The following is a 65,365-nucleotide window of genomic DNA, read 5'->3' on the forward strand; positions in this document are numbered from 1 at the left end:
TTGGTGCAAATCTGGTATGAACTGAGTGAAGTTTTGTAGCCATTTTAATCAAGTATTAAGGGTAAAAATACAAAATTTTAATCAAGATACTTAAATTTTCTGATCTGATGAAAGAGAATAGGAGAGGCTGATCTCTTCTTGTAGCATAAAAATTGTTATATATTGCTATATACCAAGTATCAGAAACCTGTTTTCCTCCTAAACAACTTTTTGTGATGTTTGCTTGCAGGAGACCCAGTTGCTCATCTGTGTCCTGCTGGTCATTACTGTGATGGTCTGCCTGGTGGCGACTTTGTTGGAGGGACTGGTGCCAGGCCATGCCCTCTCTACACTTATCGAGCTTCTCCTGGAGCACACAGCAAGGGTGACTGCCTGCCATGCCCACCTGGTTCACACTGTAACAGCACAGGTCTGATACGCCATATCCTCATGTTTTAAAAGATGAACTCAAATTTAATCTATAAATGTAACAGATTCCTTTTCCTTCCCTGTAAAAGCTACACATTATTCCATTCTGTTATTCAGTTCTGATTATACCCCGTGCCTACAGTATGGTGCACTGTAATACATTTTAAAATACATCTGTAATCTTTTTTTCTCTGTTGGGTTTTAATGCACATCTGCAAGGGCAATTCAAAGCCAGCTCCTTTCAAGACTGCATTAATGTCCGTATACAGTATATGGTGCACATTATCATAGTTGTGCCTAAACTATGAATGAAAGAAATATGATGTGAGGGAAGGCATTGAATTTTAACTCTTCACATGAGGCCACGTGCACTGAATTTTCAAATAAAAAAACAACAACCTTGTTTCTGGTCCTCTCACAAAAGTTTATGGTTGACACTAAATCATATTGTTGCCTTAGCTAGTGGATAATGTGCAGCAGGTTGTTACGGTCCTTTCTTTTGCTGCCTTTGCTGCCTTTGTGGGAAGGCTTATTAAAAAAACTTTAATAATTTTAGCAAGCTTTGTGGTTCATATATCTGTCACACTATATAGTGATTTGTTGTTTTTAGAAAATGGTTGTTGTTGTAGGGCTGACAGACTACTCCAAACATCCCTGCCCACCTGGCTTCTGGTGTAGTGGGACTGGGCCTCCCATCCTCTGCCCCGCAGGCACCATGAGGCAGCTTCCGGGAGCTGCTGCACCCAGCCAGTGTGAACTCTGTGCAGGGGGAACCTTCTGCCCACACCCCCAGGATACAGGAAAACCCAACGTTGAAGGGATACCCTGTCGGGCTTCCTATCAGTGTCCTGTTGGTGGGTTTCTCAGAATAGTTTTATGTGAAAGCTCATTTTAGCCTCTGGATGCGATGTCTGAACCATTTTAAATTCCTTCCTTTCCAAACATAGCAGTGAGTGTTGTAACAAGTGTTTGATCATAATCTAGGTGCGGTTTCAGAGAGGCCATGCAGAGCTGGATCGTACTGTGGACCCCAAACTGCTGAGCCTGAAGCCTGTCCAGAAGGTTATTTTTGCCCTGAAGGATCTCATTCCTACAACAGCCCCAAACAACTGTGAGTACACGACAGCTCTAACAAGCTAAATCTGGCACAAAGGCAAGTGTCCACTCTGTGTGATATAAAAAATGAGAGGCTTTAAATGATGAAAGCTTGATAGGTTTTGACTGATTCTACTTCATGTGGTTTAAAGCTTTATAAATAACCCTGTTACCATGCTCCACAGCTGTCCATTTCCATACTATTGCCCAGCCAACAGCTCTTCCATGAAGTCCTGCGAAGGCGGCTCTATGCCTGCCAACACTAGTGGGCTCAGAGGGTCCAAAAACAGCTGCTGTATTGTGTGTGAGGGGGGCACCTATCGTCCATCTCTAGCCTCCATTCTGCAATGCCTTCCTTGTCCACCAGGATACTTCTGCCCCCCAGGTACTTTATATACGTTTTGGCAGGAATTTTTCATCATCCTAAATGATCTCAATTGTACAGTATTTCTCATTTCATACACATTTAATGCAACAGGTGCAGACAACTACAAGAAAAACCCTTGCCCTCTTGGCTATGTTTGCCCTTTGGGATCCACTCAGCCGATATCCTGCCCACCTGGCTCATTCGGCAACCTCACTCGTGCTGAGAAAATGGATGACTGTCGCCTGTGTCTGGAAAACACCTTCAACCACCTGCCTGCCCAGAAGGCCTGCTTCCCCTGTGGTAGCTCCTCCACCTCACAAGCTGGTTAGAGCAGTAAATAACAGACTGATTTAAAAAGTTTTTATAGTAAACTTTGTTGCGAGGAGTTGGAAATCAGGACCACAAACTGCCATGCCGTGTGTCGCTTGCTTTCTCAGGTTCTTTTTCCTGTACCTGCATTGGCAAGAACCGTGCTTTCCAGTATTCAGATGGTTCATGTTTGTGCAGAACTGGCTTTATCTTCTATAACGAGCTGGATTTTAAAATATCTACTGCCGATAGTGAATTGGACTGTCAGCCTGAGGTCAGTTAAAACCATTAAGGTATTTGGTTTAATCTATGCATTTTTTTCCTCAATAATGCATTTGTTGACTCAAAAAACTTACACTTCAACTTGACAGTGTGAAGTCTAAGGAGCTTGGAAAGAAAAGCGTCTGGACTTCTTTGAGTTGCTTGAAGACGTTTCACCTCTCATCCGAGAAGCTTCTTCTTCAGTTCTGAATGTTCTCAGATGAGAGGTGAAACGTCTTCAAGCAACTCAAAGAAGTCCAGACGCTTTTCTTTCCAAGCTCCTTAGACTACGATGACCTGGATGACTGAGAACCTTCAAAGACATATTGACAGTGTGAAATTTTCTAATTTTCTTTTTGTTCCTGCGCAACTCTGTAGACTCACCTGCAAAACACCATTCATGTGTCTAACGTTAAAAAGAGCTTTCCATGAATCACATGAAAAGCTTTCCACTTTTTAAACCAAAAAAAAAAAAAAAAAATCCAGTCAAGATTTGAAGTTTGACTCACTCCCTTTGCAATACGTTTTGCCTAGAAGACTATAGAAGACTATACTATGGTGTAAATGAAGGTTCAGTCACACATGATGCAACATATTGCAAAAACCTTGTATGCCCTTTCGGAAGTCTGAGTTTTTGTTTGTTTCAGGTGAACAGACGATGTGCCACAGGAGAGGTGCGCTTGGCAGCATCCAGAGAGTGTGTGTCACCGTCCCTCCACTCCTGCAGTATCACCTGTGGACCACATGGAGGAACTCTGGATGCGGAGATGGGCATGTGAGTCACCTTATCACCTTTTTCCTTTACCAAATCATGTAAGCCGAGTCCGATTTACTGTTGCTCTGTAAAAACTACTAAAGCTACATCTAATAAAGAAGTGAATTAGGATTCTAGCTGGTATACAGCCTGATATGTTGCCTTTCTGTCTCTTGCCTTATCTGCACCCCAGCTGCCAGTGTGAGCGATACGTGTCTGCTGAGGAGCTTTGCAATACATCCTGCCTTTCCAGACTGCCTCAGCTCTCTGCTCAGCTTTCACCAGATGGACACCTGCTGCTCAGCATCAAAGAAAGCCATAGCATGGTCTGGGCAAAGGTGATGGAAGGTTAACATGGGCCACTGACAACTGTTGATCAGCTACACCTTGCAAGGATATCCAGCTATCCAATTCAATTATTTCTCTTATAATTAGTGATCAGTTACTCTAAATGTGTGCGGGAATTAGAGGAGGGATACTTGAAAAACAAGTACAAATACAACATTAGAACTGTACTGACGCAGCCAAGCGACTCCTCACACTGTAGGGTTTAGCTACATCAATTAGTAGGCAGAAAGCTTGGCACAGCATTTGACAAGGTTTCAGCATGATGTGAAAAAATGTTGCAACTGCAGATTTTGTGATATCATTGCATATGATGAAGTGACAGTGATAAATAGTGAAGTCTGCTCACCATCAAAGAAAAAGTATTTCGTTATTCCAAGTTATTCCAGCAAGAGGTTTTTTCATTTTCTGTGAGTTTCATCATATATACAGTGTTGTGCAAAAGTCTTGAGCCACCCCTCGTTTCTTTATATTTTGCCAGATTTGTGATTTTTAAAAGTTGGCTTGAGTTCTCCAGGTTTTCTGTTTTTCCAGGGTTTTATTTTAACATTGCCTTTTTATTTGTATCTTTAGGCACTTTGTTATTCGCAGGCTGTCACAAAATCACATATATTGTTTTCCTATTTCTTTGGTTGAAACTATGAAAGATCCCAACGATAACAGTTTAACAGGCATAAAACAGTAATTTTTGCACCCACATGCCAATTCCCAAGGAGTTATTGGCTGAAAACATGACATATGACAGCAGGGTATGCACTGTGTCCTTAAAAATGAGGAAACTGAACCAAGTGGATGACCAACAAAGAAGGGCTAAGCCTAACAACTTTCTGTAGCATATATGAAGTATCTTCAAGTCATTTCCTTTAGAAATAGGAAAAAATCCAACAAAGTTCTGACACAGGACCCGAGAAATGCATGTGGCACTTCAGTTGATCCATGTGCTGTTCACCGAAGTCTCATGAGACATGGTCTCAGCAGAAGGGTGTCTGTCAAGAAACCATAGTCAAAGAAGGGAACGGCAAGAAAAAGCACATGCCAAACTGTACAAGAACTGGAGCTGTCGTCAAATATTTGTCAAACTGTATAAAGCAGGTCCCATATGTTGGAGGCTGTGTCATGGTTTGGGACTGCATTACAGCCTGTGCTCTTGGAATCTTGTCAAAATTGATGGAACCATGCAGAAAAGTACTGTCACATTTTGATCCACCATGCAGTACCACCTGGAAAGTGTGTGTTTGGCAGCGGCTTCACTTTTCAGCATGACAATGATCCCAAACACACTGCCAATGCAGTAAAAGCATAACAGGTAAAGCGGATGGAAAACCACACAATGGCACAGTGTCGTTCCTTCCCAGAGCTTGGACCTCAACATTACTGAGGCAGTGTGGGACAATTTTGACAGAGAAAAGAACAAAAGACATTCAAAGACACGCTTTGAATGTCCTTCAAGAAGCCTGGAGAACAACTCTTAATAAGAGGAAATCTTGCCGAAGAGAGTTCAGGTTCTAAAATAATAAAGGTGGCCATGCCAAACATTAACTTAAGTTCATTAGAATTCTACAAACTGCGTTTTTGCCTTAAATAATGTATATATAAGTTCCATCTACTGTAATGTAGTGTAGTGTAGTGGCAAGTGAAAGGTAGCTGGCTTTGTGGTTGGGTCAGGAAAAGCATAAAACTGTGCCAAATCAAGCAATTTGCAGAGCTACCCCACTTGCAACAAGGGTGCAGCCAAAAGCAGCTTTATACTGTATTTCCATTAATGTTTGTACATGTTTCACCCCCAACCAATCGCAGCAGATGGATGCTCCTGCCTGAACTGGAGGTTTCCTCCTGTTAAAAGGGAGTTTTTCCTTCCTGAATGATTGCTCATAGGGTGTTGTTTGATTGTTAAGGTTTTTCACACTGTTATTGTAGGGTCTTTAACTTTCTTACCACTGAGGTGACTGATGTTATGATTTGGTGCCATGCATATAAAATTGAGTTGAATTGAAAATTTAATTGAATCTCTGCACCTATTTTCCTAATAAAACATAAAGAAATAAGGTGTCTCAAGACTTTTGCACAGTACTGTAAGTGTGCATGTTATTTGTCTAACAACAAAAATATCTTTTTCTCAAGTTAAGGATATTTTTTTTATTATTGTGACCAAGGTGTAGCATGGCATTACTGTGAATGTGTATTGGAACACATACTTAACACTACATATAAATAAAAACTGACAAATATCAGCAACTGGAAAAACTATAGTTAAAATAGAAACACAGTATGGCACAATTGTTCCTTACATTATGTTTTCTCTCCAACATAATAGATACAAAATAACATGCGCTTTTCTAGTGTTGTAGTTTGTGTTATTTCCTTTTATTTTCAGAGAATAACAAATATTTTAGGACCAGATATCCATTTAAAGAATATTGGGAAAACACACTTGGTCCAGTTTGACTCTGAAGGAGTGTTTGGTTGGATTCCCACACAAAAAGATGTCATCAATCAGTTTCTGTCAGGTGATTAGAGCTGACATGTTGATTGATATATTTTCTTTTGCCATGCAATCCGTTTGTTTTCTGTATCTACCACCAATTAACTGTAAACATTTTGGCTTTAATTGGTTGACAAAACTGTGCAATCTGTGACACAATGCTATCTCTTCACTGAGCCAATAGAAGTCCTAAAAACAAGACCCAGAAATAGAAGAGACACAGCAGATCTGGCTGTCTTACCTCGAATCCCTAACCCCATTGCCTGTCTTTCCTCTGGTGACATGCTCATTTTTCATCTCACCATCAACCACACAGGTACAGCTGTTTTTACTTTTACCATGGTTTTATCACAGTGTGTGATTTTTTTTCTTTTTTTTTTAAACCACTGTCCTCTTACTTCTAACTTTGAATTCTCTTAGACCGCCATCTCAGCCACTTTCCAGTTTATCAAAAAGACCACCTGTTTAACAGCAACCCCAGCTGGGACTTTGGTGCCTTTAGGCATCTACAGATACTCATGAAGCAAACAAACTTTAACTCCTCAAGGTAACATATAGGTAACAATCCTCACATAACTGTGGTCACACAGTATCGTCATCTCATGTTCTAATTTGTATTCCTCTTCGTCATCTTTCCATTGCCAGGTTTGCCCATGTTTTTTCTGAAACGGGGAAGTACGTGTTTGTTGACAGTGTTGTCCCACAGTGGAGTCTGGTAGTGGTAGTCAGTGAGGAGGGGACAGAGTGTGGCCCCAGGGCTGCTGTGTTTCAACCCATGACCCCAGCACAATTGGTCAAGCACGGGATTGTCAAGAAACACAAACTAAACCTTCTGCCCGACTGGGGAGTGATTGCTGGTGGGTATTTGTATTGCTGACTAACTGTTTACAGGGGTATTATTGTAATGAATTAGCTTTCACCATGACACAATGCTGACTGTGTGCAGGGATCCTTAGTCTGCTCTTGGTTGTGGTCGTAATTCTGACCACTACAGTACTAGTTTTGCGACCTAGCAAAGCAAAGCTTGTCTCCCAGTGGAGGATAAAGCCAAAGTGGCGCAGCCTCGGGGAGCCTTTCTGTCCGGTGGAGTGTGCATGCAGCAGAGAAAGGTATACTGGTGTGACAGCAGTGCTGACGTTGTGTTCTAAAAAATACATAAAACACTTTTAAACAAGTGAAAATAAACAAAATTCGAGTCTTTGTTTTTCAGCTTAGTGGTCCCAAACCAAGGTGATTTCCTTGGTAGTAGAGGTGTTGGAGAAGGAGCAGAAGCTGAGGAGCCTGCTATTTCAAAAGGAGGTAAGCCCCTTGTTTAATACTGTGCCAGTGCTTTTTGTTTTTTTATCTATCTATGGGTTTTCAAGCAATTGCAATAAATGTGTAACTGTGATGGAGAGTAATTTTTTGGCCTAAACATGCTCTAATTTGTATTCAATTAAATATGGTATCACAGTATATGAAACTTAAGTCTGAAATGCATTTAAAGTTTACTTTTATGACTTACTGCAACTATGTTTTATCAAATTCACTAAAGAAATTTTCTGTACCTCTTGGACGACTTGGCCAATAACCAAAGACTAAAAGTTTTCCAGAAAACTTTCACTAAAACAAACTTTGGCAGCTCCCTTTCGTCGACTTTTCGCTACATTTGCCTTGTTTCTTTCTAATCTCTGATAGTGGAGGTGACGGTAATGTTTCTCAGTTGACGCTTATTACATTATTCATGCAGCTTGATTGGGCGTTTAAATGCCAATTGGCCTAGCCATTATGAAACCATCACGCATGACCAGCTAGCAGTTAACAGCCTATTCCACATCTGATTGACGATAAAGAAAATAATGGCTTATATCATACTGTAATGGCTTGTGCTGTTACCACTAAAGAAAGCTAGACCGACTCCACTAAATTACTATGGAGCCAAACTGAGCTTATAATTTCAATGTGCGTTCATGCTTCACAAGATCATCTCCTCAGATCTTAAAGATGTCATGATGAGGCCCTTCTGTTATTTTTTCAAGCCATTTCAATCTTTCCCATTGTTGACATTTACTGGCCTTGTTTAGGAGGAGTGCCAGGGTGCTGTGATTTGGAGGAGTTTAATGTGAAGACTCTTTACGACAAGCTGGAGGATCAGAACCTCCATATAGCCTCACAGCTGGCCCGGCACCGCAAAGACATACAGGAGTTTTATAGAAACATCTGTCAACACACTGAATCATTCAAGGTGAGTTTTAATATTGTAATAAATAATGCATGGAATAATCCAGTAAAGCTGTTGGATAAATTATCTTGCCACCACAGTTCATGTTTAGTACAAAACCTAAAAGACATCCATCAGGTGGGGATGCCTGTCGCCCTGAGGGTAGGGCAGGTCATATATTGATCGGTTGATTGATGTATTGCTTTACTGGTGGATTGGTCTCTGGTTGCTTCAGTCTGCATGCCAAAGCATCCTTGGACAAATAACTGACCCCAAGTCATTGCCAATTCATTCATCGAACAGTGAATGTTCGATAGGAAGCGCTTAGAAACAGGACAAAGGGGCGATGTAGTGGTTAGCACTGTTGGCTCACAGGGAGAAAGTACTGGGTTTAAATCCACCATCCGGTGTTAGGATGCCTGGGTCGTTGAGCCAGGGTTTTGAGTTTATATATTATTTATCATTTCTATGCTTTGGTTTCTTTGTTAGAGTCATGTCTTATGGTTTGACTCTGTGTAATCCTTAGTTGCTGTCTCCCCTGTCCGCTATATCCCCGTGTCCAGTCAGCGTCTGTGTCTGCCCTGGTCCCACGTCTCTGTTCCCTCTGTTGTAGTGCCTGCATGTGAGTCTGTGTCTTTTGTTCAGTCTGTGTTATGTGTTTCCTGTTTTACTTTGAAAGTCTCTGTCTTATCTCAGTGTGTTCAGTTTACGCTTCCTTGTCTCGTCAGTTCTGATTTCTCCCAGCTGTGCTCTCCTTCTGTGTCTCATTCCCCTCGTTACTTCCCAGTGTATTTAAACCCTGTGTTTCTCTTGGTCACTGTCGTGTCGTCCCTCATGCTGTGTGGATCTCCCTTTGTCTCACTGTGAGTTTTGTTTATGAGTTTCCAGTTTAGTTTGCTTTTTTAATGACTTTCCCCTGCCAGCAAATAAAGCTGAGTTTTTTGTGTTTAAACCTCATGCCTGAGTGCCTGCATTTTGGGTCCAACTCCTGCCTGCCACACAGCGACTCATGACATCTGGAGTTTCCATATTTTCCATGTTCTCTCCATATCTGTGTGGTTGTCTCCTCACACAGTTCAGAGAGTAGTTAAATAGTCTTTTCGTTCTACCATTAATAAAATAAAATAAAAAAAAACAACTTTGCAGCTGGGACACTACAGCCTGCAGATGGCAAATACGTTTTTTTTATTAATAAAATGATTAATAGCAAACTCCTTTTAAGAGGTGAAATCAAATTAACATCTGCAGTACATTTGAGCAATGTTTACAATGACTACTCTTATAGGATCCTTTACACCTGGAATGTCAAACTAATTTTATATTCTGGCCCTTACACTTCATACCCATGCTCTAGGCAACCATGTTTGCTGGGAGTCTGGCTGTGTCCCATTTTATCCTCTAGCATGTGAGACCCCCTTACACTGATTAATGGTGCCTCATTGCATTGCTGCTCTCACTGATACCCCAACTACTTTTTATTATTTGTTTACCATCAAACCAGCACCTCAAAGAGAAGCGGTTTGAATCCAAGAAGTGCTCCTTCTCATAAACAGTTGAAGTCATTTATTTAAAGTTTCAGTTAATGTTTTTTGTTGTTGTTTTGTTTTGTTTATTAATGATGAGTAAATCACTTACCACACTTTATAGGTCAGTTATGAACCATTAATAAGAACAACTTATGGACTTGCTTGTCCATACATAACACATACATAATAATGCAATCTTGTTCCCCTCAAGGAAACAGAATAAAAATTCTTTATCCTTCTTTCAGAATGCCTTGGAGAATATGGATCATAAAAAAATGAGCCTCCTTAAAGAGATATTAGTTCATAAAACAATGAAGGATGAACCATCAGGCAGCAGTGTGGGGGAGAGACATACACAAGGTAAAAATAAATGATGATGATCATGAGGATGAGAGTAATGTCTTCTACTGAAGATGAATGACCGTCTCTAATAATAAGATAGATCATTAAAGGGATATTTAGTCAGTCTGGGAAATGTGAATTCTTCATTTCTTGTTGAGAACCACATGCACGCATCATAGCTGTAAAGTTACAGACAATTACTTTAGCTTAGCATAAAACACCAAAGTGTAAAGATGATAATATGTGGTTTGTGTTGTGTTTTGTGGACCATCACACAGAAGCATGCTGGCTGTTTCTTGTTGTACATTAAGAGAAATGGAAATTTATGTCACAATTTAAATTTTTTTTGTATGTAACTGAACATCTCCATCATTCAAGTTGAGGCCTGCATGTCATTGCTGGGAGCTCTGGTCAGGTCAGTGGAAACTCTCTTATGCAGGCTGACAGGAGACGCTTGGCAGAACCAGGATTTGTCTGGTCCCCTGTACTGTCACACAGGTCATCACGATACCAGAGAGTGTGAGGCGCAAGCTGGATACATGCAACCCAATGACACTAACATGTGTTTGATGCAGGTACTGCAGTGGCATTCTCTCTGTATTGTGTATTTATGATATAAAGTAGAGAGTAAATTCCTCACTCAATGATCCACAGTTTTCCTCAGTGAATGTGACCAAAGCAGGAGCTCTTCCACACGAGCCCGGTAAGGAATAAATCACTACTTTGTATGCATGTACAATAATATCAGAATATTACACTGATCAGGCATAATATTATGAACACCAAGAGGTGAAGCGATTATTTCTCTTTATCATGTCACCTGTTAGTGGGTGGGATATGGGAGCAAATGAACATTTTGTTGATGTGTTTGAAGCAGGAAAATGGGCAGGCAAAAGGATTTGAGCAAGTCTGTCAAGTGTCAGATTGTGATGGCTAGACGAATGCGTTCTCTGGAGCATCTCCAAAACTGCAGATCTTGTGGGGGAAGGAAGGAACTGTGGTGAACCAGTGACAAGGTCATGGGCAGCCAAGGCTCGCTGATGCACAAGGGGAGGGAAGGCTGGCCCATGTTATCACAAAAGAGATTAGCTACTGTAGCTCAGATTGTCAAGATAGTTTATGCTGACAGAAGGGTGTCAGACTACACAGGCGTCGCAGTTTGTTTTGTGTGGGGCTGCACAGTTGCAGACCAGTCAGGGTACCCATGCCTCTGTCACTACTGAAAGCTCCAACGATGGGCACGCGAGTATCAGAACTGGACCACGATCAATGGAAGAAGGTGGCCTGGTCTGATTAATCATATTTTCTTTAACATGATGGCCGCGTATATGTGCATCACTTACCAGGGGAACACCTGGCAGCAGGATGCACTATGGGAGGCAAGTCAACAGCGGCATCAAGCATCTTTGGGTTGTGTTGGACAAACAACTTACAGGACATAACAGATGTGTTACTAACATCTGATCCAGATACCAGGTGTCCATAATCCTATGCCTGGTCAGTTTATAGTGTGTTCTGCTAATGTTATTTCTCTGTGTCCTAGACCATATACAGAGCACAGCTCCTTCTTTAAGTGATCATGACCTGTCCAAGCTTATCATGATATCACCTCTATTCAAGACCCTGCAGGAGATCCAACAATCTTTACAAAATCTCACCATGGATGAGTCAAAACAATATTTTAGCAATGGTACAGAAACATTATAACGAGATCTCTAAAACACACATAATATTTGATCAATGTAACATATACCAAGTTCTAAAATTATCTCTTTTTTCCCCCTTTTTAGGAGTTGCAGATAATTCTGCAAAGGGGAATTATGATGGGCAGCTCATCCCGACTGCACTGGACAACCTCTCCCCACAGGACTCTGCCATTTTTTTGTTTGGTTGTCAGGTGATGCAATTGCTTGAAAACTGCCCCATGTTCCCCAGTGCTCTTCTCCTGCTGGCCAAGTCGATTCCATTCGCTCCATCTTCCTCTAATGGGGGTCTACTGTCACACTGCTCCAGGGACTTTTATTTTGATGCGACCAATCAAATCCTGTATCTGTCAGAGGCAAAGCTTCAGCACGTGGGACATTTCATCTCTGTCATCCTGCAGTCAATGGCCCACATAGCATCTGGTAATCAGAGAAAAACCAATAGAAGACAGTTCTGAAGGACAGTCTCGTGTCCTCGTTTGGCAACTGTCATATAGTACAGAGTAATATCCCTGGCAATTAACTTTGAAAGCACAAAGTATGTAATCTTCTTTAAAAACACTGATATATAGATTTGTATATGTATTTTTTAATCCAGGATCCAAAGCCCAAAGCTTTATGCAAGCACTCCATGAGGCCATTTCAGTTCTAAGCCTTCAGTTGTTCAATGTTTCTTTCAAATGGAGCACAGCAGAGGTGTGTAAGTGCTCTTTAAACCTCACTCATCATTCTCATAGTATAAAAATGGAGGCAGATAACATTTTATGCCTTCTTTTAACAGTCCAATTTCGATGCTTTGAAGGGGCGGAATAACACATTAGTTGAGGAATTTCTCAACATTAGAGTTCCCACTGAAGCCCGCTTCACTGAGCACCTATTAGCTAGCAGGTTGGTGAGACAGATAACGATTACAGCAGAATAAATGAGGTTTGTCATTTCAGCAAAATATTTATATTACAATATGTAATATTTCTCCCTTTTTGCCAATTCAGACTCAAGAAATACAAATATTTCCAGCTGGAGCAGCTCATTTCTGAACTCAAACATACTCCAGCTCAGACCACAGACAAAGGTAAGACAACTGTTGATTGTAATAGTAATTCAAAAAGAATTACTATTACATAAAATACTCACAGGATTTTCACGGTGCATTTATTGCTGTAAAACAATAAATATCACATTAAGGGGTCTTTGCAAAGCTACTATCTAAAAGTAAAGGGAAAATAGACCTTCACCAGCTTCATAAATAAAATAGTTCATATGCTAAAGGTTGCAAAATTAATTTATTTAAAAAAACAGTTGTGGCATTTGTTGTCAGTATAGGAAAATGTATAAGGAGCTGCGAACAAAACATCATCATGTGTTGATCAGCTGAAATTCTGTGGACATTTGTTGCAGTCTTGTACTATTTTCTTATGCATGGACTGATTTGATGATTTAAACTTCTGCTTTTGACCATGAAGCCTCAGTGACATCAGCAAGCGGTCTTGCGAAACAATGCCCATAATAATATTCCAGCCCTAAAAGTTGATGAACAAGCCCATCTGTGATTTCATGCAGATGTTGTTCATTTCATTTTTGCCACTTAAAACATAAAACATCATTAAGCATCATATGAAGTCTTGGAGAGATTTTCTGTTTTGTTTTTGCTGTTAAGCACCTAAAAGACTTTTGTTTCAGTGTCCTGGTGCATAGAGTTCAAGGTTTCCATAAAACCATGATATTGAGGGCTGAAGTGCATTGGGTGGTTTTTGTGCTTCATATATTCACATATTGTTTGGTGTTTTTTTGTTGTATTTTCCATTCTACAGATTCCAGACACACATTTTTATTCTTTTTTTTGTTTGTTTTAGGTTTACCACCAAAGGGGACACCAGTGCAGGTAAAAATATGAAAAATGAAACAGAATTTTAATTTAAGTGAACCGTCAACCATTATTTCTCTTCCAGATGTCATGTATAGAGGAAGAAATTGATCGCATGAATGAGTCGTTCTTGCTGCTGAGCACGCAACTACAGAAGAGAGCTGATGTGAGCACATGGCTAAAGGAAAGAGAGAACAGCGCTGGAAACCATTCTGCAGTAATTAGCTGGAACATTATACATTGCACATATAATTACATAATCCAAAACATGAATCTCTGTGTTAATTTAATTGTGTTGTGAAGGGCTTTTAAATGATGTCTTTGTGTTTTGATTTCATCCAAGTTTCACTTCAGCGTTGTTAAATGATCTCGTTTGATTTTGCCAGTATCTGCTATTACTGCATTTCATACATATAAATGGCACATTGCAGTGATTGAATGGTGATAACTCGTTTTAATCTACGATATTCATGATGATGTTCAGCCTTGACTTAAAAGAGAAATGCGTAAATCAGTATGCATGAACGTGATCTGTGTCTGAATTTGCATTATTGCTCGAGACTATGTGCACGAACTCAGTCATATCTTTACGGCACATCATTTACAATACATGCTCTGTGATCTATTCTTCTGCAGAGGGCAACTCCAACAGACATGCCAAGCCTGAGTCGTAATGGAACAATCCTGCTGGAACTGAAGAGACGCTATGTATTACAGCGCCTCAATGAGCTCCAAATCACATTAGGCCAGATCACACGATGCCAGCAGCATGACAGCAAGTCGAAAGATGGGACAAGAGGCTGCACACAAACAGACAGCAGCACTACACAGCAGGGAGAAAGTGAGAATTATGGTAGTACAGATGGTTTGAGCCCCAACGATGGCCAGCGGCGGGACAGTATTTCAGCTAGCCACAGTCACAGCCAGCAAGCCGAAGAGAGCAGAGGTCTTGATAGCTATAAACTGGAGAGTCATATTTCTGACCAGAAGAGTAACACTGTCCAAAGCAACAACGCTGACACATTATTGGGCTGCCAGACGCCAGGCACTCAAGATCTTAATGTTCCAGGAGAGCAAGAGCTAAAAAGGCAGCCTGCAATAGAAAATACAACAAGCTAAACAGATACTGATGACATTTGAGTGCACAACAATCTGAATGTGGACAAATGATCAAGGTTTTTTCCTTTTTTGTGCTCCTTCATGTTAGACCTCGAGTGGCTATTTCTGTACAATATTGTTGTTTTATTCGAGTAACGATACAAGTGACCTCTGTCTTCATTTTGGTGCACTTCGTAAAAACAATTCATCGTAGCTCCTTTCAATTATGTGTGGATCCAGACAAAAGTAATTTGCAGCTGCAAGGAGTGGCATGACACAGTCTGTCAGCTTGTCCAAAGAATTTCTTAGTCAGGAGTTAATACTGGTCTCTAAGACAGATTGTGCTCATTATCATATTCTAGTTAAGACAATAAAGCTCAGCTGATTGAACACAAGGTGACACCGGTGCTTCTGTTCTACTTCCTGATCACAGCAGCTTCTCCGCCGTGTCGAGGTGACAACCCGCGTGTTTTTCATGAATATGTAATATTAAACTACAATAACTCTTCTCTCTCTTGCACACTTACAGGTTCTGAACTTTATGCCCCGAGCTGTCGTTCTAGTGAGATTTCTCTGTAACCAGCAGATTAACCGAGTGGAACTAAACGTAGCTGCACAATTCGAAAGGCACCGATTTGATTTTGCTCCAAAAAGAGAAGTCTATGTTGCACAACTGCTGTCTTCTTCTGGTTCAATGATTTATTTGACGCATAGCGTTCTGGGTCTTATAATAGAAAGTCAGTATTCCTACAGGGGGCTGTGAGCCAAATCAGAAGGTCAGATGGAACAAGTCTTCACTTACTATCAGTGTTAGCTTAGAGGTCTGTGCCAAGTCCCCCTGGTTGAATCTGGCATTGCCCCGTGGCTCTGTGTATGTGTGTGTACACATGTGAGGTGTAGTTCAGTGACTCAATGACATTTCATGCCTTATCAATTAGATTGGCTCTGGTGCCACTGATTTTGCATTTGTGTCCAGAGTACCTCGCAGTGGGACATGGCAACATAAAACAACTTACTGGGCAGCTCTGAGTGTGTAAATCTTTGTGGTTATTTACTACATTAGGCTTGCTCTAGTTGGTTAGATGAAAACATGGGTTATTTTTAGGATGAATGGCTTTGTGTGATGATTGTGTAAGTATCTGTGTGCCCATATGCATAGAGTAATGTGTCTGATCTCAAAATTGTTATTTTATCCCATCTTCCCACAACGATTTGGTAAAAAACTACCAAAATGCACACAAATTTATGCAACTTGGATTTTTTTCCTTTTAGTTTTGTATTTTTCTAGAAAATCCAATACATTCTGCAAAAAAGAACAACAAGGATCATACATGCGCCCACTTCAAAAGAACCATAAAATTCAAATTGAAATAGGTTGACTTCAAACGTCCACAAATAATGTTTAAAGCAACAAACAAACAACATTCAAAACTTGTTCCAAATAAGACCAAATCATCATGACCTGAGAGGAAGCCTAATGTTTAGCAAGCCAGCAGTGAGGAATGATGTAAAATATCACAGGCTTACAGTGTCAGGAGTAAATGTGTGGAATACATTGTGTAGATGAAGAGAAGTACATAACTTTGCATGTCTGTTTAAAAACCAAATGCTAAGTGTTTAGATTACTTCATACTGAGTGTACTGTGAGGATTGTTACACCTTTCTTCGTTTCACTGGCCAGAATAATTGTCAGAATAAACTAAAGGTAATTTTCAACACAGTGATAGCATGTGAAATATACAGATATAGTCACACACTGAGAATGAATAGAAATGACACATGAGTGATTTCAAACTGCAGTATTAAGAGGCTTTTCTAGCAAGGAGCACATTAGATATACATCAGAATTTCTGGCATGTGTGATCCATGGCTGTCTGCTGTAATCACGGTATAATCTTGAAATCCTTCCAAATCCCTAGAAATCTGCTCTGTACAGTGAATCGTCGAGGATGCCTGCACGCACACACATGCACAAAGAGGCATAATTATTGTACAAACATGAGCATGCACATGTACTCTCAAACCCACTCATTTGCACGTTCATTCCCTTGTGCAGGCTGTTGGTTAATGATGTCAGTGCACGTACATGACTGTCTTTTTGAGTTATTGATTTGGAGCTGGTACTGCCTCGTCTTTGGTCTGAACATAGAGAAAAAAAGACTCATTATGTATTCTTTCATTATGAAAACATGTTTCCTCTCTATGGCTGACATTTTTCTGCAAAACCCTTCTGATTGCAAAATCCATTGTTATAATCAAGATTTCTCCCCTCTGTCAGTCTGTCATACCTCATGTGGCTGCACACGGTTACCTGGGCTACTGCTGGACATTTTTCTTCTGCTTTTGCTCAGTCTCTGGACAGACCTCCTCCGCACTTGACTCCCGACCACTTACTCACTCTGCACAACTCCACCTGCTTTTTTCAATTCTGTAACTACTCTTATAAGCTTAGCACCTCACACCTGAAGCTCAGCCTTTTAATGATGAAAGCTCTCAGAAGGCCCCAGCAAAAAGAGGAAAAAACAATCAGGCATGCTTTGAATTGTTAAACAAGTCGTGGGCAAATTATCAGAAGGTTTTCAGAGCAGCGAAACAAAGTGACTTTTACAGACCTGGCGTTTCAATTAGGGCTATTAACGCTGCAATTATTTCCTCCTAACTCTGTGCCATTGTAGGGAACAATGTGGGAGAATTTCCTTAAATCTTTTTGTTGATTCCACATCAAGCCCCTGCCTAAACATACTCACTTGCCTTATTTGCCCCCATCTTTCAAATGCTTTTTGTAAGAAAATAATTAAATAAAAGAGAGTTCCCTTTTAGGCTTTCTATTGTCATCCTGACTCTGAGGCTGTCTAAGCGAACCTCCTGTAGTCGCCATGGCAGTGCATTACTGTTGCTATGGTTTCCCTGTCTGCAGGATATGGTTCAACCGGGCCTGCCATATTAAGTCTGCTCCTCAATGAGCCAGCCTACTGTTAATGCTGACAGCAACACAGGAGTACACTCAGCTGCCTCTCTGCTTTCTACATTAAAATCTTTACCAGTGAGAATCACAGCCCCACAGCGGCTGATTCACTCCCTGACTGTTTCAGAGTTCGACTAAAGGTGTAGTTATTTAATAGCGTGGCAGTTAACATAAATCTAAAAAAGAATAAAGTACAACATTATAATGGCGTTAACATTTTCAAGCCCTTGATTTCTATTTTCCTTTGGCGGTAATCTTCTTATTGTTCCAGATGCAGTGGCTGCAAAATTAAATACTGTGATGTCACAGTGAGATTATTATGGCTCTTTCAGACTGTGCTGTATCATAGATTTATCTCAGTGCTTTTCTTTTAACGTCATAGCAACCCCGTTGTCTCGGTCAGTGCTTCAGAGGATTTGGTTTCCTTCGTGTGTACCAAAGCACAGAGGAAGCATGTCTGGTGATTTCAGTGACTGCCAATTTTGATACTTGTTTACCATTTGTTATGGTGTGTGTGTGTGTGTGTGTGTCCATATATGTGAGTAACTGAGTGTGTTTGTGTGCATCTTTGCTGATTGATTTTTAATTGTATCTTACAGGTTTTTTTTTTACTGCCCAGGGACTGCAGATGGAAATTAGCTACTAATCTAAATCTGGTACAAAAATGTTTTCCCTTTATGCAAATATGTTAATGTATTTTTTTACATAGTCCCTGAAAGAAATAAAGAATAAACAAATAAACAAGATGTATAAATCTTTTTCTAATTCTAATTACAATGGCTGGATTAGTAATGCGATTTGTAAGAGGTTTTTTTTGGTAAGTATTAACCAGCTGTTGGCACTTTTATGCTTAAGATAATACATGTGCAGTATATTAAAGTTTGCAATAGGTTGCCCAACAGAAAGCACTTTATACATCCATCAGGCAAGTCTGTTGGTATTAATATTAGATGTTATTCAGGTCTGCAGAGCGGGAAAACATATTTATCCTTGTCTCCTTGTCACCTCTTTTAGTTTTTACAGTTGAGTCAAATCCCTGCTGGTTTTTATTGATAGAAAAAAGTGCAATTTTTAAGCAGGTACTTGCGTACTCTCTCTGGTGCAGGTGGTGTGATGGACTGTTTTTTCCCTGCCTGAATCGAGTGAATCACTGCATCCTACTGACTCGGTTTTAAACTTCATTTTTTAGCATTGTCAGTCTTGAAAATCACTACATTTTCTTTAGAATAAAAAGCCATGAAAATAAAGTTTGATGTGGTGACAGACCTACATAGACTTATATTTATATAATAGGTACACATTTATCACCTTGACGTTGGTTAAGCTGTTTGTTAGGTGCTTCTGTACACTTTGGAACAAAATCTTTCACTCTGGAACACTGACCAAGAAATCAGCATTGTTTTGATCCAAGATCTTTCACTTTAAAAGACAAAAAACAAAAAAACAATGACACAGTATCAGGACATATAAAAATCTTTGTGAGACTTCTTCACTGGTTGGGCGGGGGCAGGAAATGCAGGTACTGATGTGTAACTAATGAAATGTCTTAAGAAGAAACTCTACTTCCAGCTTCTAAACAAGCTCATGTAACACATGACAAAGACAGCCTTGTGTCATCTTATTCCTTCATATAATGTTCATTCTTAGGACTGATTTGCATTTTTTGGTTTCTACGTGTGCACGCGGTGTTTCTGCACGCTGAGCTTTGTTTAGTCAATATTTAAGCAAATGCAAACAAGCTTACCGGCTGAGTTGGTTAGGCCTACCCAAGTGACAATAATGTGGTCCTGCACACTGTAGCGTAGGAGGGAGTGACTCACGCATGCGTATCAAACCCTCTGCCCCTGCCAGCGCTAAGTGACTGCTGAAAAACAAAGACATTGAGCCGCGGCTGGGAAATGTCATCAGTCATCTCTAATGGAGGAAACAGATTTCTGACAGTCAGTAGGCTTATTCTTTGAGGGGTGAAATGAGAGAACTGGCCTCGATGCTTTTTTCTGCATGTGTGTAATCAGGACTTCAGATCTCGCAACAATAAGTGAGTACGTCGGCTTTTGAGAATCCACAGGTTCCAGATGCTATCCGCCCGTTTCTAGAAAGATTTCCGCGGTGTTTCTGGATGGGTCCGTACTCAGTGACAGCAGTTATGCGCGAAGAAACTGTGGGATCACTCATGTAGTCGTCTCACATCACGGACTTGTTTATTTCCCCGAGTCGAGGAAATGATGAACTTAGTTCTTACTGTGTAAATGAGAATTGCGCATTAAGGGCTATATGAACGCTTCGGTTATTAGATGAGCGCCTCAAAATAACGATTAAAATCCAAGAAGAACCCTTTTTGAATGTGTAAATCAGAAACGCGTCTTTTCTAAGAGTTCTTGGCGTGGATTTTCAGACACGAAGAGGAAAGTTACCTGCGCTCTTATCGGCCGAGAAGAGGCGCTGTCCGTGGTCCTGAAGTCTTTTCAACAACTCCTCTGTCTCACACCAGACCTCGTGTGAAGACTACTTGAGAAAAAGACCAAGTTAAAGCGATACTGTCCTCCAGCAGCTCCACAAAGAGCTGAATATGGTAACGCAATATAAGCTTCATCGGCAAACTTTGGTACTTTTGATTTATCTTGGTAAGTATAATTCTGCAAGATGTCAAAATATCCTGTTTGACTGTGGACTTATCATTTTCTATCGTACGTTTTTATACAACAATGAGTAATCAGGGGCCTTGGCAGTGGCTTGCGAACCACACAGGAAGCTGTGAACTCAAAACCCAGTTTCAGAGCAGTCCCATTGGTCTGCAGAGCCCTTCACTGCTTAATGTTGTCAGCATTTAAGGGAAATGAATAGAATCATTGAAGAGAGGCCACTGGGGTTAAGTTTCTTCACTTTCCCCATTTCCTCTGTCCCCTTCATGCCTTCCTCTCTATTTCTCTGCTCTGTTTCCATGTGTTTGTGTGAGCCCTCAACTTAAAAAAAAAGAGAGAGAGGATAGAATCAATGTTTGTCACTGTCAGCCCAGCGGGCTTTGGGTTATATAAGAGCACTGGGCCCAGTCACATAAACACAAGTAATGTGTCTTTGTGATTATAATCCACTGAATTTTTTTTCTTGCATATGTTTACTCACTTCCTACGCCTCTCCCAATATTCTTCTACCACTAATGCATTTATATTTCAATTAGCTCCTCCCTTTTGTATTATTTCCCTCTTCCTACACTACCCACAGTTTCTGCACTCCCTCTATCCATTTATTCCTCCCACTGCTAGTAAATACTAATGGGCAGAGGCCATCATTAGGGCTTGAATTTGCTATCAATATTGTGACTTAAGTGTCTCCAATGGCCCACAGAGCTTTATAAACCAGTTTATCTTTTTAATGCTCACTGACTTTGCATCTGGTTCAACATTGGGTTCAGTGTGAGACCCGATGACCACCACACATCAGTGGGTCATTAAGTTATTACAAAGCATTAAAACTGTTCTAGCATGTGTTTATGAATAACTAAAAAATGATGCATCGCGGCAGATTCTACAGAATGCTTGGAATTTGATCAGTAATAAGTGCATCTTTAAAGGGACATTTGACACCTAAAAACAAATACACTATATATTTTGTTTCCTCTTTCCATTGTGTTGGTCAGTTTTAAGAAAGTACATTTTTACAAAATCGAATACATAAGTATTTGTTTTATTTTAAACCTTTGGAAAGCACATTCTTAATGTTTAGTGGGTTCAGCTTGTCACATCATTCATGTATAAAAAAATATGGTCATGGTAAAAAGAAGGTGAACCCTCTGAAAATGAACCCAATTCTAAGGTTTTAGATAACAGAATATAGCAAAAGTGTATCTAGTCTTTACCAGGTCTTAAAATTAGGTAAATAGAACCTAACATGTACAGCAGTACATGTTAGACTGTTATTGATTTGCCAAAAACTAAGCTAAAAGAAGCAGTCGGTAGCTTATAGAACCAATTAATTCACTTTCCTTTCAGTTCACTTTTATTTATATAGCAGCAAATCATAACTTCAGCTGCCTCGGGGTGCTTTATATTGTAAGGTAAAGACCTTACAATAATACAGAGAAATCCCCAACAATCAGACAACCCCCCTTTGAGCATGCACCTGACAGTGGGAAAGAAACTCTGTGCCATTGTAGTCTTAAAATAATCTTAACATTTAATGATTGACTTCAGACTGTTAAGAAAAGACCCTGCCCAGATTGATGGACAGTAACAGTTGCTTCTCCATTGCCGATGTCTTTCTTCCTTGGCTTTGTGTTAACTCACGCCTGAATGCTCCAGATGATCAATTAATCGAGTATGTTTGATTTGCAGCACCTGGCCTTTTAACTCATATGGAGGCAGTAAGAGTGTATGTTGTTTTTCACACGTAGCTTCTGCATTTTGGATTAGTTTTTGTAAGGAAATAATGACACAGTGTAGGATGTCATGTTTTCTAGTTTATCTTGGTTGTATTTGTTGAATTTAAAGACCTGCTAAGGATGAGATTATTTTTAATTATATTCTTATGTGTGAAACCAAAGAGGGTGTGCTTTCTTTTTTTCTACTCTTTTTCTCTCTCTTTTTTTTTTTTTTTTTACAATTACATTGCGGTAAACTAAATATATGTAACCTTTCCATGCTTCTCAAGTCCACCTGTGCATGCCGGTATGTGTCGATGTCCAGTCAGACACAGAAGCAATTGTGGGAAAAGCCATGAAGTTGACCTGCATCTCCTGTTTGAAGAGGGAGGAGGTCACCGTAAAGACATTTGTAAAATGGCTTTACACCCCAAGTCCAACAAAAGGCAAAAATATTTCATATCTTGTAAGTTGTTTCTACGTTATTGTAAATGATCTAGCACATTGTGATTTTGCTCACACTGTATGTGTATTTAATTAATGCCTGCACACTTTTCCTTTCTCCTAGATATACGAATATAACACTAACAATTCCAATGTGGACGATAATCCATTTAAGGACCGTCTAAACTGGAACGGAAGCAAGGACTTACAAGAGGTCTCCATTGAAATCCGTAATGTCACCCATAATGACAGTGGTTTGTATACCTGTGAAATTCGTCGTTTGTTTGACTTTGAACTATACACTCCAGTCTTCGAAGTAAACAAGACCATCAACCTGACTGTGAAGGAGAAAGGTATGCCTAAATGTAAAATTCTTGCACGCTATCCACCTGTGTCCTGTGCTCAACTTTAGCTCTTTTTTCCACATCAGTAACACGAAATAAGTCAAATATAAATGGAAACTAAAAAGCTAGTAATGACTGATATGATGAAAAATCTCTCTCTCAAATATCTTCCCAGCATTAGTTTGTGTATGTTCCATTTTCCCCACATGCTCTAATATTAACAGGGCAGATTTGTTTTTGTTAACGAGTATTCTCCAAACTCACTTAATGAAAAGAGTTTGCAAATGCAGTACACCTTAAGTGACGATTCCACTGTAGACCTGCACATTTAACACTGAGATGAGAGAAAGACTAGTCTGTGTTTTATGTTTATTTATGTTGCACAAATCACCAACAGTAGATAAAAAAATAGTACATCTAATATTGTGTGTGTGAACGCAGTCTGCCACTAACTGCACCGCTTTCCTTCTTTCCCCCTTTCTTGTGACTGCACTGGTTTAAAAGGAATAACTGTGTGTTGTTTTGTCTGCCTTTATTGTCCATCAAAGCTTTCTTCTGTTGTCAGTGAAGGTGTTAATTCAAACCAGCTACTTTGCTATCTATAATAAGGGGTAATGTATTCTGCTTCCTGAATGCTTGGCTTGCTGAATGTGTCATGTTCCACCTTAATCGAATATACCCTACGTATATTTGAAATTACTCAACTCTCCCCATTTCTCTAACCTTACATTTTCTATATATGCTTGCACATAACATATTGTGAGCTATCAGGCGATAGGCTAGTTTGATTTAAAGAGTTTGCACCCACAAAAAGAAGACTGAAGAATAGAGTACAGTTAGATTGTTTTTATTATATTCACAGCCTGTCCTCCATATTTCACAGAACAGTTGTTTCAGATTTCAAAAAGCCTGCAGCTAGTGCACTGTACACTAGACCATGGTTACATTAATGTTGCAGTAATGGCATCCATAGTGGTAGAATGGATTACTTCGTGGCTGACATATCCATGCTTTCCCATCAAAGGGATTATATTTCACTAATATTCTCCTTTTGCTGGGGCTGCTGAATCAAATCAGAAAAAGCTGTCAGCTGTCTGGTCAGCAGGCTTTCTGGAATTTGTTATACACTAAGTGACACAGTGGTTCACAGTCACTCGTTATGAAAACAAATGAAGGACAATAAAAGGAAAACTTTCTTTAACAGCCGAAGGTGCCCATGTGCACTTTGAAACAGCTTCCGCTTGCTTGTAATCCCTCTTCTTGCTCTTAATGGGTTGTTAATGGGATGCTGTTCTAATGGTCTTCCATTGTAAACAATGGACAGAAAGCAATAAATGAGAAAGCATTTTCAACAGGATGTTGACAAGATATCAAACAAGATATTTGTTTGATTTCACTGACTGGATATTGAATTATCAGTAAAATAAACTATCTGTTGAACCGCAGTGACATTAAAACCACCTGTCGAGTACTTTGTATGCCTGCTCTGGGGGTGCCTTTGTCTCACGATAATAAATAAGCAGCAGATTCCTTAGTACCTGCAGGATGGTGCCTCCATAGGTGGGGCTTGTTCTCGTTCTTCACCTGCATGGTTAATTTGGAGGGAGTTTGGAGGCAGTGCCTTGGGCTCGTTCTTAATTAGTTTTATTGTGTAGTTCTATAATGTCTATGCTGGTGAAGAGCGTCATAGTTGTATACAAGACTCGCAGAATTTAATCCCAGCAGGCATTGTGAATGGTTTTAATGTTGCAGCTAATCTCAGTGTATATTAAGTATGTAATATTTAGAATAGGACTGGATGATTTATGTGCTATTACTTATTCCAGAAGCATCTCAGAATGGCTAATGAGCAGAAGAGGATTGTTTACAAGGAACAAAAGCCGTTCTGGTGTCAAAAACAGCATGCAATTATTTTTATGACAGATTCTAAAGTTAGAGTATGTTTCACGCTCTGAGAACCTCTGTGACATTGCATATTCATCCTATTTTCATACTTAAAGATACCCTGTGGAGATTTAGTGTTTTTATATGCAGATTTAGGTCGAATGTTCGATAGAGATGTTTGCATACACATATGTAACAACAAGATAAGCTCTGCAACAAAACAGTGAACACTGTTAGGAAATGTGTGGTATAAAAGCAGCCTTGCAAAATCTCCACTGGGTACCTTTAACTCTGTAGGGTCTTTTTCATTATATTACAGGTATGGCCATAATATTATGAATGCAACATGAAGTAGTTTCTGCATCACTTTTTAAGAGTATCTACAGTCAGGATGCTCCTGAATAAAACACCTTTGTTTGCTTTATTGTTGTAGCTGCATAACCATATTTATTATTTGTTTAATTGGATTTGTTCTTCAGTGAAAGACATAAGACAATGCATTAAAAAATTATGTATGACAAATGATTGTGGATCAGCAGTGTTGTACAAGATCAGGTCTCTTCTGCTTTTTTCTGCTCGCGGTATTCCAAGGAAGCATGCATAATGAATAATACATGTGCTTTGCCACTGTTTTAACTCTGCAGCCAGTGACGACACCACTGCAATCTACTCTGAGATCATGATGTATGTGTTGCTGGTGTTCTTGACCTTCTGGCTGTTGGTAGAAATGGTCTACTGCTACAGGAAGATCTCCAAGTCTGACGAGCAGGCCCAGGACACAGCGTGAGTCTCATGTACAGATGCACAGACAGATAAATGTTAGCAGGGATGTGACTGAACAGCGAATTTAAACAGCGTGTGTCCTGAACACAACCATGACGTCACATTTTCAGATATTTATGCGTTATGAGTCAAAACTCAGCAGTGGGTTTACATTAATTTGAAAGTCTGAAGTCACCAAGGAAGTGCACAAATAGCTGTAAGTGTGTATTTGCTTAGGACTTCTGGTTACATAATTGTAATTTAAAATCTAAAAAATATGGTGGGTAGGGAAATGAGATTTAAGAGTCAATCGGGGAAGAAAGGGACTGAGAGTGAAGGAATGAGGCAGGGGGGCAAACACACAGACAGAGAAGTAATTCAGTCCATCAGTTTGTAACCCTCCTGCAACACTAATCTGTCTTTTACCTAAACTGCTGACTGCTCTTTTTTTCTAAACAACCTTTTAACATCCGTGATGGATTTTCAGCTCCATCAGTGACGGGCATTTTGCATCGCCTTGTCAGTAATGTCAAAGACCCAAATGCACCTTTATAGTCAGCTCCCACTGGATTTTAGTGGTGCCAGCTAACCTTCACAACCCACAGTTACAACTTTTGTACAGTGACCTTATGTCCTGAAGAGAGCAATCATGCATGTGCTGATCCGGTTATTTTTATTTTGCAAACACTTACTGAATCTGCTACACTACATCTGCTTCCTTCAGTGACAGATTAAGTCCACGTACTGCACAATATGCACAACATTGCTGAATATTCACAAGACCCAATATCCAGGGTTTAGACATATTACAACATAATAAATAGTGAAGTGTTTCTGTGAGCTAATATATTTCAAAGAACTATATTTTCAACTAAATTTGAAACTAAACTTCTCTAAAAATATTCGGTTATTCATTGGCTTTCTATTTTACTATTAGCACTAACAGGTAATTAAGAGTTATTGGAAGTGGCAGAATTAAAATGCAGAACTTTTCTCACAGTTTTCAAACTTTAGAAAACAGTCATGTACTATCTCATATTTGTGTAGTGACAAATGTAATCAAGCACAAAATTAAAAATTACAGCATTATTGGCCAGTGAGGCCAATGTTTCAGTGTTGTCAGATAGACAGACACACAGACAGATAGACGGACTTTGGGGCTATTTTGTAATCAGTATTGTTTTTTAATATGGTTTAATTTAAATAGCAGTAAATCACTCTGACACTTCTTGGTCGCTGAGTTTTACAAAGTAGGTATTACAATCTGTGTTTTCCTGAAGCATTTAGGTTCAATTTTATGAACAGTAGACAAATTGACAGATAAATTAATAGTCCAATTATCAAAAAATAAAATGCTCCAAAAATTCAAAATATCAAGGCAACCTGATTCAAAGGCTTTCTGAGTTTTCTTATCTGTTGATATTCTAAGATTTATGCATTTCGATGTCCTCAGCAGCTTGAATTTTCTTCTTCTTTTGCGGTGTGCATTGTGTTTTCTCCTAGTTGTGAATTGGGGACCTTTTGTGTCTCAATCACACTTTTAATTTCCAATTTAAACAATTTTACTTTTTTAATTTTGTTTGGAAAATGAATTGCCCCCATGAATTAAATACAAGTGGCTCCACTGATTCTGGTGAACCATCGGAAATATAGGAGAAACCAAAAGTTCCATCCATCCATTTCCTTCCGGCCCAGGTGTCGTAGGGCGAGAGGAAATGGGACACGCTGAACCAAAGAAAGACATACAACCATTCGCACACTGGGCAATTTAAAATAACCAGTTAACCTAATGCCATGAACTACAAGTCGCTGGACTGTGGGAGGAAACACATAGACACAGAAAGGACCTTCTCATTATCAAGTAACAGTGCCACACCCCCAAAAACGAAAAGTTGTAAAGCAAAAGAAAGAAGCTTTTTAATTTAAAGTCAACCGCAACAGTCAAAAAGCTCAGAAATCTCAAAAAACTATTAGATCTGAGTTTTCTCAGCTGTAATACTGTAGCCTTGTCACTACCTGTAGCTGAAAGACTGCATAGGCTTTGGCCATTAGCCATTAGTGACCCTTATGACAACACAGAAGGTCTACCCACTCAAAGAATGCCATATGTGGCACAAGTAGGACATTTTGAGATTACCTTTTGTGATACATTAGTGGTTGAGAACGTATTAGTCATGTCCCTAAAGGAGAAGATAGGAGGCAACGATGTGATCTGTCAAAGAGTTAAATTAGGCTATTTCTGAAATGTGCTTACAGTCACAAAACTCGTTTCACTTGTATAAAGTGTTCTTCATCTGCACACTTTCAGTGCAGCTCTTTTGAATTGGGAGCATATTCAGTGCAAGTACTGTGTTTTGTTTTTTTAAACATGCTGATGGTTGGCTGTAAAATGCTGAATTAGGATGTCACATCTTGCACATCTTGATGTGCCTTCCACGCAGTCCCTAGGGCACTGCTCGGATTAGATATTTTTTATCTGGTAAAACTCAGTCCTTAATTTCTGTGAATTAGAGTCACATTTTCACGCTTCAATAAACAAAACGGAAATTCAGAATTGTTGCACTGTCATGAGCACTAAGTAGCTGTGGTGTGTGGTGCTAGAGAGGCCCATAGCACCAGGTCTTAGACACTCCTCTGTTTTTCTGCCAATCTGCCCACAGGACAAACTACCTAGCCATTCCCTCTGAGCAGAAAGACAATCCAGCCGCTCCTGTTACAGAATAACAGTGGTTTTCAATGACACGGTATTTTATATGTGATTCTCTCATCCCAGTTCTAATCACTGAAATCATCCCTTGTCTTTCAATTCATGTGTTTGTACCTTTATCACTCATAATTGTGCAGCTCTGTGGAGGAGTCTGCTGCTTCAACACCCCTTGTGCCCTTCTTTCTCATCCCCTTCAAAGGGGCTTTCATTTCTGACATTTAAAAAAAACAACAAAAAAAACGGCCTCACTTAATCACGAATCCTCCATTTTTATTCAGTCACCATTCAGTGTCCAATCTGTCCCACTTTCAATGATTTTCCATTAGGAACGATTGCACATAATTAATGCAAGCAGTGTTGAATGAAGTATCTGAAAGTGTGGGGAATGTAAGCATGTTCATTTTAGATATATTGATTTCTAGCACATTGAATGTTATGCACAGTTGCATGTTTAGGATGTAGGTGTCACAGTACTGTGCAAAAGTCTTGAACCATTTATTTGCATTTTGCAAGGAAATTGGAAAATGGATGCAGGTATTTACTTTACCTTTACTTGACCAACTTGATCTTTACTCTTTAACAGCCTGAACTCTTAAACAAGCTTTCTTGTCATTTATTTAAGCAACTTTAGGAATAGTTCTCCAGGCTTCTTGAAGGACTTTCAAAGCTGTTCTTTGGACATTGGGTGCCTTTTGTTCTGTTTGTTGTCAAGATGATGCCCCCTCACACACACACACACACACACACTTTAATAACTTGGAGGTCCAGGCTCTGGGGAGGCGAATTCATGACTAAAAGTGTGTCATTGTGTGTTTTCCTATTCACGTATGCTTTTTTTAGTAGCATGTCTGGTATCATTTTCATGACAATTTCTTGATAGTATTGCATGTTGGATCAAACTCTGATGGTATTTTTTTGCATTTGTAATACCATCAAGTTTGACAAGATACCGCTTGCTAAAATGCCTCCCCAAACAATGACAGAGCCTCCACTGTGCTTTAGCTGCAATCACTCATTGTTTCTCTTGACCTCCTCCATGCCTACTGACATTGCCTTGTTGCCAGTTCAGTACAGTTCTTTTGTAATTTGGCAGACCTCAGCCTTTTCTCCCCATCCTTGACAACAACCCTTCCACTGAGACCTCTTCTGATGAGGTTTCAGTGAACAGTAGATGGATCAACTGAATTCTGATCTCACTTCCTGTGTCAGGTCTTTGCTGGATTTCTTCGTGTCATGTTATATGTAGACAAAACACAGACTGGTCCATCCCTTGAACTAGGGGTCTTTTTTATGAATGATTCAAATGTCATTGTTAAGTGGCTTAAGAAAACATTCCTCTGAAAATGTTGATGTTCAAGGACCGAATTAAAAATAGAATAGAATAGAATACCCCTTTATTGTCATTGTACATGTACAACAAAATTATGGGTGCTCCACGCCAACTGAGAAGGAATAATATTATAAGTAAGACAGCAGGAATAAATTACAAACAGGAGAAATTTATATAATCAAGAGGAATGTACAATATACAAAATGATAGAAGAGAACAAAGTGCTTGGAAGTAGTGCAAAAGACCTGACCTCCAGAGGTGGCGGAGGGCAGCCAATTATTTTTGAGTGGTGTTAATTACCCTCTGTGCAGCCTTCCTGTTCTTAGTAGCCCCTGCGTTCCAAACACCAGGAAGAGGGCACGCTGTCCACTGAGGAGCGGTAGAAGGACAGCAGCAGCTTCTGGTTCAGGACATGGAAAAAGTGCAGGCGCTGCCGAGCCTTCTTTACCAAGGAAAGTCTGGCACCTTGGAGGAAAAAAATATAAAGAAATGAGGGGAAGCTCAAAGCTTTTGCACAGTAATGTGTGGTGTTGTAAAACTGGATAAGGATAAGCATGTTTTCTGTTCTCCTTAGGTATTGACCAATAACAGTGGGACATAGGTTTCATCAACCCTATCTGTGTCACTATGAAGATATGATTACTCCCAGGCAGCGATGGGAATCCTGCCAACTGACTGCCCCTGTGTATCGACTGTGTCTTGTGAGGAGCCAGTCAAAAATGTCCAAGTGCTCAGTTTTTCTCCTGCCTTTCCTCTCCAGTGTTTTTTTTTTTAACCTTTGTGCAAGGCGTCTCTAAAAATCAAGTGCTTTCACAGTTACATCAGGTTAAAGAACACAAATGTCATTGTACTGCACTTTTTATCAGAGAATTACAAGCCATTCTTCATTTGGACAGAGCAGTGAGCGGACTAACTAAAGAATTTCTTGGTAGTTAGTAGTGCGTCTGTGATTTATATGACCTATAAACAGATGTGATCCCAGAAAATGTCCTAGTCTGTTATGTACATCTTGTATACTGAATATATACTACTTTTTCAGTTCTTTTTTTTAAGTTTTCTTACAATTTTATACCATGCTGAGATTTTTGGGTCACAGTTTTATTTGTATTGGCCAAAAGTCTTTTTAAGGAAACTAAAATGTGCAGCTTTTATATTGTATGGGGCCTGCATTTGTCTTTTTTTTTTTTTTTTTTTTTGCTGTAACAAAATGAAGTGTAATACAAAAATGGAGTGCAAATATGCATAAAATACTGTTTCAAATCACACACTTTTAGCTGGTCTGAACTGATAAATTTCTTATACTCTCCTCTGTAAAAATCTCATAGCCACACTGAGCTCTGGTCTTGAAGTATATTCTATAGGTCAAGTCTTGCTTCATACAGTTAATCTGAAGTTTGTACTCAATGCTTTGACTGTTGCTGTTCTACAGTAGCATTGCTATTGAGACTAAATGTGTGCCTCTTTCTATAATACAGCACTGTAGAACTTTATATACTTTGTGATTCATTCCACCATGTTGGTTTTGTCTGTTACACATATAAAATATGCCATGTTTCAGTGAGCTGCTTTTAAATATCAAATACAATGGATTCCACAATCTGTGTTAAAGCTTTTCTGTTGTTGCTGACTGAAAACCTTTACTAATACTGTGACATTTAAAGTTATTCATATTCAGGGGCCGGACTACTTTGACTGGTACCCAATTTCCAGAATAAGGGGGATGTGCAGGGCTGTAGTAAGTACAGAAAACAGGTCTGGCCCGGATCCGGCATCAAGCTGACACTTCTGACTGCCAGGTCTGGCAATGATGGCACTATTTATGTTCCTATTTTCCTATTTTAGTTAGAAGACCCAAATACGATGTTGCAATACTATACTGCTATGGCCAACGTTTCAAATTAACAGGTTTGTGAGTGTCCACTTTATCCAAAACCTAGTGAGGGTTTACTCATGTTTACCACTGAGTGGCTGTACACTGAAAAAAATATGTTGTTGGATTTACTTAATTCAATGGTGGACATTTGTTGCACACAGATGTTTTGCTTTGGCAGCAACTTAAACCATTGAGTTAAATTAACACAATTTATTCATGTTCAATAAACCTGTGCAATTTGTGTTGATAAAATGTGACTTAAACATGTTTTGATGAAGTAATTTGAGCTCTTGAAATATTTTAATCCTTCACAATTTTCTCACTTTATCCCAACACCATTCAATAACTTTTACCCAATACTACTTGGTCACTTAAATACTATGTTATCTTCAAATTACATTTTGCTATTATATTCTAGTATCAAATACACAATTTTCAAATGGAGGCCTTATAACAGATTATATTGTTCTCTTCCAAGATGGTTGCTGGCATCCACCAGTAACCTTTCAAAACAAAATGTCTAATTTCACTGCATTGACAGTAGGTAAAGAATTAAACTGACATTACTCCACTACTGAATCTATATAAACCAACAGTTAAATAATGTCAGTTCTTCCGTGTTCTCTGGAATCAATCACAGCAAAGAAATTAGACTCTTTCTTTTGAAAAATGTTGGGAAAGAACAATACAAAACATTCTATTTAAGGCCTCTGACGTCAAGATTCAGTTAAACAACAATTATAACTAAACAATTTGAGGTAATGTTAGTTTCCATTAACATTAAATTAGGTTACTGAATTGGCAAACACCTTCCTATTAACATTACCCATTTTACCCCAATAACTAAAGAAATTAGCACTTGCAGGTCAAAACCTTTATTCAAGAGATGCAAAAATAACATTGATACAGTGACTGTCAAAAATTACGGCACTGATCATACTGTGACATCTTGGTTCAAAACAGCAAGCTTAGAAATATTCAACGTTCCTTACTTCAACTGAATGAAACTGAAAATACCATTTCACACGGCCCATATGGGATATTTAGACTGCATAACTGTTCATGCTACATCTCTTCACTAGTAAAAGAAAGAAAAAATACAAAGAGAAATTTAAAAAATGCTGCCAAACAGAGAACTTGTACAGAGCAAAAGGAAAAACAAACAACAACAACAACAAAAAAACGGCTCGTCCTCATGGCAGTTGCAGTGTATATAAAAATGAACCCTGCGATCTGTTCCTGGAATTGAGTTTCAAAAATGCAGCAGAACAAGTGTGAGATTTAAATGTCTTCTCACCTAGAGCTGGTCACCTCACATGCATAACAGTGAGCTTCGTTGCAGGAGCAGTTTTGTCTTAGTTGTGAGCTTTTCTTGAGAGCTGAGTTGCTTCCAACTCCATTACCACCCTTTGAATCACCTCAAAAGTGTAGCAGAGTTGTGATGGGTAACTCATATTGAAGGAATAAAAAAGGTCCAAACAGCATGGCTACTGCAAAGGTCACGTTATCCAGATCTTGAAGAACTACTATACCCTCGATGATGATGCCAACGTCAGAAAAGTCATTGCCTGGTGCATCCTCTGGAGACAGATGTTCATTGTGGTTTTCTCAATCTGTGCAGTGGCCTCAGGCAAGTCCTGGTTAAACACAAAACATTTCTTTAAGATTCCTTTTTAAGCTCATCTCTTTTGAATCTACCAGTTCTAATGTTAGAGTAATTTAAACCAATGCAAGCAACATAGTAAATAGCTATAGCCAAAGAGTGGCCTGCCATGCTGCCATTCATGGTCTAACAGAGTTTCTAAGAGAGGGTGAAAAACATAATTTCAAATGCTTTACATTAGTTTTTCTTAGAAAGACACCGGCCCATCAGAAATCCAGGTTTTGTCACTCAGAAGATGTTAGAATTTAGACTTTCAGCCCCACAATTTGGTTAGCTGTTGGTCTTTTTTTTTTTCAAACAAAAGCTAATGTAAATATTGGTGGGATTTTCCTTTGTTCACTAGAATGACAAATTTAAAGTTTTTTCACACTGATGTGACCCCTAATACAGGGGTGGGGCCTCAAGGGCCGGCGGCTGAGTTCACTACCAGGCCTCATGTGAACTTCAAATTATTAAAGAGGACTACTGGTCCTAACTGGTCCAATGAGGATCAAGTGGATAACTAAATGCATTTTTAAATGTTGCAAAGCCACAATCTACTCATAAAACACTCACCATGAACTCCTGCACCAAGATGTTGCAATTGTCTTTCACACAGATGCGGAGCACTTTGATGAGACTCCCTTTGAGCATTAATGTCATCCTAAAGTATTATAACAAAGAAAACAGAGATTTGTGAACTTTTCAGTAGCACAGAAGAAAATGATCCCAGACCAAAAGTTCCTGTTTGACATCAACTTTATGGATATATAGTTTCCAGAACATTTATTTTTTTAAAAAGATCAATTTTTCTCAGTGGGCCAGTAAATGCATGACGAAAATTATGGCATCCTTTCGGTGGAATCAGTACTCACAGGTAATAGTTGACTGTTTCAATGGATGCAGCATAAAAATCTTTTACTGACCTAATGCAATACATATACACTTTGTAGTTAAAGAATTTTAAAGTTCTTACTGTCATCATGGCAGCTACATCCTTTAGCTTTGTGCCCTGTTCCCCCGATCACTTTGCAAACACTTTCAGCAGACTGTCAGAGAGAAACTCAGCTCCGTCAGAAACCTTGACTGTAAAGGCATGGTTGGGATGCACTGGAATGCTGCATTTCATCTGAAATGACATAAAATTATTTTGAAATAACAGCAGGCACTGTGCTTGGTTAATAATCAGTAATGTTTTGTTGAATAAAAACTGTGTTTCCAGATCTTATGGGATTAAAAAAATGTTTATTTCTGATTTGCAACCCAAGAACCCACAAGTTACAACCTCATTTTAGTTCAAGTGTGCATTAATGTGAGTCCAGTAATCACCTTTCTGACAATACATACAGGTATAAGTTAAACCTATGGCAGATTTTGGATTTCTCAGTTGTATTAATAGGGTGGTCTATTTGAGTATGCATGCACCTAATAATTATAAAAAACCTATTATAATTAAGTTACAGAAACCTTAAGCGAAAATAGAATATACTTTCTTACCATAACACCTTGAACCCACAATCCATCAGCTGACTCCTGGTGAAATGCAGAATAGATGTGGTCTCTCAATGTGCATCAACAAAAACAAAAACAAAAACAAAAGGACAGCAGGTGAGGGCAGGAGGGGTAGGGATGTAAGCTAGCATAATGCCGCTGATGATATTAGCTAAAGCTGTTCAATGTCCAAAATCTCACTAACACCACGGTGCAGTAAATACACAATGTAACTGAAGAGTCAGTTGACAAATCTATTCACACAGAAAACCAAATTATGTTATGAGTGCCTCGTAATTAGGTTTAATGTGATATTACGGCTCTTGTGCCAAAGACAAATTCAAATGAAAAAGCGCCAATTCTTTGACAACAGATAAAACAGCAAATAAGCTAACGGCTCTTTTTTAGCATGTTACATGGCGGCACTTTAGACGTTTAACTACATTTGGCTGAAATATGGTAAATATTAATTCAAAAAATCAAGACATACCAAAAAACGTAGAGTTGGCTGCTCGACTTGACTGAGATGGATGCATTTTTTAAACCACGATCCAAAGCCCGCGAGATGAAATCACGCGTGGTTTCACGAGATTTAACGTTGCTATCTTATTGACTTACTTCACCTGAACATGATATAAACAATTTAATACACCCTTTCTGCATATCATGTAGTTTTTACACTATATAGTTACATTTATCTTTAAAACATGAGGCAATTGTGTTAAATACATGCAAGATGCTTACATAAATCCAAGAGATGGCCAGTCCCTTTTTTTCAGTGTAGCTCAGGCATTAGAGCAGATCACCTACTGATTGGAAGGTTAGTGGTTCGATCCCTGGCTCCCCCAGTTTCCATGTCAAGACTATGAATGTAATTAGGAACCACTCAGTTTAGAGAAAATGTGTGATTAGGCAAATGTAGAGAATAAAGAAGCGCTATATAAGACTCAGTCCAGTCATGTTACTTTTGCACTATTATGTTCCGGCACATGTTGTTTTTACATGGCTTGATTATTACATGGGCCAGCATAGGACCACCAGTGTGTCTGCAACTGGCCCATGTGTGGGCCACCTCTGGCAAACCTGATCTGGTGCAGGTGCAAGAGAGCCTATAGAGGTGGAGGTGTGCTCTGGAGAGAAGAGGAAAGATAGCCAGTTCAAGCAAGACAGAATATATGTGTGTAAATGAGAGGGAGAAGGCTGGAAAGCTGAAGGTGCGTAGTGCAGCCGCAGTGAGGGTAGATGAGTTTAAATACCTGGGGTCAACCATTCAAAGAACAAACGGAGCACAAGAAAAAGGAAGAGTGGTAGAGTGGGTGGAGACACGTGTTAGGGGTTATTTGTGACAGAAAGATAGCAGCTAGAGATAAGTCAAAGTTTATTTCTAAAGCACATAAAAAACAAAAACACTAAACAAACAACAACCCTAAATAATACTGTGTTTGTTCAACTAGAATGGAAAGCACCTGAGAATAAGTATTATTTAAATCTGTTTTAAAATGATTGAGAGACTCTTGCGTGAAAATGATGCATGGAATGGTGAAATTAATGCATTTGGCGATTAGACTCCGATGAACCATTGTGGCTGAACAAAATACCAACGGAGTTAGGATATAGGACAGGAACCCCCAGAGTCTAGGCCAGGGGTCTGCAACCTTTCACACTTGGACCCGGTTTCCACGCAAAAGAAAACACTGGGAGCCGCAAATACTTTTTGAAATCTAAAATGAAGATAACACTGTATATATTGTGTTTTTTTTTTTTTTTACCTTTATGCTTTGTGTGAACAACTAAAGTAAGTAAGTAAAGTTTATTTATTAAGCGCTTTTCACAGACAGGCAGTCACAAAGCGCTGTACACAAATATTAAAATAAACAATACAATCAATAGACATTATACACAATGTAAAAGATTAAATGTAAATAATGTAAAGAATATAAAATACGTAGATCAACAAAAGGCTTGTTTGAACAGAAAAGTTTTAACTGCTTTTTAAAAGAATCCATAGAGCAACTAAGGTGTGTTGCTTATGAAATCCATGAAGTTCTACCGAGAAAATTACATTTTATTTATGTTTTGAACTCTTAAAGAAATACAACAAAAGGAAAGACGCCCAGCTGAACTAAAATGATCCATGTAGCAAACAAAAATTGTTGTGAGCCGCCACCCTTATATCGCCTTTGGGCTTTTGGACGCTTGACCTGACTTCTAAAAAGTAATTGGAAAAAAAGCACTATACTGCTAACAAAAAAAAAAAGATATTTGCAAAATTCTGCCTAAATATGTATTTTACCTGGTTAATGTGTGTGGCGGGGCGTGGTCTGCAGTGCCGCTGTATGGGAGTCGGACGCACCTGAGCGGCACCCGCAATCACGCCTTGCCGCCTTAAAGTCTGTGCTCTCTCTGCTGTTGTGTTGGTATGTGTCGGGCTGCGTACAGCAACCGTGTGTGAAACGCGATCAATAAAGAGATGCTGAAAAGCATGTTCATGCAAACATCGTCGGGTCTGTCGTGATATGTTTACAATATGGTCCCGAACCTCTGCGCACAGCGTCTGCAAATCGGGGCTTTCATCTTTACGCAGGACTGTAAGCTGTCATCTGTGGGGCGTGAGCTGTGTTTGTTTTTAACTTAGTTCACGGTGGACAACAGCTGCCGACATAATGTGGATCCGAAGATCCATAATTGGCCTACCTGGGGTCGAAAGTCTCGATAAATGCACAGCGTTTCAGCGGGTACACTGGCTTCCGCGAGTGTGACGCTTATTTTGAGCGATGAAAAAATAATAAGATATAATTTTATTTTTATATTTCAAAATCACAATAATCTTCCAATTTAGAACTACATGTTAAAAAAAAAAAGAACTAAACACAAATAAAATACACTTTAGCTAATTACTTCTAATGTATTTTCCCAAACCACCCGGAGCCGCAAAATAAAGACTAAAGAGCCGCATGCGGCTCCGGAGCCGCGGGTTGCCGACCCCTGACCTAGACAATGGTGGTGGTGAAGATGAAGAGTGAGTCTTGGCTGGGGCTCTGAAGTGGCAGCTGATTGGCCCAAGGAAAGGGAACTCGTGCATAAGCTTCATTTGGTTCTAAACCCCAGTGCTCTGGCAGGAGTGTAAGGTTACAAAAGTTCAGTTAACTATGGTGGCAGCAAACTACTGAGACTCTTAAAACCAAGTAATAAAATTTTAACCTGGATCCAGAAATGCACTGGAAGCCAGGGTAAGGAGCCTAAAAAAGTACTGTGATCACACCATTTCTTTCTCGCCAAAAAGCAAGCAGGCGACAAAGTAACAACTAACAGAGCCAAAATAGAAATGACTGCAACAGTCTAAGTGAGAGGTAATAAAAGAGTGAACTGATCTCTCAAAGTTATGTTACAGGAAGCAGGCCTTGACTTGAGGAGCCTTAGTTTAAAAACAAAACTCATCTTAACAGAGTTAATCTGTTTATCTAATTTTAAAGCACAGTCAAAAAAAATCACACCAAGGTTCCTTGCCATTAGGTAACAATAAGAAGCTAAACCACCAATGTGACTCTCATCCTTATCTAAAAGAGTTAAAGGAAAGGTTTATAAGATGGTAGTGATTCCTGCTACCTCTGCCTCCTCCTGTCAACCTGAACGTGGCAGAGTGAAAAATTTTCACTGGGAGTGACCAGAATGGACAGGATTAGAAATTCGTATACTGGAGGGACAGCTCGAGTTGAGTGGTTTGGAGACAAACTTATAGAGGCAAGGCTGAAATGGTTTGGACATGTTGAGAAGAGGGATAGTGGATATATTGGACAAAGGATATAGAAGATTGAGCTGCCAGGCAGGAGAAAAAGAGGAAAACCTCAGAGAGCATGGTTAGTGTGACAGAAGAAGGGATAGAGTGAAATTGGGGGAAGATGATCCGCTATGGTGACCTCTAAAGAAAGCAGCTGAAAGAAGTATGTTACTCAGCACTAATTCACAGGTATCTTTATATAGAATGGCCTGTTTGCCAAGCTAGCTAGTATTAGCTGATAACGTAGCACTCCCACTGCTCGCCTAAATTTGTTAACTTCTGACTCCTATAAAAGTAGTGTTGGGGTTGCAATGTAAAAAGGAGGCTGTAAAGCAGGAGTTCATGTGGCTACATCCGTCTTTCGGTGCCATGCAAACTGTATAATGAGTCCTCTGTTACTTTAACTCTACCAGGACACTGAGAAGAAAATGCAATATTGACCCTCAGCAACTCTTAACTCATGTTCTCCTTATTATCTGTGACTGCAATGGTGATGAAAAGAAAGAAGTTGACTTTAAATCAACCACAATAAGCCCCACTGGCATTCACAGCTCTTATTAACTCAGCAGAAAAGCAGCTAACAAAACGCCTTTCGATTAGTTTCGACTTTAAGTAAACTCGGTGTATTTTAATTGTCTGTCTTCACAGAGCTTAAACACATACGTACAGAGGGGTTTTATTCCGTGGGAAGAGAGCTCCTTCAGATATGCAAAGTCAGAGGGGCTGATGAAGACAAAAAGACAGCAAAAGGCGAAGGTACTGGCAGGGAGAAATAGATGAAAACCAGCACTTAAGAGGGATGTGATGTATGTTGCTCTTTTAGCTAGCCGTGACCCACAGCAGTGACAGATATAGCAGCAGCTGTTGTTATAGCAACCCAGGCATGCCTGAAGCAAGGCAGATTGCCTGGAAAAGATATTACCAAGTGATAGTTGAGACACATTAAGTTTTGCACTAGAGAAAATCTGGAGTGCTTGTTATAGGCAAAGTATAAAGACGCCACCGGTCACATAACATCTGCTCCAGGTGGAAGTAAAAAGCCTTGGCAGATTATCCCAGAATATAAGTGAACACAAACCAAGGTCAGCTATACTGTCCGAATGGGAAACAGGTAACGTAACCAGTGTGGCCTTTATCCATCCATCAAGTTCACATAAATTGGTTATTGATCCCATAAACTCTGTAACAATGTGCCATTATGGATTTGAGATACATTGTGAACGTGCAATTCTGCCTCCTCCTCGCACCACCCCTCCTCACTCTGTCTCCCTCTCTCCTCGCCTCACCGTGTCTCTACCTTCGCCTGCTCTTTTGTTACAATGTGCCTCCCTGAGGATACAACCCAGTAATACGGCCCACATTCTACTAAAATATGTTTCAATTAAACTGCCATGCCCCGACTGCCTCAGTGCTCCAGTAAGCATTTCAAGTTGCATAGGTTTAAGAAGGCAGGACAAGCTGTGGCAACAAACACTCTTAATTTGGAGGTAATTTCCTTTAAAATCACATAAAGCATCGCTAATAGTGGAGAGGGATCTTGAAACTTAAAAGTCCACGGATGAAACACATGGCATTTTAAACATATAAAGTGGATGTCAGTGGATTCAAAGACTTTTTTTCATCTAAACAACCATCATACAATGTGACCATAAATCATTAATCATGCAAGTAGCTGAGTGCCTGTCATTTGTGAAGGGTCTTTGTCTCCCTCTAGTGTGAAGCATATTATGTAGTAAAAAAAATCAGCGTAATGAATTTAGAGCTTTCTGTTCCTCTGTCAAGAAAGATTACAACACCTAAAGCAACATTTTTTGGACACCTCAAGAATATTGTAATATTTCACAATGAATTCAGACATTTAATTAATTTATTCACACTTTCTAATTTGGAAGGCTGATCAGAAAGGCTTGGCTGTGGACTCTCTATTGATACAGCAGCAGGCTGTAGGCTACCAGACATTACAGTCACCCAGAAACAAAGCCTATTGATTGCCGATCAATAGTCACTTTGGTGGATGTGAGCTCCTATCTGTTTTAGCATTACATTGTCATGATAGATGGGAACATGCTGAGTGAGTAAAGTGAGCAATTATTATGCTTTGATATTCTGGTTTTTAAACAGGATACAATTCCCCCCCAATTTCTCATTTCTTCTCTGAACAGCATGCTGCTTGTTTCTGGGAGAGATTTAACCTTTCCCCCTTTAACTGCTGTTTATAAACTCATTATAGAGCTTCTTTTGGGTCCTCAGTTACCCTCTCTTTTAGACATGGTTTGATGCATTTTGGCTATCGAAGAAAAGATAAAAATATTACTTTGGGAACAGATAAAAGAAAAGGTAAAAATATTACTCGGGGCTCTCGAATAAACAAGCCCAAAGTAGCTTTCGTGAGAGAAGATAAGGCCTGTTTGTCCTCCATGTGTTTGTATCACTGACATTTATTCTAAATGAGTTCACTGAAAACAATCCTGTTTCAGAAATTGGTTTTCTTGGCGATTAAGTCCGGATTGTAGCACACTCAGTCTCTTTTAACTGGAGGAATGTGTGCGTGTGTGACTTGGCCTCTGCTTGGAGGCTTCCAATACATTACAAATGAATGTCAGCGACAGAGCGAAACTGTTTTATGGAGCTAAAATGACAGATTATCTGCTAAAGAACAGGATCATCAAGAGCTAATGTAGTGGAAATAATTATGCTGCCTGAGCAGTTCTAAAAGAAACTGCTAACTATACAGTAGATACGATACTGAAGGGTCTGTCTAAGTTGAGTGTGGCAGCTCTCTTATGGGGTTCTCTCGCCCCCCCTGTCTTCTTTCTGCAGCTCATCTGTGACTGTGTTTCAAAAACCTAAGGACTTCCTGCAGATCTCTAAAGAAGATTGAGCTGGGAGACAACCTGTACAGAGTTTTCAAAGACTTTTTAGACTCTGGGACGATGACATTGTGCTGTAAAGAAAGCTGCTCTTCTCATGCTGTTTCAAAAAAAAAGAAAAAAAGGAAAAGAACTATTTAAAATTTGAGTACATTTCAGCTCATTTTCACATCGAATTCCTGTACACACAAGTATGGAAAACTTATGTATTGCATATTGTGATTTTGTGACATCAGTGGCTTTGTCAAAAGAGCTGTCTGGATGTGACACTTGTCAGTAGCTCAAATGAAAGATTTCAGTCGGGTTGATCGTGTGTTTTTGTTTAGGAGACTTGAAGCATTTGACTATGTAAAATAAGGTCAGTTCATGGGTTAATTTGTTTTGCTAAAAACACCGGAATCGCTTTGACGACATGAGGAAGGTGTAGTTAACTCCACTTTATGCATTTGTAAGTAAGCGAGGGAGACAGTCTAAGTTGCGCAAATGTCCTCATCAGGAGGAGCAAGAAAGGCTGTCTGCAAAAGTCTGAGCACGCACCTACTACAAGAGCACCAATTTTCGAGCTTTCACCCAGCAGGCTATAAGAGAAAGATACTTCTAATTATAAACTAAAGATACCTAGAAAGGATCTCATGAGGTGAACTTTGCAGCAGATACCAGCTCGTCTGCTTATGCTGCTAATGTTACAGCTAATGTTACAACAACCTGGTGCTGAATGCCCAGAAGACAGTGGAGATTATTGTGGACTTCAGGAAGCACACAGCCCCACTCCCCCCCATCATCCTGACTGACACCCCCATCACCTCTGTGGACTCATTCCGCTTCCTGGGTACCACCATCACCCAGGACCTGAAGTGGGAGCCCACCATCACCTCCGTCATCAAGAAAGCCCAGCAGAGGATGTACTTCCTGAGGCAGCTGAAGAAATTCAACCTGCCAACACGGACGATGATGCAGTTCTACACTGCAATCATCGAGTCCATCCTCACCTCCTCCATCACCGTGTGGTACGCTGGAGCCACTATCAGGGACAAACAGAGACTGCAGCGTGTTGTGCGCTCTGCTGAGAAGGTGATTGGCTGCAGACTCCCATCTTTGCAGGACCTGTACACCTCCAGGACATTGCGGCGTGCAGCTCGGATCTCAGCTGACCCTTCTCACCCTGGACACAGTCTGTTTGAGGCAGGAGGCTCCGGTCCATTCGCACCAGAACCTCTCGCCATAAGAACAGTTTCTTCCCCTCTGCTGTCGGACACATGAACAATAACCATATGACTGTCCCCACCACTAACACATGACCCTACGCTGTGTTCACTGCATCATTCTATGTTTGGCACTGATCACCACCTGCACTCATGTATATATCTTTCAACGTAGCACTCTTAATTCTTACTCTCATGTATATATCTCATGTATATCTCATGCACATATCTTTCCACGTAGCACTTTTAATTCTTATCCCTACTTTTATTTTTTCCATGTCTATTTAAGTGTTATTTATGACACCATGTTTGCACTGAAGCACCGCAGCAATTTCCTAATGTTGTAAACCTGCTCAACATTTGGCAATAAACCCCATTCTGATTCTGATTCTGATTGTTACCAGCCAAAACTGATATTAACAGACCCGAGCAATAAATGGAAAAATATGAAAGCATGTATCCTCTGCAAGTGTTGGATAAAGTGTAAGGACATACTGTTAGTAGGCTGTAAAAATAAAACAGCAGGCAAAAGTTCCAGCTGTGCTGCAATGGAGCAGAGAGGGATGAGTGTTTCTAGTGAACGATATCAGTAAGAAAAAAAAAACTATAAAAAAGAAACATTTTGAAGCACATCTTTACTAAATTAAGCATACATAAATGAATAAATTAATGGTGTTTGTGTTTGGATTAATATTGTCACAGGTTTTAAATAAATTTGTGAGGTTTTCACTGGTATTTTGCACCATGGCATTTGGTGCAAAATACATGGATGCAGCTGGTCCCCCATGATGCATCCATGTATATACGTTTATCTAATACCCAGAAAAAAATCATTACGTGGACACAAATTAATCAGGATGTGCACACAAATTAAGCAGGCCATGCACAGGAGTTGTATTTTGTGAGCCATTTTATTATCATTGACTGTCTTTTTATAGGGACGATTAACTGGGAAAAACTGGGAATGCGACAGTTGGTAAACTCAGTGCTCATATACCAGCTGAGAGTGAGGTGTGGATGACCGAGGGAAAACATGGAGTGAAATTAAAATGAATGAATATGATTTTTGTTGAGGAAAAAAAGGAAAACACAAGCTAATTCACTTGTGCACAAACTTTAACTGGAATGGTGTCTTTGATTCATTAGAAAATACAGCATGTTGGCCATGAGCTTTCGAAATGGTGCACTGGGCCAGATGGACCTTTTTCCTATTGGAGGGGGTGTTTGTGAATAATAGCTGGCTCATTGCCCTGCCCAGCATCTGAAGTTGGAGAGCAAAAACACCTGAACCTATATTTTCTGATGAGCATTTGTTTTGTTAATAAATGCAGATCTAGACTGAAACAGCTTCTGTGTTCATGCATAAAGTCACAATCTAGGCTGTGAAAAACATCTGTTTATGCTGGAGCTGACTGGTTTGGACACATTCAAGACCACACCTCTCTACCCGTCTGTTGAAGGACCACAGTTTTAAATGCTAAGAGAGATTGTTCTGAATTATATGGTAATGTGTGCTGCTCCATAACAGTTAAAGGTCAAGTTCTCCTCCTCTCCTGAAAAGTCCACACTGCAGAATCATCTAAAAGGATTTCAAACCATTGTGTCACAGGCTAAAGTAAGAAAGGTGTTACCACTAATTCCACAGCCTACTGATTTCTTGTAGCTGTCGAAGAGGAACGCAAACATTTCAAATGGAGGGAAAGAAATTGAATTTTTCCCAAAGAAGCTTTCCAAAGATTATCACCAGCAATCCACTTATAATTAAATCTTCACACATTTCATGCTGTATAGTCAGACAAGGCACTAGTGTTGACTTTTCCACACATAAAAAGTGCACAGTTATTAAGCCATTTCTAGAGTGTACAGCTTGATTGACTTCTAGCCAAAGAACATAATTTGTTGGTCTATTTTAGCAGACATAAAGTAAAAAACTGGAATGTACAGCTTTAAACCAAATATGGAGTAAAAGCCAGACATTTTCAAAAAATGCCCATATTTATTGTGAGAACATGGAGAGGCCACAGTCATTTTGATGAGCCTAATATAAAAAGAAGAAGAAACTTAGCTCTTTGTAAAAGTAATATTCAACCAACCAATCAAAAATCAAGCTCTAACATGTTCATTTGTGATTTAGTGGTTGTAATGGCTTACCAGTATGTCACTTGGTCATTTTGACTAACGTATGATGTATGTTGTAAGGCTTAGTCACAAGAGTGAAAATAGGAGGCAACTACTCTGCAACTTTGAAAAATAAGGGGTTACCCAGTGATTGTTTTAAAGTTTTTTGTTGCCTGGAACTGAGTGTTCCTTCAACTTTTGGATGATGACTTTCAGTGACAAGGTAATTGCACAAATTGCCTGGTGCAGGGGTGCAACCCTTCTCCCAACAATTGCAGTCCAGCTTGGACTGAGTGCAGCCACTTGCAGACATATTGTAGTCCACCCTGGTTTCATGGCAAAGCATGCAATAGACACACTGGTCCACTGTGTGATTCTCACGCTTTGATTTGCTTAAGTTGCATGTAGTAGTATCTATTTAAACCTTTGTTTTCCTCTTGGCTTGAAATAAAATATTGGCAGCTGCTGGTACCATAGCTTACTGTAGTTATATAAGGAGAGATCACTTTTAAGAGTTGAACATGTCTAGATGGTGATGATGATGGTGGTGGTGAAGATGAAGACTAAGGCTTGAATAGAGCTCTGGCTGGGGAGTCTAAGGTGGAAATGGGGAGTCGTCTTTGACGTCTGTCTTTGCAATAGGGGAATCAAATTTCTGGTTGCATTCCTATATAAAAGCAAGGCTGCCATGTGCCATGCTATTTCTTAAACTACTGTGCTGCAGCAAAAAAATTACTATTTTTTGAGGAATTTCTCTTTTTTACTGTGTTCTGGCTGGACTCCGAACACAATTTGTTAAGTGGAATTTCTGCAAATGTAGATTACAACAGATTTGCAAAAGACAGAAATAGATTTGCGATGTTCACTGATTTATTACAGTTATTCACAAATGGCTTGCACGTTATTGCCATTCAGTGACAAACTGATAGCAGGACTAACTCCATCTTCTTGAGGCACCAAAGTCACTTCAAAATTGCAACAGACTGCGAGTTGCCGCAGGCCTGGTCTCTGTCTTCAAAGCGAGCATTTCAAAGGTGATCAGATGGGCAACTCTGCACAATGTTTTAGTCCTTGTTGCGTGTCGCTGTTTTCATTCCTTTCCCTACCATTAGACATCACTTTGCTGGTTCTTATAAATTAATTCATTACACAGACTTAACCACTGTTGCTATCATAACTGTTCGCATCTTGGTCAATAAAATTATTTATCTCATGTATTAACCCTTGCACACATTCACACTACCTGTGACTGCACCCTAGTGTACAAAATGTGCATTACAGCAAAACGAATGCAAAGCGACACATACGGGAACATATGGCTCTCCGTGATCCTGAGAGAGATTAGTGCTCTCAGCTTGCAAACTTCTAATCGAACCCATGCTCAGAATAATAAAAATTAGCAAATCCCCAATTATTAATGACTGAAATTAAAAATCAATCTGAAAATATTAAAAATTTAAATAAAATGAAAAAAAAAATCAATTACTCTTATAAGAGTAATTGATTATAGACTTCTGTTCTTGAGAGGAAAAGCTCAACAGCTGCTCACTTAGTTATTTTCGCTGATTTTGCTGATACACATTTTGTTGTAAGCCAGAGGAATAATTACAAAAATAAACAAACAAAACTCAATTTTTGCTTCTAAATGTGATGCTTTGTCATCAGTCACACTACCTGGCTGTGTTAATGGGCTATATAGGCACACTATTATTTGGTCAACATGTGCTTAGAGGTTTAACTTTGTCCCCTGACTCATATATTCTTCAAAGTTAATGCCCATTATGGAAACAGAAAGCTGCTGGCACAACACATCATTCAACAGTTTATCGCCTCTTTGACAGCAATTATATTACCTGAACAACTTTGAAGCACCTTTGGAGAATCTTTTCACTTAAGTTTAGCATAATCTAACTTTGGACAATGTACACAGTGCCCATGAATGAAACCTGAGTGCCCGTATAATTATATCTTTCTTGCAGTTACAGGGTTCTTATCATCACCTTGAGGTGTCATTGGCATAAAGGGGAGCATGGAGGTGGAGGTTTTTAACAAACAGAAGGCTGCTCTGGACTACTCAATGAGCAGCCGGTCTTCTCAGGAATATTCATTTACTGTCATGCAATTCATCAAAGCTGCTTTTTAGCAGAAGTCCCCCACTGGGTATGTTATTTTCCTGAAATCTGGCTTTAGTAGCAGATTTCTGTCATGCATATATCACTTTGATCTCCTTGCAATTTCACACAGATGCATGATATTTCTATGGCAATATTCCTCAGCCCTGCATGCCTTTTTTAATATAGGAGTTAAGGAACTTTTTCAGCTTTGGTATAAATAAAGTATATTATATAACCACAAAGAGCTTGTGGATTATTTGTTTCCTTAAATCCAACACACAGGGAAAAAAGCAGATGCAAAATCAGCAATAAACCACATGGAAAATTATTCTTGAGAGACACATTGTCACCCTCTCCATCTCATCTGTTGTGTGTATTAGAGGAAGCAGGTGCTGTGTTTACTTTCTCAGTGGCATTAATCTTATGGAGTAGCCAATATTGGTTGTTTTCTTTATCTTTAGTGCATGTTCCCAAATAAATCACTGAGCTCAAGCCTTTCCATTGTCTTTGTTAGTCATTACACGATTGTCACAGCGGGCTGATACTGGGTAGGGGGGAAAAAAGAGAAAACATATCAAAAACCCCAGCTGTTTAAAACTTCTAAACAGACCTGAATCCATGAATTAAACAGAAGGCCTTTCACCGTGTACCTTAACCTTTCCTCTCTCCCATCCATCGCTCCTATCCATCATCCCATTCTTCATTTCATTCACCCGCTTTTTAAACAAGTGGCATCTTTGATTAGCAAAACAAAGGGGATGCCTTAAATAAAAAGACCATTTACAAGTCAGACTGGGAAGCGAGGCAGTGACTGGGCCCTGCTCTTTCATTCGTGATGAGAGGATGGAGCTGGCCCATAGTACAATGACGTTGCAGCGCCATTGTTAGTGAAATGAACACCTGGCTGCCAGAGAAGTGCTAAATCACTGCTGTGTTTAGCCACACCTGAGGTTTGCTGCACAGAGGGGCACAAAGCAGAACATTACATTGCAGGATGGTTGAATTCAAAGGTAATGAGCACGAGATGCAGAGTGTATTTTATTATTTAATCAATCATCTGCTGGTCTGTCAATTAGATTTACTTTTTTTTTTTTTTTTTTACATATTGATATACTAACTGCAACATTATTTCCCGAGAGAAGAAGCACTGAACCAAACCTGATTATAAACACACAGTTGGCAGGGTAATTAATCCACTGGATTTGTAAAGATTTGGAATTATGCTACGAGGACTAAAGTTAATATGGGGAGAGAAAAAAAGAAGGTTTTAAAACACAACCGAGCATCTGACAAACCCGCTGATTTACTACTTATGTGGTGCAGCCAAAGAAGCAGCTGACTGATATCCTTCCCACCACTACTAGTTAGAGAGAGCCCCAATATGTCTGATAAATGGTATTTTGGCCCCATGGCTATGAGTGCAAACACACGCGAGAAACCTCACACTCAGTCTATATATATATATATATATATATATATATATATATATATATATATATATATATATATATATATACACATCTCACAACCCAAGACTTGACTCACTATTCCACAGATAAAATCCAGATAATTAAACTCGCTTGCTTCTCACCAGTACAGGTTTAATCTGTGGGGATAACGTTATACAGCAGCGAGAAATAACAGTTGCTCTTTTTTTACTGCTATTTCATGCGATGTGGGAGACCATCCTCTGGGATTACTTAACACAGGGTGCACAGGAAATTTCCTCCACATCTTTAATCATATTTCAGTTGTTTTTGTTTTTACATAATTTGCAATATGCCCTCTGTACTTTAATTGAGCCTTCAAGCTTCCCTGGCAGAGATGAATGTGTGCATCCTCTGTGACTCAACTAATAATTTTGGGACAGCAACTAATGAACGCTTTGGATCAATAGGAAACCACATAGCATAGCCGGTTACTGAGGTATCCATGCTCTTAAATCCCTGCAGAGGTTTACTGCCAGTGAAAACAGCTGACGTTATCTGCCTCGACTTAGGTCAAAGGCCCGAAATCAGGAAAAATTGTGAGATGCAGGAAGGAGAGGAAAAAAGCAGATGCTGAAGCAGTTTTGTAGGCAAAACCTCAAAAACAAAACAAGCCACTTCGAATAAAATAGGATGAATGATTAAAGTATTTTGGTGTTATACAGGGAAGGCAGCTTTTTACAAAAGTCACATTATATTTTGTGTGTTTATTTATTTATTTTCAGCTTCAGTCTTTTTTTTTGTGGGCTGTAATTTCCTACAGAACCATGAATCTATTTAATAATGTAGTCCGAGTAATAATACGAAGAAATTGTAGTGCTGCTGTTGTGTGCTCGTAACCAATCTGACCCCAGTGATCTTTTTTAGAAGCTCTGCCCTTCAAAGGGAGAGTGAAGTAAATACAGAAGCAGTGAAGTTTTAAAGAGCGCCTAGTAGATAATCTTTTACAGTATTTACCGAGGAAATTGGCCCTCTCAGTTTCCTCATTTTAACTACCCTGTGGAAGAACATTAACTTTCATTTGATTACTCAAACCTTGTCCGAAAAAGCTGCGAAAACATGTGAAATGTCAATAAAAGCACAAAAAAATATTTTATAAATAATTGCATTGTACTGGCCCTGTGATAGACGTGTAACTGGACCGGGGTGCACCTTGCATCTACCCCAAAGTAAGCTATGATTGGCTCCAGCCCTGCTGTGGACCTGAATTGGATAATTAGTTGAGAAAATGCATGGATTGATGCATTCTTATATAAATATAAATATCAATACTTTTCATTAATTTATAATCTGCTCTTGTAAACATATTCATAAAACATATTCATAAAAGTATGAATATGTTGTGACTTGAAACCCAGTAACTCTCTGAGGCTTTCTTTTAAACATTGTTTTGTAGTTATAGCAAGATAGAAGTCCAATTACTACAGGAAATATAAATTAGCCCTCCATTAATATATTGTCCTCATCCACCAAAGCATAGTTTAATTATTCATCTTTCTGTTGTACAAGTGCCCAGATTTCTGGAACCATGGCTGAGGACGGTGATGGCAGGCACAGCGAGAACACTTATGAGAAGGATAGAAGAACACTGGAGCAAAAGCAGACGCTGACAATTGGCTGGCAGTACGCAGTGTTCACACTTACCAAATTTGCTGGACTTTTGGCTTAAACATATTCGAACACCATCTAGATCTCCAAGTGTGAAAACAATCTTTATTTACATCACATAATCATGAGTGCTGGCTAGCTATGCTGCCATAAACCATTAGAAGAGAGCCTTTTCACATTGTTCTGCTCATTATTGCTAAAAAAAAACAGCAATTTAGAATCAATTGGAGGAAAAACACTGACTCAGCAGATGTAATGTATGTATGCAAGTAAGCTAAATAAGTAAAAACTCAAACTTGAATCATGAGTGGAATTGTAAAATGGTTTAATGCCTCCTGAGCTTGACTAGGTACAAAAGCACTACAGAAACAGAGTGTGTAAGATTTGCTTTTATTTTAAAATGGTAAGTCATGTCCTAAAAGTTCTCTTATGTCACAATATCCGGACAGAAAACTGACGGTTCCACACAGAGTGTATCAGTCTGAACAGGGGACTTAAAACAATTGAGTTTCCTAGAAGTGCATTTCTGGTGTCTTATTCATTTTTCTTGAAGCAGAACTGCTTCCCTGTAAAAAGCCACCTTAACTGAGTGTGCAGGGATCATGCAGAAACACACACACACACACACACACACACACACACACACACACACACACACACACACACACACACACAAACAGACATTTCACGGCACATATTTGTCCTGCAGTAAATTTGTTTCCTGGGGGAAAAAATGAGTTATGCAAGCGCTTTTCTTGTATTCAATCTTGTTGTAAAAGCTAGACTGAATATATTAGTCTCCACAGTCACACAATGAATTATACTGTGTACCTTTCCTGTTCACCGCAAAAGCCAGAGGATAAACTAAATATTTCAAAGTAAAAATGACTAGGCTTTGATGCAGTATGTGTCACTGAACCGAATACATTTAAAAGAATGGGGGGGGACAACAATAAAACGACGTGCCGCCACTTTTTCGCTGTTTGGGATTAGACAAAACATCAAGTTTATCTCTTGGCTTTTTACTCCTCTTCATATTTATGCAGTGATGTCAACGTTCATCGGCGCTCTGTGAAGTTTTCGTCCTTACAAAAGCTCTCGCCATAACTCCTGACATGTGTTATTGATGACACAGGTAAACATGCTTTTTACATTCCTTAAACACTTTTTTTAATATTTGGTTTTCCAATATAGAAAATAGCCAGTGTCCATGGTTATTTGTCTTCTAATAGTTTGTGCAAATACATGATCGTGGACATTCTGCGTAGCTTGAAATAAACTAACGCCAGAGTGCATATATAGATTTATGCACAAAATATTCCAATCTACAGCCTTGAGGTATCCAGGTTTTCCAACAGGAACTGCTGGAAATAAAGCGGGTAAAGCTTGGTGAGAAAGTGCAAAGCTTTTTGACCGTGCTCCTAATAGATCTACTTGATTGGTAACGGCTCTGCAGAACCAACAGTGGGGGTTGGTGGAGGCTTTCATTGCTGGAAAACAAGACTGAGCAGCAGGGGAGCTGCGCATGGGTTCAAAATCACTGATGCACAAGAGAAATTAATGTGAAGGGGTGATTCTTATCATTCTCCTGTCGCCAAGCAACAAATATCCATGTGCCTATGAGCAAAGCATCTATCTCCAGCTACTAATGGAGCCGCTCATGCTGAATTTGTGTTAAAAAGAGCATAAACAAAAACATGCCTATCACTTATTTTCCTATCTGTGTCTCTTTCTTTTGATTTATAGACAGATCTTACCTGCACAGCACTGCGATGCTCGAGTGCCACACACATAACAGTGTTTGTACAGTATCTATTTCCACTTGCCACATGCCTGTCTGTGTACACATAGCAACTCATGAGCAGCTCGTTCAGAAGGTGATGTTTGTACTGCTGGCTGTGAGACGTAAACCTGAAGTAGTTGCAGTAAAACAATATTAATATAGCCTCTGTACGAACATCCATAAAAGAGGAAATAACACACACAACTAATAACACTCACAATTATAATTGTGTGTTGAAATTGAGAAATCTACTAGAAAACAAAACAAAAGAGTGAAATTTAACAGAAACCTCAACATGTGGTCAACTTATTCATATTATGTGTTAACCAAGCAGCCGAGAGGCAACATCAAATGCTGACTTTACAATATGTCTTAGTATATGTCACTTCCACAATGTTTTTTGAACTTCATTTTTATGTGTCCTGATAGATCAGCCAGTTCTATTTGTGCTCCCTGGGCATGTCAAAAGTATAGACAAGGTGGCCTTTGGCATCTGTTCTAAGACTCACTTTGGCTAAAGTTATCAACAGTCTCTCACCAACTTGTCACAGGTGGGTGATTGTTATTGGCCCAGTTTTCAAAGTGCAGGATTCATGTTGTTAAAGGGTCTGTTTTATACTTCATACTCCCACGAAACCAAGAAAAATGATGTATGAGTGAAAGTTTTAAAAAAAGAGACCATGAAGGAGCAAGTGGATGATTGAAATGAAAGCATAACAAATAACAAACGACAAAACTCCTAAACAGGATACAAACTGTAGTCTCATGACTGGCAAACTAATGACCTCAGACCATCATTTTACCACATTTTTAATCAAGCTTGCACTTTTAATCTGTTCGTCTTTGAAATTGTCTCCCCTTCTGTGTCAATATTTCCCAAATGAAATCCATGCAAACTAAACTTAATGCAGGTGTTAAAATAAATACAATTACATATGCTCATGATAAAAAATGACTCCTTCAGTTTTTAGGGTTATCCATTAGGTACCATGTAATTTTTTTGTGCTCAGGCTGGGATTCCAAGTGATCTGAGGCGATCTAAAAATGTAAGAGTTATGAGAGTGACTCCTTCACGAAAATCAAAAGTGCCATATTTGAAACCTGGCATCTTTGGAAACCGCAGCTCTAAAAACAACACTGTGGTGCCTGAGTCTGACAAAAGCCACACACCGAGCTGCAGGTATGTCATCCCCTTGACTTCTTCCACTGTTGTGCTTGTGTTGCAATCAAATGATGTCACAGGACTTTCAGCCACATTGCGTTAATGGCCCTGCACACTTTAGAGAGTCCTCAACTGTAATGGAAAGTGAGTTGAGTCAAACCAAGTAGGTACTTGTGGAAAAGGACTATAGCACACAATACTGGACTGGCCCTTTGTCATTTTTGTTTGTTTTAATCTTTTTAAGAAAAAAAACCAATAACTATACATAGGTTTTGAAAAAATATTGTGCATTACAGAGCTGGAGCTTGGTTCTAACACCAGCACCGGTGTGGTAGTTAGCATCATTGCCTCACATCCAGAAGGTTCTGAGTTTGAATCCAGGCTTCCTCCCACAGTCCATAGGCATGGTGTTACTAACAAAGCAGCAAAAGCAAAACAACAGGCTGACAAAGTTTATCTAACTGAGCGGTTTCAAAAGAAAACTACCGCTCCAAAATGCACCTACACATCTCAGCTGCTCTTTTTGTTTTAGCCATATAGCCTTTTCTTTGTACTACCTGGTGATTAAGGATGAGGAAGGAAAGACAGATTACTAATGAGCATTGACTGCTGAAAGTGGACACATACAGCATAAGCAGCAGATTGAATATCGTTAAATACTTCTTTTTCTTCTGTACGTGAAATTGATCCCCGTTACTCCCTTGTTTTTCTCCAAGTCTTATTTTGTTTTAAATGGACTTTCTGTCTTTGGCCGGCCTCCTTGACAAACCGCGCGAGTGGATTACTCAGCTCATCTGTTGCCCTTGAAATCAACCCACCATAGAGACATTTCTACTCACTTCTTGGCTATATGATAAGACGTTAATTGATTGTGATGGTCATGAAGGTCCCGGTGAGTGACAGTCAATAACACATTGCGTAGCGAGGACTTCTGTCAGCAGTCATTCCACCAGATAAAGGCCACTCTCAAACACACAAACATATACAAACACAGTCACTCACACGCACCCATGCCAATCAAGTGGCACTATCACAGAGGGACAGCGTGAACAGGCAATGCCACAAACGCTCCAAATCATGTCGTTCCCTGTAGACCTTTGAGGCTGCAGTATCCTGTACAGTAAGTCTCCCTTTTAAGACTGCATCACTAAATATTTCAAAGGTTCTCGTTGCCCAGAGCCATTCATTCAAACCTGCTGCTAAAAAAAGGAAAAGAAAGTTTGTTAATGCCCATAACCAGTAGAGTTTGTGCTGCAATGCTTACAGGATGAAATACCTGTGGACTATCGTGGTACTTGAATACAACTGAATAAATGCCTGAATCAAAATGATGTTTAAATGTTTATGTTGAAATTTTTGAAACCACATGCCTCGTGGCTTTCGAAACAGCAGGGTACTTCTGATCTTTCCTTTGTGATGTCATTTCATATTATTCATGGACTCCCCCCAGCCTCTATTGGTTCCTTGCCCATCCCATCTTCTTATCTTTCTCTTTTGCTTCTCCTCCTATCTCTCTGAATCCTCTTTCTGCATCCTTGTCCTATCCTCTCCTGCCTCACAGCACGGCAGCAGCAGCAAAACAATGGCTTCTGTACCCCAATCAATCAGAACACTAAAGGATAATTAATAGACAACCTGCTGCCATATGCATACAGGTTTATGGCAAAGAGGAATTTTCTGAGACAAGCAATCAATGAGCAGAATAGCTCCTCTGTAAGTTCCCCCAACAGATGCTGTGAATTCAGTCCAACACAAAATGCAAGCAGGAGGAAGAGAGAGAACAGAAAAGGCAGACACAAAACATTGACTTCCAGCTCCGAGATGACAGCGATGACAGTGTAAAGTGCACTCAGTGAAGTGAGAGAAGACGGAAAGAGAGATTAAAACAAAAGAGTGAGGAAGAGAGAGACAGCATGACAGTTTTGAAGTTGACACACTCCATGGATCAACACAGGAAGTACATAGGTTGCCTGAGGATGCATGTCTAGAGTCAGAGGAGACGGCACTCGGGCACACAACACACCCAGGGCAAGGAGACCTCTTGCCTGGTCCAGACTCCTTATGTAAATACAGATCACAGCTTCTCAGTGTTTGGGGCTCATGAATAATTGTAAAGATGCAGATGAGGACAGTTTTTGCACTGTAATCCCCCCCCCCTCCCCCATCTTCGCTGCTGTAAGGCGATGAATAACACTGTCCCTTCCTGGACATGAAAAGAGAGAGTCTGAAAAGAGCAATGCTCCAATGGAAACAGGTGAGGCTAAACCAGTGTGTGCAGATATTACATGAAAATCATGAAAATTCATGTGTGGCCTTTGACTCAGACTGCATGCCTCACTTGCAAACCCCACGTCTCCAAGGCACCATCCTTTAGACATGGTTCATTTGTCCATCTTTAATGCATTTGTTGTTTGCTGACACATCTACAGAGGTCTGTGCTCCTGGACCATTCTCTTCATTATTTTTCTTAGAGTAATGCAAAATGATTCCTGTTTTGGTCACGCTGCCTGGCTTTGATAATTGCATAAATTAAGGCGTTTTCTTAAATCACATCCTATACGGGGCTTCAACGTGACCTTCACTGCAAGATAAAATATTTAGCTTGAGCGGTGGTTCTACTTGAAGCTAATTAGAGGAGGGAGCTTGAGTCAGTCGGCAAGAGCAGGACAATCTATAGCTCGGTGCAGCGTTAAAGGATGGGAGATGCACTTTAAGTGAGTGACAGATAGCAATGAATCAAGCTAAATAGAAAGGGCATTTCTTATACAGTAATTCTGTGGTCAGCTGTATTTAGGCACAATATATTAATGATTACAAAGATCAAAACAAATCAAGATGTTTCATGCCATAAAATATAATAGCAGCTAAAGCATCCTTTCTCAGGCCCATAACTGCAAGGTTAGTACCTAAGGTTTTACATGTCCATTTAAAACAGGTGATAATGACTCATTTACTACAATCATTGGTGTAGTGGCCTTAACGCTAATACCAGTGTTGTCACACTGCAAAAGCGAATGCCTTAATCCGCACGCTCTCCGTTACCTTTACCAAACCAATGCCAGGTATTACAAAGGAGCACCAAAGTTCCCATTTTTCTTGTTGCCACACAGTCTAAGCACAAGAAGCTGCTCCCTGCTGCCTTTTTCTGACACAGATGTATTGTTTTACTCTGTGTTCAGTCCTCGCAGGTTGGTGGATGAAGTGTCAGCGGATGTCCTGAATGAGTGTGATTATTCTTGGGTATTTTCAACCTCTGTCAGGTTCTTCCTCCTCCATCTCTCCATCAAGACACTTGTGGTTTTGCACTTTGGTGCATGTTTTCTGTTCTAAAAAACAACAAAAAACCCAAAAGAAACCTTCCCCCCCTTTGGCTTTACTAGTCTCTCTATCTCTGTTCATCGTCCTTCCTCTCCCCTCACTCACTACACAGGAGCCCTCCACACTTAGCCTAATGATCACATCATAGATTCACTTCTCAGCACTCACTAGCTTCCAATTATAGTCAAGAGTTGGGTTCTTTAAAATGAAGATCCTTATCCTCCTGCTACTGAGGGCATTTGAACTCTTTACGCCTTTATTACCTGAGGCTTTGTGTTTCTCTACTTGTCCGGCAATCTGTGCAGCCCTGCCATCTCTCATCCATCTGCCCTTCTGTTTGTGATTTTTTTCTCCCCCCTCCCAATCTTCTACTGTTTGTTTATCTGTTTCCTTATAATGAGCCAAAGTTTTCCTAAGAACTCAAAAAGTCTTGTTCAAAACTTTGCCCTTTTCATCGAGCGATGCTGAGCAAAGAAAATGCCCGGCTTTTGTCGATGTAGTCAGCTGTAATGGAAATAATGCTTCATTCCGAACAGAAGAAAAATGTCTTCTTTTGTACATAGCTGTAATTTTTACCAGCAAGATTGATAGTTCACCTAATAGAAAAGGATTTTGTCACACAGTCCTTTGAAATGATGTACAGAATGCAAATGGGAATAAGCAGGCTCACAGCTGGGAGCTGTGGAAATCAGAAAGAATTGACAAACTTTTCAATTTAATAATTTCTTTCGGCACAATCTATTTAACTGCATTATATTGTGTAGACTGTGCGAAAGAGCCTCCGGAATATTCCTGCCAGGCCCTGCAGCTATAAAAGAAAATGAGTGTCTTTCAGGCAAACTTTGAATATAATGAGCCAATCTGGGCATTAGCATGGAACTAGAGGGCAGTCGCAAGCTTTGCACTACTGGGGTTAAAATGTTCAAATTAAATATTCAGGAGAAACGATGTATGCATACATTATTTATTTATTTGTTTTTAAAAAATGACAAGGTTTTCTCAAACTAAACGAAGACACACGGCGAGCTACATTCCAAATGCTGCTCCAACTCACCCTGGCCATTAGGCTCCAAAAGACTACAGAAGTAGCACAAGGTGCATTTCAGATTTTAAAGTAAAGAGCAAGTGTTCAAGATTTGACTTGACGTTAGTGAAAAATGAATGCAGAAGCGGTGTTTCTGCAACAAAAAAAAGTGGTGGAATGAAGGTTGAAGAAAAACAGAGGCAAAACGGAATTTGAAAAATCTTCCTCTCACATTGTGTCGCTTTACGTCCTTTCATCTGTCCTCTCCAGTCGTGCAGACGCTGGGTTTTTAGTTGCGGCAGTCTATAAAGGCCGTAGGCCAATCTCTGGGATTCTGGGAAAACAAAACTGCTGGTTGTTTTCTCATCTTAACAAATGACAGTTGGTCTCAGCGGGAAGGTGAGACCATAGATGGTGACTGAATGGGATTCGCCTTATCTTGGTAATAGCAGAAGCATCAGCAGCTATACTGGTAGTACACAGGCTGTAAAACACATGCTCAAACACAAGCCCACACTGGCAATTTATAGCAGCGTTTCTCAAACTTTTTTCAACAATGAACGCCCTTTAAAAACCGAATGGTGCAAAACATGTTTTGGTAGAAAAACATGTTTTGGATGCGATGAGTTGAGCCTGCTTAATGTGCTGCACTTAAATCTTAGTGAAAAGAATTGGCTTGTGCTTTTTTAGAGGGTTGGGCAGTGGCTCCGTCATCAAACTATTTCTCAGGTGCAGTCTTATTCTTTGTAACAACAGATTAGCTTGATTAGGCTTCTTATAGAAAAGGAGAAGTCACAGAAATATAGGGATCCATTCTATATGTGTGTTTTTTACCATTAAATATTGTAAACTGACATTGGTTTTGTTTTTTTCTTCTCATTTTGTGAAGTTTTAAAGACATTAAAATCTCAGACTTTGCATGAAAGATTAATGCAGCTATTGGAAATCCTCTGTTGTTCCCTGGGTTTTAGCGTCAAGGCTAAAATTGATGCCGACTCATAGTGGGTAGTGCCCATATTTGTACCAAAGTGTGGAGTGCTAAGTAATGAAACTCATGTGGAAGTTCAATAAGGAAGATCTGTAATCACTCATTGGCCTGCTTTCATGGGTGTTAGGCTGCTATTCTATTCATTACCCTACCACTACCATCACTACCACTTTCCCATGCTGTCAATCTCTATACTAATGCCAATCAGTGACCAATCAGTGCATGGTTTAAATCTATACTCTCGGTCACTCAACCTTTCAGACGCTCACTCTTGCAACCAACTTCCGAACCATCTCCACATCACCCAAGTCACTCAGAGCTCCATCCAAGCCACAGTCTTCACCTTCACCACCACCAGCATGCAGACTCCAGGGGATCCTGTCCTAAATCCTATCACCACTGTGATTTCAATCTGCCATCGGATGGGTAATCTCCAAATACACTGAATAATTTCTCTATTTCAATAAATCGTGATTTATCAAAATAATCTTTCCTTATTGAAATCGTGTTAGCATCCATACTTTTGGCTCATTGCACATAGATACATACTCATTAGGGTTAAAATAATGCTCAATAATAGACAGAAAAAAATCATGTGACTATGCAATATAGCTATAGTAGTGTTCAGAGAGTTTCTCGGAATGATTAAGCTGTTTAGTGAACACAGGGTTCTGGCCAGTTGTCCTTTGCTTTACTGGTGAAGGAGTTAGTAAACTTGACCATTTAACTGAAATGTTGGATTCGTTATTAATCTCAGGCCATGCTGAAGAAAACATCAGGAACACATGAGTGAGATTTATTGATGCAGGAAGGTCTGTGAAGGTTCTCAGTCATCCAGGTTGACCTTAGAACTGAAGAAGCTTCTCGGATGAGAGGTGAAACGTCTTCAAGTAACTTAAAGAAGTCCAGACGCTTTTCTTTGCAAGCTCCTTTGACCATTGATGCAGGAAGGTTTTTCAATACTTGCAACAGGAATATTTCCAAATGGGGATAATTTACTTACAAATGTAATTAATATTCACAACATTTAATCAGGTAATTCATCTTACCCTCCCTCCCGGTTATGTAGAAGAAGCTGTTAATGACAGAGCTAAGAAACATCACATGCATCCCTCTGTGGCTCTGAGCCCACATAGAGCTGATTAAACTAGCAGTAAAGCCACTGGAGGAATCAGTGCTCAACTCTGAGGCACACAAAAGAGCCAATACATGCAGTCACATGCCACAGCACAGCTGCCATTAATGCTGATATGGTGCGCAGCATTGGCTTGTTTATTTTCTAAAGCCTTTTTATGCTTTTCTTTTTATCTGCTGTTTATTTAGCAGCTGTCTGCTGCAGGTTTAATCCAGATTGAATTATACCTCCTGGTCATCTATCTATCTATCTATCTATCTATCTATCTATCTATCTATCTATCTATCTATCTATCTATCTATCTATCTATCTATCTATCTATCTATCTATCTATCTATCTATCTATCTATCTATCTATCTATCTATCTATCTATCTATCTATCTATCTTACTTTCTTACTGTGTCCCATCATTTAAAAAATACCAAACTATACTGGAAGTGAAATAAATCTATACAAAAATACAGAAATATATAATAGTACAGAAACAAAATAAGCAATGCTGAATGTGTACGAGCTACAGGAAAGTGAAAAACAAAGACAAAAATGTAAATCGATTTTGGATTGAATCAAACTGTTACAGTTTTTCTCAGTCGCTTTGGTGCGTTTCTCAGATCAGAATTGAAATTCCCATAACTATTAGTTCAACCTCCACAACACTCAGTCATTTGTGCACATCATAGTAGCAATTTCTCCTCTCTCTGAACAAACTGCAAATGATTTTGGACATGAATCAGTTGCTTCCATACATTTCCCTGCTGCTTTCTGACATTTCCATTTGCTTATGTCATGTCAGTCAAAAGTAATCATACCTATGGATGCTGAATAGTCATTCCCAATAAAACTAATAGTCATACATCCATTGCTTAAGTCATCACACACAAAATTGTTGAACTAGTTATCACATGCCAAATATTGGCCATCTGTCAAGCAAATCCTATACCTTTCTGTATCATTTTTCCTGGAAATGTCTCTGAAATTGAACAATTGATCTCAGGTGAATTACAGCTGTCACTCATGAGGAGGCTCTACCAAATTGGTGATTTTATGTTTACATGTATTCTACAGTGCACAAGTGACTGTAGCATATTTTTCTTTTGCACAATTCTGTAGGATTACAAACACTTCTACACAATGGAAATGTGAAACGTACGTATTCAGTGTCTCAGTTACTCCCAAGACTCCCATAACATCTACAGTGACTTTACTGCAGATTTCAGATGGCTGTACAGGTAGGCCATAGTGCTGTCGTCAGCATTTTCAGGTGTCACCAATTGTTTTTGCAATGGGAAACACTGAAATTATAAACTGTCATAGTGGAAACATGACAATGCCATTTGACTATCTTGTTCATAAAGATGGTGTCAAGACTTTTCATTTTGATGGCACTGACAGTTTCATTGACATGGATACTTGCTTTTGAGGTATGGATAATCAATTCTGTGCATGTGACGTGCTTTTGCAGGCTATCCACTAGGTTTTGCAGTTTGCACTAATTGTTTTGGGAAATGCACTAACTGCTGTGCAAATGTTAATGGTGTTCTGAGAAACGCACCAAAGCGACTGAGAAAAACTGTAACAGCTACTTTGAAGCAAAAGCCCTTTCAATTTGAAATCACTGTGCAATCAGTTCCAGCAGCTGGAACAGGATAAATAAAAGCATCTCATCAAGTTCTTTGCAGGCAAACACTCAAGTCCTTGCACTTACTCATAGTTGGACATAAGGCTAACAAACTTGTTTGTGAATGCAGAGGCAACTCCACTGTGCCCCATCAGACTGTCCACATGCTGCTTGGCTTGGCAGCTACAGCGGCTATTGACCTTGAGCTTTAAATTACCAGACTGTTTTCTGTTCACCCTGCCCCTGTCTCTCTCTCTGTTCTACCAATCACAGTGTGAATCTGCGTTTACTTTGGGGAAACATGTATAACTCAGTCATCATAAAGCAAAGTATGGTTCATTAGATGTTTTTTAGATTTCTGGAAATAATCATTAACATTGCTGTTTCTCCCACTACCTTCAGCACATCACTTCCTCTCTCATCCGTAGTTTCCTGTACGCTCTAGCGTACCGTCCAATAAAATGTAACAATGATGCCGTGTTTGCTGTATAGCGCAATTCCAATGTAGCGAGGAAAGTTCAATTCCACATTCCACAGGAAATGGTGCAATTGAACATGGATGTGAAATAAACACAAATCCTGCGTGCAGAAAGTGGCTTCTTGTTTTCGTTTATGGCTACATCCTTCCCCATATTGTCCTCTAAAATGCATAATTACTTTGCCTGAGAGTACAAGTTGAATCAGTATCAGTGAGGAGGAGACAAACTTAAGCAGCTCTGCAGTTCGTTTCTAGGGCAAGCTATGGCTTGCCTTCACATTAATTTAATTTTTTTCTTATTTAAATTCACTTAAAGCCTTTTTCTACATTGTTTTTGTGTCTTATGAATACTTCTGGGTTTCATGTTGCTAAACAGCTTTGCATTCAGTTTTCAGAAGTTAACAGTGCTTTCCTCATTAATGCATTTAACTGACTATTACCATTCCATCATTTCATTCACTATTATTTTGTTCTCCTTTTTTAATTCTTTCACCCCTTTATGTTTTTATTTCTTTCGACCACCAGATTGTGGTACATTATGCAGTTCTAACACTGTATTACAAGGAATTAGTGAGCCATCTAACTATTGGCTTAGTTTATCTTTTACAGGGATTTATTATCAATATTTTGATAGTTGTCAAGGAATTAAAAAAACCCATAACCAACAATGCGTTGATTAGTAGCACTGGAAGTGCATGGATGAGTGCAAGTGTTTGATGCTGTTGGATGAGACATTAAACGGTTGCTGCTGCTGCTGCTGCTGCTGATGCGTGTCAATCTAAGAGTAGTGCAGGAAATAGAAGTCACAGTTAGCGAGTGGTTGTGTTGTGTCCTGCCTCCTGCCTTCTCTGCCCAGGCAGCAACCTCATGTAAACTAAACTGAGCATTTCTAGTGAAGAGAATGCGACAGACACTGACTACATCCTTTTACATAAGAACTTCAGACAGGATCCCGAGTTTATTTGCTCACTTCCTGAGTGAGCCTTTATAATTAGACTATAAGCGTTTAATTTATTTTTTACAGATTCTTTTTTTTTTTAAACAGGACTCAAGCAAATCTGACTTTGTGAGGCCCACATTGTTTTAGCTGATTTTGAAAATGAATTTGGTGGCATGATTGTACTGCCCATGAAGCTTCTGAAAGTGAAATGTATACGTACAAACTTAGCATGTTGACACACTGGCTGCTTCCACACTCACTTTCAGTCTACTGCCTTTAAAGCTACTTTGCTCCCTTGTCACAAGGGGTTGCTGCAGCAGGTAGCACCACATGTATGTACTTGCTAAAGTACCCCAAATAGGATTTGTGCCTTCAGCTGGTGTTGAACCAGCAACCCTTCATTTGTTAGGTGAATGCATTAAGCTACACTATGGAGCCACCTTTCAGTTTTGTACCTGACCATTTTCAAAGGAATGTTTTATTAAACCACCACTGACCTATTAATCATTCAAGCATGAAAAAAACACCCAACTCAAGGAATGAACTGGTTTTGTGCGATTAAGCAAAGTATTCGTTTTACATTGTATTATTAGGGACTTTATTACCAGCAGCCTGTGACAAAAACACACAATTCTTTAGCTGCATTCATAAAAAATGCCAAAGATAACATGGTGTAACAGGCATATTATAATATTTTCTGCAGCAGCATGGTGGTTTTCAAAGAGCTATTAGCCAAAAAAAAAAAAAATTGCATAACTCAGTTTCTTGTGAAGAGTGTACTTAAGAGTTTTAAAGAAACTGGACAAGTGGGAGGACAAAAGATGAATATCCGGGCCTAAAAAAATGTCTACAACAGATGAATAACATCTGAAAGTTTTGCCCTTGAGAAACAGGAGACAAAATGTTGGCTTTGCATCTGGCCCTTCAGTCGATTCATCTTACTGTTCACTGAAGATCACCAGAAATGATCTCATTGGAAAGCTTGCTGTCAATAAACCAGGAGAAAGAAGTTGAGTTATGCCAGATAAAACAAGAACTGCACCGAGAATCAGTGGTCCTATTGAGTGATATGAATGAGGTCAGGAGAGTGGTACAACAGCGAGTGTCTGCAGCCATCTGTAAAACATGGTTGTCGTGGTTTGGGGCTGCATTTCCACCAGTGATGCTGTGGATTTTGTCAAAACTGATGGAATTATGAGCAAAATAAAGTGCTATCAGATTTTGATCCACCATGCAATACAATCTGGAAAGCATTACATTGACAACCGCTTCATTTTTCAACATGAGAATAACCACAAACAGACAGTCATGCACTATACCTGGAAAAAAAAACACGCAGTTGAACATCATCACTCATGGATTGGCCTCCCCAGAGCTTGGACCTCAACATTACTGAAGCAGTTTGGGATCACACTGACTTTCAAGCTAGTTAAAATTAAATGTGTTTCCATTTATGTTTCCACATGAGGGGTGCCCTGGACTTTTCTACAACACTATTAGGCTCTAAAACAAAAATATCAGAGTTTATGAATTTTGCATTTTGACATGTTGCAATACTGAAGATGAAGTGATCATCAAAAGAAATCATCTTTAAGTGATGCTTGTTGTTATACATTTTAGTCTGGGGCAAAGATGTGCACCATGTAACATCCTCATTTCTGGTGTTAGACTACTTGCATGACTAAAAAGATTAAATCTTCAACAACTTGACTCTGCTGAGCAAATGTTACCTAGACGGAAGTGGCAATGTCCATGTTTTGGATTCATTACGGCTGCAAGTTAATGCATATTTGATGCGCTTGTTAATGAACATAATTGCATTATCGGTCTTCATCATCATAAAGAAATACACAATGCAAATCCAAAGTTTGTGTTTTCAGTTATGTCTGGCAGTGGATTGCATGAAGGTATTATTGCTTTCAGTCATACTGTGGGATATGTTGAAAACAGAATATTAACTTCTGTAATTTACATGCCTCAACCCTACTGCTGCGAGCACATTTCCTATATCTGGATATCTCTAATCTCATGCTTCCTCATCATGCCTTAAGTCCTTTCTGCAGAGCAATTGCTGTCACTATTATCTCCCAAACAGATAGTCATGCCAACACTGTCTCCCTCTTTGTCACTCTGTCTCACTCAGCATACAGTGTGACAGGGTATAGTGCAAGTGTTAAACCAGGGAAAGAGCTCAGAAACAAGCACACAATGTCACACCAGTGTCACACCATATAAATTCTTTATAGGATGAGTTCAAGTTTAAAGCATTGACTGCCGGTGTGTAAAATATGATTCATTTTAAGGACTAGTGAATGGGAAATATGTGCATGCTTTTTGTGCTCATGTGAGTTAAATAGGGACTGAACGTCTTTTCTGTCACAGTAGGGCCCTCCTTCATGCCAGGTCAATGTATTTTTTTCCACAGCTCACCTAAAGCCAGCATCTGCTCACTGGCGGTGGCTCTGTGCTTGGCCAGGCTTAGAAAGGCGTGCATGTGTCTAGAATGTACAATATTTCTCCAAGCTCCATTCAAGGCTGAAAATGCGTGCTAGTTGGAGACGAGAACTTAGCCCCATGACATTAAGATTGTGCTTTGTGGTTCTCTTATCTGGAAGAAATCCTTTTGTGGGTTGTGAGATGTTCATTAGCGTAACATGTGGGTGAAACTGGTTTGTAAATTACTCTGATTTGGGGGGCGTCAAAGTTGTTGTCATTTATTTTTGCGATCTGCTGACATCCACTCATCGTCACAAATTAATAGAGACCGTATCAGGCACCATCAGGCTCCAGTGTTACCTTATGGCAGTTAGCAGTTAGATGTGTTTGCGCCTCCCACAGATAGCCTGGGGGGTGTGCATATTTTGTGTGCACAGTATGAGTTTATGTGCCTGTTTGTGTCTGTGTTTATGTGTGATTCAGACATAAATCCAAAAATGGCTATCTGCCTCGGTACAGACGTCCCCACAAGAGTGCAAAAGCAAAAAAAAGCTGCTCCTTGTGAGAGCTGCCTCCAACAGAGGAGAATTTTAATGCTCTGGTTGTGTCATTAATATGTGACATTTCATCCGCTGTGAAGATTTGGGGTGTTGTAATCTAGCTTTTTTTGTTGCTTTGTCTGTGTTCTTTCAGCCATGTTGCCATGTTTTAGTCACACTTCATTTACTTATTTCTTATAACTGAGTATGTAG

The 65,365-nt window shown here is 39.5% G+C and overlaps 2 protein-coding genes and 1 long non-coding RNA gene across 4 annotated transcripts; 2 read left to right on the forward strand and 1 right to left on the reverse strand.

Moving 5' to 3' along the window:
• The first annotated feature begins 2,313 nt into the window (after window positions 1-2,313).
• LOC146694009 (uncharacterized) lies at window positions 2,314-15,156 on the forward strand. The gene is made up of 21 exons (XM_085430065.1): window positions 2,314-2,453; window positions 3,088-3,215; window positions 3,388-3,532; window positions 5,914-6,046; window positions 6,206-6,337; window positions 6,442-6,568; window positions 6,667-6,878; window positions 6,968-7,130; window positions 7,232-7,320; window positions 8,085-8,245; window positions 9,993-10,107; window positions 10,468-10,664; window positions 10,744-10,792; window positions 11,633-11,779; window positions 11,880-12,215; window positions 12,391-12,488; window positions 12,574-12,680; window positions 12,785-12,864; window positions 13,646-13,674; window positions 13,742-13,873; window positions 14,293-15,156. The coding sequence occupies exons 2-21, from the start codon at window positions 3,208-3,210 to the stop codon at window positions 14,773-14,775; spliced, it is 2,943 nt and encodes a 980-aa protein (XP_085286191.1). The 5' UTR covers window positions 2,314-2,453; window positions 3,088-3,207; the 3' UTR covers window positions 14,776-15,156.
• A 4,412-nt stretch (window positions 15,157-19,568) lies between these two features.
• scn3b (sodium channel, voltage-gated, type III, beta) lies at window positions 19,569-31,149 on the forward strand. Of its 2 annotated transcripts, XM_085430066.1 has the most exons (7): window positions 19,569-19,757; window positions 20,115-20,343; window positions 22,367-22,542; window positions 22,645-22,873; window positions 25,393-25,531; window positions 28,171-28,254; window positions 30,122-31,149. In XM_085430066.1, exons 2-6 carry the CDS (start codon window positions 20,289-20,291, stop codon window positions 28,232-28,234), a joined length of 663 nt encoding a protein of 220 aa, XP_085286192.1. In that variant the 5' UTR covers window positions 19,569-19,757; window positions 20,115-20,288; the 3' UTR covers window positions 28,235-28,254; window positions 30,122-31,149. The 2 variants fall into 2 exon arrangements, with proteins under 2 accessions (XP_085286192.1, XP_085286193.1); XM_085430067.1 differs by lacking the exon at window positions 28,171-28,254 and having other exon boundaries at window positions 19,569-20,343.
• Window positions 31,150-32,542: 1,393 nt separating this feature from the next.
• On the reverse strand, window positions 32,543-35,330 carry LOC146694011 (uncharacterized). Its single transcript, XR_014914850.1, has 4 exons — window positions 34,560-35,330; window positions 34,039-34,191; window positions 33,639-33,726; window positions 32,543-33,057 (listed from the first exon to the last, which is right to left on the reverse strand). It is a non-coding gene; the product is annotated as an uncharacterized LOC146694011 (long non-coding RNA).
• Window positions 35,331-65,365: the final 30,035 nt, after the last annotated feature.

The sequence above is a fragment of the Copadichromis virginalis genome, linkage group LG14, assembly GCF_057382275.1.
Source record: "Copadichromis virginalis isolate Kocher_CV1m ecotype Utaka linkage group LG14, C_Virginalis_male_GT1.1, whole genome shotgun sequence".
Taxonomy (NCBI): domain Eukaryota; kingdom Metazoa; phylum Chordata; class Actinopteri; order Cichliformes; family Cichlidae; genus Copadichromis; species Copadichromis virginalis.

Bases quoted from the DNA above. Each gene is read 5' to 3' on its own strand.
- LOC146694009 (XM_085430065.1), top strand. The intron at 6,047-6,205 runs GTGATTAGAGCT...CTGAGCCAATAG, and splicing joins CATCAATCAGTTTCTGTCAG to AAGTCCTAAAAACAAGACCC. The intron at 6,879-6,967 runs GTGGGTATTTGT...GACTGTGTGCAG, and splicing joins CGACTGGGGAGTGATTGCTG to GGATCCTTAGTCTGCTCTTG.
- scn3b (XM_085430066.1), top strand. From the start codon at position 20,289: ATGGTAACGCAATATAAGCTTCATCGGCAAACTTTGGTACTTTTGATT. The intron at 22,543-22,644 runs GTAAGTTGTTTC...CCTTTCTCCTAG, and splicing joins GCAAAAATATTTCATATCTT to ATATACGAATATAACACTAA. The intron at 25,532-28,170 runs GTGAGTCTCATG...ATCTGCCCACAG, and splicing joins GAGCAGGCCCAGGACACAGC to GACAAACTACCTAGCCATTC.